The 62,024-nt window shown below is 45.7% G+C and overlaps 1 protein-coding gene across 1 annotated transcript; it reads left to right on the top strand.

The window, feature by feature from the left end:
* The first annotated feature begins 8,436 nt into the window (after window positions 1-8,436).
* On the top strand, window positions 8,437-58,474 carry GGCX (gamma-glutamyl carboxylase). Its single transcript, XM_066593105.1, has 15 exons — window positions 8,437-8,541; window positions 11,662-11,883; window positions 18,602-18,760; window positions 18,883-19,048; window positions 24,954-25,032; window positions 26,429-26,535; window positions 29,443-29,606; window positions 29,761-30,020; window positions 31,864-31,995; window positions 32,765-32,916; window positions 34,304-34,473; window positions 36,539-36,669; window positions 36,920-37,067; window positions 37,996-38,191; window positions 58,193-58,474. The coding sequence occupies exons 1-15, from the start codon at window positions 8,520-8,522 to the stop codon at window positions 58,344-58,346; spliced, it is 2,262 nt and encodes a 753-aa protein (XP_066449202.1). The 5' UTR covers window positions 8,437-8,519; the 3' UTR covers window positions 58,347-58,474.
* The last annotated feature ends 3,550 nt before the right edge of the window (window positions 58,475-62,024 follow it).

Below are 62,024 nucleotides of genomic sequence, written 5' to 3'. Positions count from 1 at the left end.
AAAATACGCCAAGCACGCAAAAAAAAGCATTGTTCGTTCCACAAAATCACAACACTCATGTTAGCGCAGACACGCATACGCTCACGTGGCACCGGCCGTAGGCCTCTGTTACACAAACGTGTGTGTATTTGCGGAAGAAACACTGCTTTTTTTGCGAGCCGCTGTACTTCTGCGCGGGAGACATATGCATTGGCTAGCAACCAAAAAAAATTGAAATGGCTAATTAGTCAAATGAGTTCCTAATCTGTTCTTTTTCCTGCGCAATTACGCAGTATTTCACAGAGATCCCAGCGTATTTGGCACACATTTGCGCATCCCCATATGGGGACTTTTGGTGCACAAGTGCATTTTTCTTGCACAACTGAAAAGTGCAGGAAAAAACGTACGTGTGAATGAGTTCATTAAAATCAATGTGTTCCTTTCTCTGCGTATTGCATGTGCAAATGTGCAAATACCAGGCCTACGCTGTACAAATCTGACAAGCAAAAATCATGGATTCGTGGCATGTCCCACACTTGGATACAAGATGTGATACAGACGGGCACGGAGGCTCTAGTACCCTGTTGTACCACCTCTAGCTTTGATACAAGATGTGATATGGGCGGCCATGGAGGCTCTAGTACCCTGTTGGGCCGCCTCTAGTATGGATACAAGGTGTGATACGGACGGACATGGAGGCTCTAGTTACCCGTTGTAACGCCTCACACTTGGGTACAAGATGTGATACAGGCGGGCATGAAGGCTCTAGTACCCCGTTGGGCCACCGCTAGCTTGGATACATTATGTGATACAGATGGGCACGGAGGCTCTAGTACCCTGTTGTACCACCTCTAGCTTGGATACAAGATGCGATATGGGCGGCCATGGAGGCTCTAGTACCCTGTTGGGCCGCCTCTAGTATGGATACAAGGTGTGATACGGACGGACATCGAGGCTCTAGTACCCTGTTGTAACGCCTCACACTTGGGTACAAGATGTGATACAGGCGGGCATGGAGGCTCTAGTACCCTGTTGGGCCACCGCTAGCTTGGATACATTATGTGATACGGATGGGAATGGAGGCTCTAGTACCCCATTGTAACGCCTCACATTTGGGTACAAGATGTGATACAGGCGGGCATGGAGGCTCTAGTACCCTGTTGGGCCACCGCTAGCTTGGATACATTATGTGATACGGATGGGAATGGAGGCTCTAGTACCCCATTGTAACGCCTCACACTTGGGTACAAGATGTGATACAGGCGGGCATGGAGGCTCTAGTCCCCTGTTGGGCCACCGCTAGCTTGGATACATTATGTGATACGGGTGGGCATGGGGTCTTTAGTATCCTGTTGGCCCACCGCTAACTTGGTTACAAGATATGAAACAGGTGGGCAAAGAGGCTCCAGAACCCTGTTGTACTGCCTCTAGCTTGGATACAAGATATGATACAGGCGAGCATGACGGCTCTGGTACCCTATCATACCGCCTTTAGCTTGGATGTGATGTGATATGGGCAGGCCTTGAGACTCTAGTAACCTGCTGGGCCCCCCTCTAGCATCCTGTACCCTGTTGTAGTGCTTCACACTTGGATACAAGATGTGTTACGGATGAGCATGGAGGCTCTAGTACCCTGTTGTACCACCTCTAGCTTGGATGTAAGATGTGATACAGGCGAGCATGGAGGCTCTAGTACCCTGTTGTGTTGTATCTAGCTTGGATACAAGATGTGATACAGGCGGGCATGGAGCCTTAAGTACCCTGTTGCACCGCCTCTAGCTTGGATACAAGATGTGATACGGTGGTAATGGAGACTCTAGCACCCTGTTGGGCACCACTAGCTTGCATACAAGATGTACTACAGATGGGCATAGAAGCTCTAGTACCTTGTTGGGCCACCGCTAACTTGGATACAAGATGTGATACAGGCGGGCATTGAGGCTCTAGTACCCTGCTGGGCCGCCACTAGCTTGGATAAAAGATGTGATACGGGCAGGCATGGAAGCATACAGGTTCCGTATGGTATCCTACAACATATCGGTCCACATTTGCTGTTACGGAGCCTCTAGATCGTGTAAACTCGTAGGCTGTTGAAGTTGGTGTCCTAGTTGATCCCACACATGTTCTATTGGCGATAAATCTGGCGACCGGGCAGCCACGGAAGGGGGACAATGTTGTGGAGAAATTCCTGTGACACCTTTATCCTGCTGGGAAATGCCTCTTGGAAGTCACCATGAGAGGAACACATGTGGCTGCAGGATGTCCTGAACATATCGCTGAGCTCGTACCACTACTAGGGGTGACTGATTGCCGTATGTGATGCCCTCCCAGACCATCACATCAGCAGGGGGTAGTGTGCCGCTCCACAGCAAAGGCAGGATTAAGGCGCTCTAGGTTTCCAGACAGGTTGATCCAGGAATTATTCTGACTGCCATTATGGAGTCGGGAAGGAATTTTTCCCCCAAATAGGCTAATTGGCTTCTGCTTCATTGGGGTTTTTTGCCTTCCTCTGGATCAACAAGGATGGAGGTTGAAACAGGCTGAACTAGATGGACATTGTCTACATTTGGCCTAACTCACTATGTTACTATGCATGTTAGACACGTTTCTAACACCGCGTTCAGCGCTGATCTGTGAGGCCCCATTGAATTCAATGGCTGCATTGTATCATGGTTAGAGCGGCCTAAGGATAAGAGGAGTAAGTTTATCATTCGTATAAATTGGTGTCATGGGTATCAGTCTCATATTTTTAAAAAATGATGTCCTTAAATGGCATTTTGGTCGTTGAATGCACTACTGGTAGTTACATAACAACCTAAATTAATATTTTTTGTTTCTGTCCAATAGCCATTATTTGGATCAGGTCTCATTTTTCCTAAGCCTGGACATTGAGGTCTGGTAAGGTTAGGTTCCTGTGTGGGGTCGCCTTCTTTGGGCAGTTACTCCACTTTTCCATCCTTAGATTAGTGTTTAGGACGGTTTAGGCAGAGAAATCCACCACAGAAAATCCACACGTCTAGCATGGATTTTTGCCATAGAATTGCTGCAGCTTTGCAGAGGGCATGCTAGGGGGATAGAAAACATCAAGGGCCCCAAAAAAAACGCATGAAGAAAAGAAATATGGATTTTGATGCAGGATTTTACCTGGCCCATTATTCTGCTAGTTGTGAAAGCACCTTTACATTTTTTTTGTTGCTTTTATGTTGTTTTCTTTTTAGGGTGTTTTTTGGCATGGGAAACACTGAAAATAATGCTCCATCTAGAATATGCTGTGATTCTTGAAAAACACCATGGGCCCAAAAAAACGCCCCAAGAATGGAGAAAGATGGCGCAAAAAAAAACAACACAGTTTTTGGTGCGTTGCATAATTTCCAGAAGACCCACAGCAAATCCACATCTAAATGGTGTCTATTTTGCATCGGATTTTATTGTGGAATCGCCAGGAACTTTAAAAGGATTCTCTCATTATTAAAAAAAAAATCAATACTTAGCTATTCCTCCACAGGCAGCCTTCTTACTGCATCTTCTCCCTCCCGATCTTCTGCAGTCCCCGGGTCACCTCACCGCAAGCTGACGATTCTTCTTCTTCCGGTGACAAAGCGTTCATTGCCAGTATACTCCTTCCTGCAGGGCAGTGTATGCTATGTCACTAGTGATGTAGCGTTCATAGCCTAGCAGGGAGTGCCGATCTATTGCTGAGACTGCGCATGCACGCTGTCTCTCTGCAATAGTATATGAACACTCGCTGTCAGTCGCAGCGGAGGATCGCTACTTCCCCAAAGTGATACAAAGCGGTTTTAGATAAAACTGCTTCGCATCCACGGGGAAATCACATGCTGCGAGCGTGACATCGGACTGTGATTCATGGTCCAGTATCCCACTCACCCGTTTGAAGTTAGCCTAAGGGTACATACACACCCCCTTCCATCCGATTTTCGGCCCGAGCAAAATAAATTGCAGTATGACCTATTCTCGCCTGATTTTCGGATGAGACTTGAACATGTCAATGTGCGGTGTTCATCACATCGCACAGAACACGGACGGGATATCCCAAGCGCTGTCTGATGCGATTTGCGCCCAAGAATCTTGGGAGCAACTTTCAAAACGCCCGCGTGCATGTACCCTAAATTGGCATGTTGTGAATTTAGAATCCGTAGTATTTTTCATAAAGCTGTGGATTCGGTGCGGAAATTTTCTGCCCCATGTAGAAGAGATTTTTTAAGTCTTGTCCACGTGGCTTGTACTGTAACTGCTGCAGAAGTTCCGCAGTATTTACGCAATGTATAAGGCTTATTCAGACGACCGTATAAAGGCCGGGTATTCACGCCAGCCGATATAAGGCATCCCTCTCTGCAGGGGGAGGAGGCTGGAAGAGTCGGGAGCAGTGCACTGAGCTCCAGCACCCTCTCCGCCCCTCAGCACTATTTGCAATGAGAGGAGGCAGAGAGGGCGCTGGAGCTCAGAGCACTGCTCCCGACTCTTCTAGCCTCCTCCCCCTGCAGAGAGGGACGCCGTATATCAGCCGGCATGAATATGCGGCCGATATATGGTCATCTGAATAAGCCCTAACGGTGACAAAGGGGAAAATGGAAATATGTCATGCTACTACATACCACTAGATGGCTCTTCTGCTCCACAGGGATTCACCTTGCTTGACTTTCATGTTTGTGTTTTTCTAAGGCCTTATTTACATAAGCGTGTCCAATTTTAATGGATGTGTGTGTGTGCCCCTGTGACAACTGTATGCATTTTGTGTGCCGATTTATTTTAAAGGTCCATGTGTTATCCGTTTTTTTTTCTCATGTGCAAAAAAAAAAAGACCCAATTTTTTTCATAGAATTAGCAGTGATCAATGAAAAAAATTTTTTTTTGCACACACATTGAATTGAATGCTGACTGCCCTTACCAGACCGGAGCAGGTCATGCTGAGATTTTTTTTTACAATGTTTGTATTGCCCCAACAAAAAAAAGTTGGGTACGGTGTTAGCCAGTCGAGCAAAATGTGATTGTTCGCAGTAAGAGAAAACAAGTAATCTTGTAGATATGATACCTTTTAGGCCTTGTTCACACGGGCTACAAAATCTAGCCACATTATTTTTCTTGCAGCCAGGCCTTAGATTATAGCTTTGGCAGTAGGATTTCCTACTGTCAAAGTTGTATCACACCGCACGAAAATCACGTTTTCATGCGATGCAACAGAGAGGAAGGCTCCATAGGGAAACATGGGCTACAAAACCTCACGAGTTGCAGGCATATTGCCGGACCCACAAGGTTTTTGTGTCGCGTTGTTGCATGCTACAAAACCGCACATGTGAAGTAATCCATAGATTCTTATACATGCGATTTGTAGCAATGCGACAAAATCGTGTGGCTTTGTCGCCCATGTGAACGAGACCTAATGTCTAACAAAAATGCATATTGTTTTAGTAAGCTTTCAAACTTATGCAAAGTTCTTACTCAGGCTAATAGAATAGATTTGAAAAGGAATATATATACATATATACACACATACATATGAAAAGGAACAGACATGGTATGATTAATTTGCCCATCACAATTTTTTTGATTTGAGATTCTAATAACAAAAACTTGGGCTAACAAACACACTCAGTTCGTGGGGAGTCTAGACAAAGGGACTAACCACAAGTCAGAATTTCAGGACAAAGTGGATAAGTAGTACCCCAGACAAACTGACGCACCGATGAAAAGAGTCCATACTGCAGTATAGTATAACTGTCAACAACAACTTTACGCCTGAGTAACTGAAGATAGATTTAAGGTTCCAGAGCTAAAAGGTTCTAGATATAGAAGAAAGTAGTAGCTTCTAGGTAAGTATTTGATATCTAGGTTTATCATAGTTTCAAAGGTTCATAGAGATTCTAGATCTATTCAGAGGTTTGTATATATATGAATTGTATCGTATTATAGATCAATTAATTCAGAGGTTCAACGCATTTCACTGTCTATTGAGACAGTTCATCGGGAACTAGGTTATTGTAATTTTACTATCGGAAAGAACCAAAGAAAATGGAGGTTTGAAACCCTAAGATAAAGTCACTTTAGATCAGAAGCAACTAGTTGTAGATGGGCCTTCAGGTATTTAAAGGGATTATGTCGTGGGTGGGACAATATCCCAGTGCTCGTATTGTGACAAGAGAACTACTTGCCCAGAAAAAAGGCTAAAAATGTGTAAGTCTTCCTGGGTTCTAGTAGTATAAGGATAGAGGATCTATGGGAAGATTGAGAGAACCCTGCACTCAAAACACACTCACTCAATAAGTGTGTAAAATGTGGGCAGATTCCAGTGCTCAAGCTGTACTAGGTCTAAATAGTACAGAGATACCCTGTCTGGGATCGGACGTGTGGAATCTCAGCCTCTCCTAATAGTTCACAATTTCTTGCCCACCGACTACACTTAGATCACCACTCCCAACTACAATGTACTGCCTAAAATCAATGCAGAACTAAAGAGTAGTACAAAGCAGCAACACCCTGTCCCAAGGTTAAAGGTACTCATCTTAGATCTCAACTGAATCATTTACAAAAGCAAAATAATAAAAGGAGCTATGCACTTAAAACAATACCAGAACAGAATGAGCAGAGGAGTAAATACTCAATTAGTCCACTGATAAGGGATGTGAAAGTTTTATGGTGTCTGAATTAGTGATAGGAGGTCACCAGGCCAGCGTGTTATCTCTGCTCCAGATATCATATATTCTCAACTGATGCAAGAAGCCCCCTCTGAGGTTTTTAATATAGTAACTTTCATATTGTCTATGTTGTGTCCATGACTAGAAAAATGCTCGGCCACAAGGAATTCCGTTTTTCTTTCTTTGTGTGGCAATGAGATCTCATTCTCGCTCTAGGTCTTTGTTAGTGATGAGCGAGCATACTCGCTAAGGGCAATTGCTCGAGCGAGCATTGCCCTTAGCGAGTACCTGCCTGCTGGAGAGACAAGGTCCAGGTGCCGGCGGCGGGCAGGGAGCTGCGGGGGAGAGCGGGGAGGAACGGAGGGGAGATCCCTCTCCTCCTCTCTCCCCCCTGCTGACTGCCGCAACTCACCGCTCCCCCGCGCCGGCACCCGAACCTTGTCTCTCGAGCGGGCAGGTACTCGCTAAGGGCAATGCTGGATCGAGCAATTGCCCTTAGCGAGTATGCTCGCTCATCTCTAGTCTTTGTCCTATTTCTCTGCTCTGACCCCTGTGAGTGGCAGCGCTGACAGTGGATGCTTAATCAGCTCATCGGCCAGGGCAGTGGGTCCCAGCCACTTGACTTTTGATGACTTATCATGAGGGCAGGTCATCAATAGTATTTGCGGCTAAAAGATTGTGCAATAGAATTGCGCAAAATTTGGAAAATACATAGCAAGAGCCATAAAATGCACCAACCCATTACCTAGGCTATCTAGACCACGTTCTACTTTGTCTAAGGGCTCCTTCACACATTAAAATTCCCGCACAATACGCAAACAATAGAACCCATTGATTCCCGTATTTTACGCGCACATTTCACTTACACAAAAAAATCAGCAGTACGCTCTACTTTTCCGCACATTTGCGCAACAAAAGTCCACATAGAAGTCAATGAGGGGTGCACAAATGCGCACGCAATACACGGGAATGTGTGATTCGCTGCGTCATATCACTGGAAGAAGAACACAGCTGGAACTTCGACTAATTAGCTCTATAAATTGGTGTGTCTTTGTGTCCAGTGAGTCAATGATCATGCCTTGCGGGCGCAAAAAGTAGTGAAATACGCCGGTGCCTGCAAAAAAGCATAGTTCATTCCACAAATACGCTACACTCATGCGCACGCAAATTGGCAAACGCTAGTGCGAATGGGCCCTAATTCACGCTTCCTTTTTACGCCTGTTTCAGGCATTCAGCCTTATAGGTGTGTCAGGAATGTCCGACGCACAAAGGCCATGTCCATATTCGTAAAAAAAAAAAAAATCTTAATTTTTCATTCCTTTTGGCGCAATTGAGTAGTAAAAATAGTACGCCGTTAATACAACGTAAATTACACTACAAATGAAGCGGAAAATGCTTCGTAAATAAGCCCCAATGTGTATGGGGACATTGTATGGCCAGCACTGTTTATGGGGTTAACAGGACACTTGCTGACATTTTCCCTGGTGACCCTCTCCAGGTAGTGCTGTTTATGGGGGCGCACTTAGGCTATCATTATGGGGGTCTTCTTCATGTAAGCAACTGTTAAAAGTAGAACGGGCCAGCAGGTGTCGCTGTGGGCTTCTCACACAATGGCCCGCACCCATCACACTACAGCCGCCGCTCCCTAATACACTGATACCAGTGAGCAGGTAATCACGTGTCACACAGCCACATAGATACCATCCTATACTCAGGTCTGGCCACGCCCCTGTCATGAAACCAACCAGTCAGAGTCCGAGTTTGCTGTAATCCCCAGCGAGGCTTGGAACGCTGCCGGAAAGATTCGGGAAATTTGCGCATGCGTGGTGAGGGAAGCACAGCTGTGCCTTAGTGGCACTTTTTTGAAGAAGAGTTTGCAAGCTGGCAGCGATGGAGCGAGGAAGAGGAGCAGGTAGGGAGGCCGGGCTGGGGTAGAGCACTGCCATACATTACTGGCTATGGAGATAAAGTCAAGCTTGCAATTAGCATGTAACATCTGTGCATATTGTAGGTGAGAACAGAAGTGATCCAACACCGCAAGGAAGGCTGGTTACCTCTGGAATTTTTGCGTAGCGCTTTTGCGCAATGAACTTTTTTTTTTGCACGTGCTTTGGTGTATTTTACTGTACTTTTTGCATCGTAATGCATGGTCACTTGTGCGGCAAACAAAGACGCAACGATTGAAATGGCTAATTAGTTTCAGTTGTGTTCTATTTCTTGCGCATCTCCTTGCATGTACATTTGCACACACCCCAACTGACTCTTATGGGGATCTTTGGAGAGTAAATGTGTAGGAAAGTAGTGTGTGCGCAATTTATTTATTTATTTATTTTTTTGCGTGACCGGAATGCGTGCACAGAATACGGAAATGTGAACGAACCTGCTGAAATGACTGAGTTTTATTCTCGCACGCACAAATACCCCCGGGTGTGAAGCCGGCCGTAGTGACGGTAATGCACTTTTTTACTGACCTCACTAATGGGCTTTAACCCTTTGCAATCCAATTTTGGATTTAGGGTTTCCTAGGGGGCTTTCTCTTTCTGCCTTTATACAATGGCCCCATCTGCTGGCTAGAGCCAGTACTGCAGTATGTGACATGCTGGAGATGCCCCTGAAAACAGAGCGGCCATGATATACAGTAAGAATACCCTGCCGGACGTCTTCTGACATCAGAGCTGTACAGCCTTCTATCAAAATGTCTTTAGACGTTAGACAGTGGATTGGAAAGGGTTAAACCTGCACATACATCTTTGTACGGTGGTGGCTTAGACGACTACTGACAGCCAGGCTCCTGCGCTAACAACCAGGAACAGAGAAACCTCAGATCCCGGCAGTGTAACCCTTACATGCCACAATTAATAGCAACTGCAGCATGTAAGCAGATGACAGCCCAGAGGTGGCTCCTTCCACCACCCCATGGCATCCCAAAGGGCGACCACAAGGTTCCCATGGCAACTAGAAGCCTGACAAAGGCCTCCATGTCACTCAGCCTATTATACCCCACCTCCAGTAGAATCCAATAGGCTGCTGTCATAGGCTTAGTAGAATGCAGTACATAAGTAATGCAGTGTACTATCCTAATGATTGAACAATCCCATCTTGAAGTCCCCTTCAAGGATTAAAAAATGTCTAATATCCTTACGTCTGATTCTGGGAACCGATACGGCTGCCATTTCCACTCCGGCAGCTTTGGTTGCATCGTGAGCAGTAAACTAGACTATAATCTAGGCGGTGGGTTTATATCTCTGTATAATTGGGCAGATTCAGGCGTTTTTCCAAAATACGCTGTGTGCGCTATAGGGAAAGCTTCCTGAGAACAGTGGTTACATTCTGCTTCCTCCGTCCGCACGTAGCGCTGACGGCGCAGGGACACTGGGGGCATTCTTCCTCTATGTGTAGGAGTTACACGTGTAAGCATTACCATTCATATAGTCGCAGTGAATAGAGCGGCTCCTAGATTAGATCTACAGGAAGAGTAACACTACTCATCGTAAGCACGTAGTCTGGGATTTAGATCAGGAACGCTATCTTTTCTCCTTAGGGAGAACACCTAGAGGGTGAGTGAGCAGACTTATAAGGCCATTCATGCTCCTCTGGGTAATATGCAAATAAGGGAGATGGAACAACACCTCTGCAGCACCACCTAATGGAAGGCAGCATTCCTGTAAGTCAATGTTAGACTCTTTATACAAGCCTTGTGACAATGACTGGGAATTGAAAGTACCATTTTTTTTAAGTTAACACAACTCCCTTTTTTGTATCGCTTTTTATTCAGTTTTTTTTTTTTACTTAAGACAGGGTAAATTCTTTTTTTTTTTTTTTTTCCTTTACATGCAACTTTTACCGTGCAGAATTAATAATATGCTAACTTAATAAATTGGATCTTTACGCACATAGTAATACCAATTGTTACATCTTTTAAAATTTTCTTGTATTTTTTTTTTTTTTGATACGACAACTGGAAAAATCGGCTACATGTGAACGCGGCTACATGTGAACGCACCCTAACTCCCATATAGGCTGTCGCCCAGCTTCCCTAAACTTGTCTCCCTTATCGCCAGAACCCCTACTTTGTTGCTTGATATCGAGATTCATTTACCTTTCAGGACTCCAGAAAAGCTGGGTGAGCAGTAATGGTGGTTATATGGGTTCTCACCCAGCTATCCCAGAAATACACCTAACTGTAAAATTGGGTGCGTAGAGTTTTTAGATGGTAACACTGACCTCTAACATGGCCATCTCTGTGGTCGTTGGCCTTTTGGCCCAGAGTCTATGATGAACACCCTCTGGCTGCTGTATTGGTTGTCACCCAGCAGGTCCAGATGTCACTGAGGGCGCTTTTAGACGAAATGATTATTGTTTAAAAAAATTGAAAGTGGATGATTGTTCGGTCTAGACGCGAGTCACCGAACGATGAATGAGAATCCTTAGCTTTTTATTCGTCATTCATTTTCTTCAGGCGTAAAAACCATTGTTGGCTCATTCACTTATTGCTCGGTTTAAGGCCCCCTGTCCACGGACGTGTATTCGCCGGCAGGTAAACCGCCAGCGAATCACGCTGGCCGAAGCTTTCCATAGCATTGCTATGGAAAGTGCCGCCCACGTGTCCACGAGCGGAGAATCACGACGATTCACCGCTTGTGGCGGGCAATTCGCAGCATGCTGCAAATTGCCCCAATTCGTCGCAGTCAGCCTATCTATTAGATCAGGCTGACCGCCGGAGATCCATGGGCAGCGACTCCCGCGGCGAAGATCTGCCGCGGGACTTCGCAACGCCCGTGGACAGGGGGCCTAAATATGGATCGTACAGTCTTTCTCAGTCACTTATACAGCGAATGTGAGCGACTGCGGGATTCTTGTTTGAGCGAGCTAACGACCTATCTGCTGTATAAACAGACTGTACGAGCGAACGGTGATGCCACTTGCTCACTCAAACAACTATTGGCTCGTCTAGACCTGTTATATAAAGTGTGATAGTTTCTGAAAGTCTCTGTGATCTTCAGTAAACCGCCCGTGTTTTCTTCTCTTTCAGCCGCCTTGCGATCGGAGGCTTCCCAGCTGAGACAGCGTAAAAGTCAAAATGTCACCGCTGCGGCACGGCGACCTAAACCAAAAGCGAGCCCGGAGAAGGTTGGATTCATGCGGCGGGTGTTTGGTTTTGATTGGTCGGATCTGTGCAGCTGGCAGCGGTTTGTGACTTTGCTGAACCGACCCACCGATCCCGCTGGCCTTGGGGTCTTCCGCTTCCTCTTTGGTGAGTTCTGCTAACAATAGAAATGAATATTCTGTAATGTTGTGGATAATTGGATCGCTCGCTGTCCTGTGCCAGCGGTGGCCTTCTCTCATTCCAGTTTGGCGCTGAGTGTTTCACTTGCCAGTCTCTTTGGACCCTTTTATATGGGCCGATAAATCAACCAGATTCCCGCGATCCAGCAGATTCCCGGGATCCACCGCACTTCGCCTCAATTTACTGAGCGATGCTCGCCCCTGAGTAAAAGCGCAGGAATAATTACTGCTGGGACGAGCTGTCAGCCATCTACGTCCGACAGGTCGTCGCGTGTAAAAGGGCCCCTTGTCACCACTGGTATTGCATAATCTGACTTTGCTACTGGGCTGCAGTGACTTTTCGGTGATTTGTGAGGTTTCATCCATAGTGATTTCAGTAGTGAAGGTCTCGGCTCTCAGACCCCACTAATCCGGTTTCACGCGGCCAGATTTGTGCGCTGCGAGACGCTCGAATATGAACCCCATTCTTCTGAAAAAAATCGCGACGTGCCCTCTCTTTGGGCATGCTCTAGCCTCGTATCGCCCATTGTCTTTAATGGGACCGATGGCAGCATCGCACCGTGGCTAGGTGCATGTGAGTGCCATGTAACGTGATGCGAGGTCTCCCCATCGAAAGCAATGGGAGACACGCCGCAGCGGCGGATCACTACTACCCCAAAGTGATCTGAGGCGGTTTTGATATAAAATCTCCTCACAGCCATGGGGAAATCGCATATTGGCGGGCGTGATATCGCACTGTGTGAAGTTAGCCTTACTCTATAATGTGAGGTTTTACTATGCTAGTGCTGCCAGTCCCCACTTAACCATTACATAATGGTCAGTTGACCATTTACCAGAGTCGTACTGCAGAAATATCAGCTGTCTATCGGATGCCAGTTGTACCACCCAGTTAGGGCTGGGCAATCAATCTAATTAATTTGATGTATTCGCCCCCTAGGATACCCATAATTCTGTTTTTACATAGAAACACAGTCTTCAATTTTCTGCCTAAGATGAAGGAGGCTGCACCGCACTATAGATAGAAATGCCGTATAGCGGAGGGTGGAGGAGAGGCGGGCATGGGACGCCGCTCAGCGGACATCAAGATAGCAGCGGACCGCAGCCACCCGACCCCTGCACTCCATCATTGGCGCTGTTGGCTAATCCCATAATTAGGGATGAGTAAATGTGCGGGTAGCTGTTCATTTGTTTAAGGGCTCACACAGACACAGTGCTGCGTATTGCATACGTAATTTGCAGTTAATACACATATAACATGCGTGTTTTAAAGCCCCATAGCCTATAATGGATGTATTATGCACCAATATAGGACATGCTGTGTTATTACGCACGTGAAAAAAAAAAAATTCTGAATGGCCCATTGTAAATTGGTTTGCTTTTACGACTGTGCATTAAGTGCATGAAAAATAAGCGCATAATATGCAGCCCCATACGCTCGCCTGAGTGAGCGGGGAACGCACTTGTTTATTTTGGCCTTGTGTTTTTGACCGTAATATGCTAGTATGTCTCGGCCTGACCGCGGATCTCCTGACCCACGATCTGAGCATTATAAAAATGTATGATGCTTGAGGGAGGGAAGTAGGGAAGGTGACACGACCCCTGCAGGCTTATAAAGCAATCCTCTGGGCCTGGACAAACAAAAATGGCTACACCAGCTTTCCTGATACACATTGTGCATTAGTATGCATCATTAGTCTAAAGGCCTATTTGCACGCAAAGATAATCTTTCAAACGACTGAAAGCAATCTATTATACACTTTATCATCTTTAATTTGCATGTAGAAGGGCCTCCAGGAGCTGTTTGCAGAGCCCAGTGTGTGATTAATCACACACCCATCTGTGCTCACAGCTGCATTGTTCCGCGCCTGCCGTGGAGATAACATCATGCAGTCTGTTTAGAGGTACTGTTATCTCTCAGTGGCTGAAAGATGGATTTTAAGTTCACATTAAAATCATTGTTCAAACCAAAAGTGCCCGATGCCCGCGTTTACATGGAACATTTATCGTTCATTTTCACTTTTTGAATGATTTTTTTTTAACAATATGCGTTGTGTGTAAAAGGGCCTTAAGTGTTGGCTGCAAACTGCAAGTTCCTATAAATTTACAGGATTGCTGCAACCTCAATGATTCTGTATTGGGGGGGGATGGCCATGTGACCCTTTTGGATAATTGATGATAATCGGATTTGGATAATAAGATCATTAGCAACTTTTTTTTCCATAGACGTTCTATCGATGTCCAGCCTGTATTTTCTGCTTCGTTGACATACACAAGTGACCAGATGTCTCTGTAGCTTATATACCGCTGGGCGGGGAGGGCTATATAGGGACCATATGGTATACGCTGCAATGCCCCTTGTATATTATTACGCTATAGTAGACTAGACTGTTGCTGAATCCTTCCCTTACACCCTGTCCTCTGTGATGTTGCAATACGGCTGCGCAGCCAGGAGAGGTCACGGAGGAGTACCGTCTCTAAACATGTTGTGCAACGATGACCCGACCTTTCCTTAGTTTGCACAGCGTGCCTCTGTGTCCACATTCTGCCAGCCGCCTGCTGTTTACCTGCTCAACAGTGTCCAGGTAACTGGAATGATAATTACTATTCAAAGGGTGAAATGAATGGCAATCATTCCGTCTAAACGCGAGCCAATGACCGAACAATAATCATTCGCTTTTCGCATGTCGTTCATTTTCTTCAGGCATGAAAACCATTATTGGCTCATGCACTTATCATTCGGTTTATACAGCGCTCATTCATTCATTCTCATTCAGTTATAGAGTGAATTTGAAAGGCTGAATGATTCTCATTTGAATGAGCCAGCGATGTACCTGCCTGCAACGATGACGTCATTCGCTCGTTCAAATGAGAAATTGGCTCGTGGAAAAGTGCACTTAGGCTGGGTTCACACAGGGCGGATTTGCCGCGGTTTTTCCGCGCGGAATTTCGCCGCGGCAAATCCAACCACGGACGCTAATCTCGGGATTAGCCAGCCATGCGGACGAGATTTCTCAGAAATCTCGTCCACACGGGTCGGCTAATCCGCTGCGGTTAATCCGGCTGAAGCTGCGACTGCGGCAGCCGCGGTTTCAGAAGATACAGCATGTCTATTTACCTTTCCTTTTTTGTTTATTTTCGTCACGGCCGCGCTCTCCTCTATGGGAGCGCCGGCCGCAACGGAAAAGCGAGCGGCGGGGCTGCTTCAAAGCCGCTGCGGCTTTTTCCGCGGCGGTTCTCCCGGCGGAAATCTTGCGGTTTTTGCTGCGGCCAACCCGCGAGATTTCCGACAGGAATACGCCCTGTGTGAACCCAGCCTTACCGTCTATGTGCTATTCACGTTACCTGATCACATACCGGTTTTAGGCGGCTTCCACACGGGCAACTTTAAAAAAAAAAAAATTATTTTGTTTTATTAAACACATCATATAATTGGTATATACTGACAACTGAATCTGTTTCTGGCTCCGGACTCGTCTCATAACTCAGTTTACATTTCTTGTTGTCCATTTTGCAATCTACAATCATCTTTGAGACCTCAACAAAACGTTTTTTTTTTTCAAACAATAAGGTCCAGTGACCACGGACGGATAATAATCGCTGCGGGATTCGCGAATCCCCCAGCAATAGCAGTCCATAGATGTGCTATGGTAGCAGATTCTCACCTGCCATCTATTTTAGAGCAAATACCTTCCTCATAAGGATTCGTATGTGATGGGTAGAGATGAGCGAGCATACTCGTTAAGGCGATTTACTCGAGAGAGCATCACCTTTTTCGAGTACCTGCTGGCTCATCCCCGAAGATTCGGAGGGGAGGGGGGGGCGCGGGGGTGAGCAGGGGGTTGCGTAGAGGAACGGGAGGGAGAGAGAGATCTCTCTTACTCTCCACCCCGCTCACCGCCCCCTGCAACCCCCCCCCCCCCCCCCCGAATCTTCAGGGGCGAGCCAGCAGGTACTCGAAAAAGGCGATGCTCTCTCGAGTAAATTGCCCTAATGAGTATGCTCGCTCATCTCTAGTCATGAGGCCTCCAAGCAAAGCCGTCCCGCCCCCGCCTATTGCAAACAGCCGGAGGGGAGGAGAGAGAAGGGGGAGGGAGTTTAGCAGTCACGTTGCTACACTTCCTCCCACCTCCCTTCTCCGGCCGCTGTCATTGGCTCCCATCAGAGTCTATGGCAGCGGCCGACATATTCCGGGCACAAAGATAGTTCCAGTACTATGTTTACCGGTTGGGCGCTTTTACACCGCAGGAATATGCATGTGTGATCTGATGCATTAGATGGTAGCGTATATATCGGTCGTCCATGTAAACAGCGGCTAATATACGCTCGTGTGAATACGCCCTTAGGGTGATGACATCTATGGTTATCTGATGTCGGGGTTCTGTCCATTTTATGGGTGTAAGGTAAGATTGGTGTATTATATACAGTTGCGTCAGTCTGTTGTTCACTGCCGGGGATACTAATAGATGGGGTTCCAGTATATCTTCCCAATCCTCCGGTGTTGGCTCTGGAATGAGAGCTTGCCACTTATTTTGAATTGGTCGTGGATTCTGACCCAATTTTAGTTGATGGCAAATGTCTATATAGCGCAGATATCAATCCTTTCAGGTCTTGGGACTGAAAAATTCCTATGATGGGATACGTAGAGACCTGGAACGTAGCGGCAGGAAGTTGTACGTTTGCTGCATGTCGTAGTTGGAAGTACCTAAACAGCTGCAAGTGGGGTGTAATTGGTTCATCAAGTGCTGGCTCTGATTGGCTGAGCGCCGACTGCGAAATCTCATAGCGGAATCAGACCCGGTGCCCCGGCAGAGACCCCCATACTCTCCTCTCTGGATCAGCCGCAAGTGTCTTGCCCAGCGTGCATGCGCAGTGCAAAAAGATGTCAGTAATCAGCTTAATATGTTATTGACAGGCAACAGGTCCATTGCGCTTATTACAGAGCGGACTGCTGCCATCTCTATTACAAAGGGGCAGTGGTGTTGTCTGCCGGTCGTTTTGGTCACACGGCGCCATTATCATTATGAAGTCTTGCTGTGTTTCTCATTCTGTGGTTTCTACCCCCTTTCACTGACTGGACTATTTTAAAATGTAACTTTTTGATAATGTATTAAAACCCACATAGGGGGTGGGTTATAACAAAATAAACACCTCTTCATAGAGTTAGGCCCCCTGTCCACGGACGTGTATTCGCCAACAGTAAACCGCTGGCGAATCACGCCGGCTGACGCTTTCCATAGCATTGCTATGGAAAGCACCAGCCCCTGACCACGAGTGGAGAATCATTGCGATTCTCCGCTCGCGGCGGGCAATTCGCAGCATGCTGCGACTTGCCCCGATTCTCCGCGGCCAGCCTATCTATCAGATAAGGCTGACCGGCGGAGATTCGGTGGTGGCTCCTGCGGCGGAGATCTGCCGCGGGACTTTGCAACGCCTGTGGCCTTAGTGTTCGTCCTGCATAAGGCGAGCAACCACTATGAACAGTAGAAAATTATATGGAAAGGACTTTAAATAATCCCACCATAAGAGCCCTTTCAATTCTTTACAGGGGTATTTTTTAGTTTACCGTATATACTCGAGTATTAGCCGACTCGAGTATAAGCTGAGACAATAAGTTTCCCCACAAAAAACTGGTAAAACTTATTGACTCGAGTATAAGCCGAGCTATACTCGAGTATATACTAGGTAAAAAAAAAACCCTCCATACTCGCCTTCCAGCCGGCGTCTGTGTCTGTGCGACAAGCTGCTTGAATTCTCCCCACTGTCATCCCCGCCGTCCACTCTGCTTGGCTCTGTCAGTGTTGTATAAGTAAGCGCTGTGATTGGATTGAGCGGCAGCCAATTACAGCTGGCGCTCGATCCAATCACAGCACTTACACAACACTGACGGCAGGGGATTTGAAAGCCGAGCAGGGAGAATTCTAAAGCAGCTGGATTGCCTGTGAATGATCGAGCATGGGCTGTGATTGGCCGGTGCTGGATCCAATCACAGCTTCTACTTACACAGCGCTGACGGCGGAAGATGACAGAGCTGAACAAAGAGGACGGCAGGGGATGACAGCGGAGAGAATTCAAGCAGCCTGCTGCACCGCCGCCGGAGACACAGATGCCAGCTGGGAGGTGAGTATGGAGGGTTTTTTTTTTTTTTTTTTTTTAAGCCTTCCCTGACTCGAGTATAAGTCAAGGGGGGGCTTTTTCAGCACAAAAAAATGTGCTGAAAAACTAGGCTTATACTCGAGTATATACAGTAATTCTTAATAGAGTTAGAATACTGATTCAATTTGGCGAAGAACTACTCTAGATAATGAGAAAGTATGGATGGACTTACAGAGACAATCCTACCACAAAACCCCGTCAAATCCTAGTATAGGGGGAGGTAATGTTTTTCAAACAATATTATTCCAGCTAAGTGTTGAAAAGAATATTCGTATATCGGTCGGGCTGATCACTGTTCCCGAAGTGGCGTGGGACAATGTGGCTTCTACATTTAAGTGAATGGGATTTTTAGACATGCCATTCTCATGTTGCGGAACAACGTGATTTAGACGTACTCCAGAGCTTTCAAACTGCATCACTTTTATCTTATATTTTCAAGAGTTTTCTCAATTCTTTTATTTTTTGCATGCCAAAATCTGTTCAGTTGCTTGACCATCTTGGTTGCCTCAGTACATCCCTTGTGTCTTTTTTAGGTCTTCTTATGTTTTTGGACATCCCCCAGGAACGTGGCCTCAGCTACCTGGACCACAAGTTTCTCGATGGGCTGGACGTTTGCAGATTCCCTCTCTTCAACTCCCTTAGACCCTTGCCGCTGGACTGGATGTATCTAATCTATGTGGTCATGTTACTGGGTGAGTGCCAATCATCTATAGATGGCCTATCCTGGGGGTAGGCCATCAACAATAGTCCCAGACAACCCCTCTAATACACTTGTATCGTGCCCCCCGTTACTGTGGTTTTCCCTCTCCTCCAGGTGCCCTCGGTATTGCTCTTGGGTGCTTTTACCGCCTCAGTTGTCTGTGTTTCCTCCTGCCATACTGGTACGTCTTCTTCCTGGATAAGACCACCTGGAATAATCACTCTTATCTCTACGGACTCATCGGCTTCCAGCTCACCTTGATGAATGCTAATCGCTACTGGTAAGTACTTCGTTTGGGTTCCAATAAAAAAAACAACAAAAAACGATCCTTTCAAAGCTGAAGTCAAAACGCTGATGTAAGCGAGCCCTAAGTTATATTTGGTAGGTTAGAAATGAGTAGAGAACAACTGTCTCTATTGAGCCATTAGAAGTCCTTTCAAGGATTTATGCCGACCGAGGGATTTGAGCTAATATGCCGTAGCCGCTCATGTGAATGGGCGAGAAAACGCAGATTTAACACAGATTTTTTTTTTTTTTTGTTTGTGTGAATGATTTTTGGAATGATAGTTGTTCCATCTACACGCGCCTTAACCCCTTAACGACCAGCCCATAGTGTTTTACGTCCTCCCGAAGTGGGCTTTATTCTCTGAAGACGTAAAAACGTGTCCTACAGAGAATAAAGCCCCTTGGGCTCTGGACGTGACAGCTCCATGCTGTCGGTGCCCGCAGGTAGCCGACAGCATGGAGCTGTCATCCCGGGCTGCACGGACTCCCCCCCCCCCCCCCCCCCCCCCCCCCCCCCCTTCCCCGGATATGATCCATCAGGGCAGCTGAAATTACTCACCCGGGTCCGCCGCACTGCTCCCCGCTCTCCTCGTCCTTCGGGCCCCGAAGCCGGTCTTCTGCGCATGCGCGCCAGGCGGCATTACGTCAGCCGCATGCGCAGAAGGCCCGGAGCCGCGGGAGATTTCAAAAATCTCCTGGCTCCCGGCTCCTGTAGGTAACTGGGAGGCAGGAGATGTCAGCGGTGAGTGGTCCCCGATACCGCGATCGCCGTTATCCAATGGATAACGGCGATTGCGGAAAAGTAAAAAAAAGTTTTAAAAAAAGCAAAGTTTCACCTCCCCTCATGGATCGGATCCATGAGGGGAGGTGAAAATACTCACTCCGGTCCTCCCTGATGTCCCGCTGTCCCGGGACCCGAAGTCCCCTCCTGCGTGTGCACAGAGGGGCTCGAGCCCCGGGAAATTCAAAATCCCTCTGCTCCAGGCTGCCATGTGTAGCCAGGAGCAGAGGGATGTGACCCAGCATGTGATCACTGTTATCCAATGGATAACAGTGATCATTTCAAGTTAAAAAAAAAAGTGTAAAAAGTAAGAAACAAGCGTACGTTTCATCTCCCCTCACAGATCATATCCATGAGGGAGGATGAAAGTACGTACATAAGGCCCCGGATTAATCTGCGGACCTTACCCCAGCTTCTGCGCACACGCCCGTTGCCAAAATGGCGGACGCATGCGCAAAAGCTGTGGATTGCTAGGATAATTTAAATTCTCCCTGTTCCTGGCTACAAAACGTAGCCAAGAGCCTGGAGATTTCACAGGGGGCCGCGGTGAGCGGTTTCTGGTTACGTGTTCGCCGTTATATAATAATGGCGATCACGTAAAAGTAAAAAAACAAAATTGAAGTCTCATCTCCCGTCACCGATGCGATCGGTGAGAGGAGATGAAACTTTTTACCAGAGGCCTCCGTATTTGAACCCCGACGCAATCCTCCTTCGTGAACCTTCCCGAATTCTGCACAAGCAAAAAGCCGGACACATGCGCAGGAGTCGGGGAGCCCAAGAAATTTAAAATCTCCTTGCTCTCACCGACCAACGGTCGCCGAGAGCCTGGAGCAGTGACGGGTGGCCTCGTTGAGCGATCGCCGGTCACGTAATAAAAAAGTAGCGCTCTCACATAGGTCGGTCTCACATGACCGGATAGGAATTACGGATTCCGCATGCGTCTGATCCGCGGTAATACGCAGATCAATCGTATTGGATTACACAATTACGCTCACATTAGCGGGTCGGAATTGTGTAATTCACACGCAGAAAAGAGAACGCAGCAGGTTCTATTTTACCGCGGCTATCCGCAGCATAGAGCCTATTGTACTACCTTGTATACAGGCTGCGGGTACCTGTGTCATCGCTAAGCGACGGTGTGGGAAATACAAACAAAAAAAGGTGTACTGCGCATGACCGCCCGTGTAAGTACGCAGTTATGCGCAGTACATTACGCGGCCGTCCGCAGGGTCACAGCCGGGCTCACAGCTGGGATCCGCTGCGGGCCTCCACAAGCGGATTCCGCCTACGGCTGCGTGAGCCCGGCGTTATTCAGACCGCTACCTGTGATACGTATTTTACAAGAAGCCCCCGGAACGTTCGCCGTCCTGCAGTTTCAGGAGCAGCTTGTTGAGCGCCTTCTGTGTGAGACCGCCGCACCTCATCAAGCTTACGGAGACTCACGCAACGCCACTTTTTACACCCCATACCCGCCACTGAGGTCAAGAAATGACCCCCAAAAAGCATGAGAGGAGGGGGATACACGGTTTTATTGCCCCATGTGCCCATCCCAACCAGCCTCCGTAATTACCCCTGTCTTCGGAAATACCACACAGTTCACATTATTACTTTTATCTAAGATTTGCGAATGCCGAAAAGGGCGTGGAGTGTGTGGGGGAGGGGGGGGGGGGAATTTTTAGGGAGTCAATTTTTATTCCGTACAAATGAACAATGGGGCCTGGGATTTATTCAGTTGTGCCCTGCAATCCAACGGGCGTTCTGTCCTTTATAGGCCTTGCCATGTGTCCTGTAAGTAGATTAGGGCCACAATGGGTATGTTTCTGAACACGGGACAAACAGGGGTATCCATTTGGGGGTGAAGGTCTTCATTCCTATGTGCACTGTACAAAAAAAGCTGTTTTTAAATTTAAAAAATTGCCAAAAAAAATGAAAATCGTAACTTTTTCCTTCTGCTTTGCTTAGATTCATTCAAATACTGTGGGGTCAAAATACGCAGTACACCCCTAGATGAATTCATTAAGGGGTCTAGTTTTCAAAATGGGGATATTTGTGGGGGTTCTTTATAGTTTTGGCCCCTCAATGGCTCTATAAGTGGGCAATGGGGCCTGGAATTTATTCCGTTGTACCCTGAAATCCAACAGGTATTCCTTTCATTGTAGGCCTAGCCATGTGTCCTGTAAGTCTATTAGGGCCACAAGGGGTATGTTTCTGAACACGGGACAAACAGGGGTATCCATTTTGGGATGAACATCTTCATTTATACATGTGCTGTACAAAAGAACCTGTTTTTAAATTGACGCAATAGCCCAAAAAATGAAAATCGTAATTTTTTTCTTACTGCTTTGCTTAGATCTATTCAAAAATTGTAGGGTTAAAATACACAGTACACCTCTAGATAAATTCGATAAGGGATCTAGTTTTCAAAATGAAGTCATTTGTGGGGGTTCTCTATTGTTTTGGCTGCTCAAGAACTCTACAAGTGGGCAATGGGGCCTAAAAGGACTTCAAGCAAAATCTATGTTCTGAAAGGCACTGACTACTCCTTTCATTTTGGGCCCTGTTGTGCATCCAGACATAAGATTAGGGCCACAATGGGTATGTCTCTGAACACGGGACAAACAAGGGTATCAATTTTTGGGTGCAAGTCTTCATTCATATGTGTGCTGTACAAAAAAAGCTGTTTTTAAAATGACAGAATTGCCAAAAAAACGAAAATCACAATTTTTTTCCTTTTGCTTGGCTTGAATTCTTTAAAAAACTGTGGGGTCAAAATATGCAGTACACCCCTAGATAAATTCGTTAAGGGGTCTAGTTTTCAAAATGGGGTCATTTGTGGGGGTTTTCTATCGTTTTGGGCGCTCAAGAACTCTACATGTGTGCTATGGGGCCTAAAAGGACTTCAAGCAAAATTTCTGTTTTGAAAGACACCAACGACTCCTTTCATTTTGGGCCCCGTTGTGGACTCAGATATAACATTAGGGCCACCATGGGTATATTTCTGAACACGGGAGAAACAGGGGTATCCATTTTGGGGTGTAAATCCTCATTTTCATGTAAACTATAGGAAAAAATATGTCTTTAAAATGACAGATTTGCAAAAATATGAAATTTTACTTTTTCTCCTCTAAATTGAATTAATTCCTGAAAAAAAACTGTGGGGTCAAAATACTCCTGACACCCCTCAGTGAATACACTAAGGGGTGTAGTTTTTAAAATGGGGTCATTTGTGGGGGTATCTATCATTTTGACTCCTATGAGCCTTTCCAATCTTGGCTTGGTGTAGGGAAACAAAGTGTTCCTCAAAATGCTGAAAAGTAATGTTTAATTTGTACGTCTCCTAAATGGTTAAAAAAAAAACAAAAACGAACATTTTCCAATGTGCACCCCAAATAAACGGGTAGAAATATAAATCTTAGCAAAAATTTCTAGATTATGTTTGCACATATTTGAGATATTGCAGTTGGAAATGTGAAAAAATGATGATTTTTTTTCAACATTTTCCCAATTTTGGAGCTTTTAATAAATAAACACAAATTCTATCGGTCTATTTTTTCCGCCTAAATGAAGTACAACATGTGGCGAAAAAACAATGTCAGAATCGCTTGGATATGCAAAACCTTTCTGGTGTTTTTCCATGTTAAAGTGACACATGTCAGATTTGCAAAATTTGGCCTGGTCATTTAAGGCGCAAACAGACTTGGTCACTAAGGGGTTAAGCCTTTGCTCTTTATTAAATGTTTTGAGGGCTTCTATCCAATAGTACATCAATAGTACTATCCGTATGTTCTCCATTACCTAGTATTTAAAGGAAGTCTGTCGCCTAGTTTTGGCTGGGTAAGCTAATTTGTATTTTAAGATGTGGGACTTGCTGATAACGGTACCTTTTAGGCTGGGTTCACACGGGGCGGATTTGCCGCAGACCTTCCGCACAAAAATTCCGCTGCATTAAAAGTAGCAGCAAAATGGACGAGGGTTGGAAAATCTCGTCCACGTGCTGCGGGAATAACCCGCACAAAACCCGCGCGGAAGCTGACCTGCAGCGCGGAATCCAAATCAGCGACATGTCAATTATGTTGCCGTCTTCGCTGCAGAATTCACCCCCTCTCGATGAGAGGGTGAATTAAGCACACGGGGTAGGCATTCCACGGCTGATCTTCGGTGGGATGTCTGCTTCTGGCATTCCGCTAGACATCAGCCCTATGTGAGCGCAGCCATATTATCCTAAATAGATGCTCTAATCTACAAATATAAATGTTGAGTCTTGTGGTGGAGTCTGCAAATGACAAGTGGGCTGTTCTCCTCCTACTCTAATCCTGCCCACTGCAGTCTGGCTACTATCGTCACCCCACAATCTCATCATGGAGGGCTAATGGGCAATCAGTGGACTCAGGCTGACAGGATCGACCATGCATGTAGGCTGTCAAACAACTATATCTGTAAATGGTGATCGCAGCACACACATATATCCCAAAATGAGAGGGAGAGGTTCCAGAATGTTGAACTAATGCACACTTCTCACCCGGTTTAGGATCCCGTGCCGGTAAATCTCAATAGTCCATATGAAAATGAAACCGCATCACAGGGTAACTTCCTTGCTCCAATTCACAGCGCCTGTTGTAGTCGAAACATTGTCGTTTTACTAGGCATAATAAAGCTGAATTGGAGCAAGGAAGTTACTCTGTGATGCTGCTTCATTTTCATGTAGGCTGTCAAACAGACATTGTAGCTAGCTTCCGTCGTGGCTGTTTGCAGTAGCTGTCAGAAACAGCCGTCATCCACCAGGTATGCAGCGGGCAAAGCTTCTGAGCCCACGTTATGCCCACCCTGCACCTCTGTGACGTATATGTATGTCACAGAAGGGGGAAAAGTTTCCAAGATTAATACATTTTCCTAAAACCTCATGATCTTGTAAAAAAAAAATACATAAATAAAAAAATCTTGCATAGAACAAATCTATTCTATCAACCGCAGTACAGGTAGACTTACGTAGCGTGATCCTGGTGCTAGTAATCGCCTGTGCCACTTAGATCATATTGTTGTGTGTAAATCCTTCCTCTTGTAGGTTTCCAGGCTTGTATTTCAGCGATCTGTTTCTTTACATTCTATTGTTCTGTCGCAGGTCCATCGATGGGTTGTTTAGTTCTCGCAAGCGCAATGCACACGTCCCCCTTTGGAATTACACTCTTCTTCGTACTCAGGTAATATCTGCTGCATTCATCTCACTTCTAAGTAATCCTATTGATATAGAGTCGCAGGCCATAAATGGCAGCATGCCCCGTAGTAATGAGCCGTACAATCTGCCATTGGATTGGCCAACCATTGAGTATATTTGTGCCTAATGTCTTTGTCTTCTGCAACCAATATGGATGTGCTAGAAAGGAGTCCTTTGCATGAGACTTCCCACCCCTATTAACCAGAGCTGTACTTTTACTGGAAGACTTAACATGTCTCAGGTTATCCCAAGATTCCGTCTTATCAACTATCCATAGGGTAAGTTATAAAAAGTCTGATCGATGGGGGTCTCACTGCTGAGACCCCCACCGATCCCAAGAACAGCTGTCCGTTGGCCCCTTTTCCTCAATGTGGGCTCACTGCATACCCTGGAGATGGAACTGAGCGATGGCCCAGCATTTGTGCTGCGGCTGCATTCGAGTACAAGCCCTCGGCTACTCCAGCACTGCCGCTGAAGATGAATGGAGCAGCACTGCGCATACTCGACTGTCACTCCATCCGTGCTCCTCCCCACTTTGGGGGGAGCAGTAAGTCTGTAGTGAGGAGAAAAGGACAACACTGGATCCCCTTATTTTGGGATCAGCAGGAGTCACAGCAGTGAGATCTCCACTGATCAGACTTTTGTCACTTGGGCCGCCTGCACACGAATAAGTTGGATTCCACATGCGGGAGCCTGTGGAATCCAGCTCTGACCTCGGCCAGGGGCCATGCTTACCTGTCATTTTTGTAATGTGGATGACTGCGGACGCTTGCCGTTGGTCATGCACAGTACAGATTTAAAAAAATAAATGTTTTGTCTTTCCCGAGCTGTTGCTAGGCAGAAGACACATCGCGGCATGCTTTATCTTGGCATGGATTCCGTGCGGATGGCACCCATTGAAGTCAATGGCTATGAGTTTTCTGACGCCCCTACGCAATTAACATTGCGTATGAGCGGCGAAAACTCTCCCAACTTCAAAGGAGAGTAGATAGAAAAGCTGTAATGCCAGAGAGAAGAGAGAGCACTTTCTTGCGCGCGGATGATACGCTGTGCATAGTGTACATCCACGCAGAAAAAAGCTCTTCCACGATCATTTGCAATTACTTTCTGCGAATGATCACAGGTCTAAAAGTACCCTCAATTTCCCTCTGCTTTCTCCTCTCCTGCACCTTCTTATCAACACATTTATGACCCCAAAAAGACTTAAATTTGTCTTCTTGATGGACCTCCTATTATTGGACTCATTGCTGCAGATATCTTGAAGCATATTCCTCTAGAACATCCAATGACCCCAATGTTAACAAATAAAAAATGGCAGAGCGCTGGTTAGACTGCGATAAATCTGTATGCATTAACTTTCTTGCTGCTGATCATTCTTCCAGATCTTCATTGTGTATTTTATCGCTGGTATCAAGAAGCTGGATTCGGACTGGGTAGAGGGATACTCCATGGGCTCACTGTCACGTCACTGGCTGTTTGATCCATTTAAGTAAGAAAAACCTGCTTTATGAAGGAGGGGTTTTATCTCCTAGTCACATATATGTTATGTACATTCATTCCTACAAATGTTCTAAAATATGGCTATACACTGAATGATCACTGTATTAGGAACACCTACTTAACACGTTGGTAGATCTTTTTGGGTGATCTTGGCTTCCAGCCATGAGGGAACAGACTCTCCAAGGTGGTGAACATCCTCCATACTCCACTTGACCCATGCCCACTGCAGCAGCTTCGGCAGTTGGCGCACATTTTGCGGATAAATGGGGGCAAATTTTGCAGCTCTTTACAGCATATCCCAAACCTGTTTAATGCGGATAGAGTCCAGTGAGTTTGAGGGCCAAGGCAGTGCGGAGAATTCATTGTTGTGATCCTAGCTCGATGACATGGAGCGTTGTCCTGTTGAAAGAGTTGGGGAAGACTTCTGGAAGATAAGAGCGCAGATTGTGAGCTAATGGGTCCCTATAATGTTCACTATTCAAGGATTGTGGTCGGAGTCCTAGGCCATGCCAGCAAAATGCTCCTCAGACCTTGACACCACGACCAGCAGCCTGTTGAACATCAACGGTGTACCCATGGGATACGGGTTTATGCCCGTTGCAAACCCCGCCATTCCTATGGTTCAGCAGGAAATGGGACTTGTCACTTCAAACGACTTTCTGCCATGTGTCCAAGGTCCATTGACACCTTTTCTGGATTCATGCGAGGCATTGTTGGTGATGATGCTGGGTAATCGGAGGCTCTCTTGCCAATCTTCGGCTATTGGACCCCGATGCAAGGTATACCATGTGGTCATTGTGGAAATTTGTTTAATTTCCCTGTTGTTGTACTGCTAGGTTAGTTGGTCTATTGTGGCACATTGTTGCAGACATGCCACCCAATGCTTGCTTCTAAGATGACCCACATGTGGCCTGCCGCTGTGTGATCATCTGTCGAGTGTCTATACTTGGTTCAAGCCAACATGTGCGACTGTTTCAGAAACACTGGCTCCACACTTTTAGGCACCAACAATCTGCCTTCGGCCAAAGTGACTCAAGTCGCCATTTTACCCATGACTGCCAAATGTTTCCTTCTGCCGCGCAGATGAGCGGTCGGCACATTAGCTGAGAGCAGATCGTGACATGGTCATCGTGGTGCTGCGTTGCTGATCAGAAGATGTCATGCACCGGCTGTTCCCAATGCAGTGATCGTTCTGTGTAAATTGTATTCTGTTTTCTAGTCCTATGTTCTCTCATTGCCCAACCTTTAACTATGCACCTAAATTGGAGGCTTCACATTTTTTGTTCCTCAGGCTCCACTAACTGCAGTGAGAAATACTGGTACAATGTATATAAAATGCAGTCCTGAATTGCAGTTTACAGGACTTTTTGATTATAGAGCCAAAGCAAACATGACCTGTATTTGTGTGAAGGGAACCTTTTAACCGAGGAACATGTTCACAAAATTGTCACTAGATGGTGCTATGTAAGTACTAACTATATGGCGCCATGTACATAAAGAGATCTTTTATCGGAGTTGGCTGGCTCCCTGTCCTGTGGTTGTCACAGAAATGGCGGACTCTTCAGGAGTCACAACTGAGAAGCATGTTTGCCACAGGATAGGGGATAACTTGCTGATTTATGGGGGTCTCGACGATGAGAACCCCCCCCCCCCCCCCTCGTCTTTCTCCACCTCTTCCCTCCCTGTGTCCTGTTCTTGTGTCACTGCGAAGGTTATTTCTTCCCCAGCAGTGATCTCGCTCTGAATGGAGTGCTGGTCGAGCATGCACTGTCAGCGCTCCATTCACTTTTAATGGGACTGTAAAGATACCCAAGCGGCACCCACGCTTGAACGATTTGGCGATTTTCTGTTTATACTGCTCTCTTTTCTCATGAGCAATGCTAAATATTATGTCCATATAAAAGATGCAATCAACGACCAGATTCTCATTTGTCGGTTGCTCCATGGACGCATTCACACTGCACAATTATTCTTCATATTCACTTGATGTACCAATCAATTACACGATACTTTGCATGTGTAAATGGACCATACGTTGCTTGAAATTACTCAGACGCGAGCAAACCATAAGGATTAATCAGTGCAAACCCCTGGAATTTATTTTGGGAGATTCAGTTGTGGCTGCAAACAGTGTCTCAAACCCCAAAATTTACACCAACCCCCCCCCCCCCCCATCCTTTCTCTCCAAATCGGACAAGAATCAAATGGATCATTACTCACATCACTGAACAGTCTAGTTCCTCCTCTTTGGTGCAGGTACAGGTCTCCCCCTTATGTGGGGAGTCTCCTTGACCTATGCCACTGTATTCCTCACCGGTCAGCTATGATCATGTTGCTCTGCGGTGGACTAGTTGCCATTTTAACCATCCCAGTTATATAATGTTTGTAATTAACACACAGTAGGATTTTTTTTAAGTGTCTACTACCTTTTCAAACAATTTTCTGTTACAGTTGGAGAACAGGATCTAAGCACATTGTACAACACACAGCACAGCAGACAGGCCTCACCCATCAGTCCTGAGAGAATTAAAGAATCAGATGTACACCCTGCAGAAGGGGAAAATACAGGATTCAAGTCCTATAGTGACTAGACATAGTGTTATGCGTCATTCACATACATCGGAGCTTATTCTGAAAAGTTTGCAACAGTACGATTTCTGAAGAGCTTACAATCTAATTGGTCAATTCTGGAAGTACAAGCTAAAAAGCTTTTTAATAGATGTTAGAATAACTTCACATGCTTTTTGTAACCCCATAATGGAAGATAACGAGAAAAGAGCCTGTCGCCTGTATCAACCAGGGATAGAGCACATCATTCAAACTGAGTTGTGTCATCTTCTCTACCCCCAAGCATAAAATATGTGAAGTCTCACTGTATGTTCTCTTCTTCTCTTAGGCTGTTTATGTCGGAGGAGATGACGAGCCTTGTCGTTGTGCACTGGGGGGGACTGATCCTAGACATGACAGCTGGATACCTTCTGTTCTTTGATGTCACGCGTCCCTTCGCCATGTTTTTCGTCTCTTATTTCCATTGCATGAACTCTCAGCTCTTCAGTATAGGTGAGTGTGTGCTGTAACCCTGTGTAAATGGGGGATGTAAGGAAGACCCCTCATTCTTTATGTAATACCATACCACTTCCCGGTCTATACTGTGACTTAATGTAAAATGGTTACTTGGGCTTCATGTTGCTTGTACTTTATCCCCTCTTCACAGGTATGTTCTCATACACCATGTTGGCAACTAGTCCAATATTCTGCTATCCCGATTGGCCCCGTCGACTGGTATCTAAGTTACCCCGCTGCTTACACTGGGCATTTCCGCTCATAAAGCCACCCCAAAAGAGTTCGCAATGTGTTTATCCGGGACAGAAGGGAAAGAGCTCTATAGGACTACGACACAAACTAGGAGCCATCTTTACTATTATCTACATCGCTGAACAGCTGTTCCTGCCCTATTCACATTTTATTACCCAGGTGAGCGCTCACAGATGGGCTCCTTTGCCTTGTCTACCCTTTTTATAGGTTTTTAGATGCCCACACACTTTCGATAACTGTTGGCTAAAGTTTTGTTTGGCCAACAACTATTTCTCCAGAGTGTCTTATACACTTGAGTGTTCGGCAAATCTGAATGTTTGTCTTCCATGGAGAAATCTGCAGCGAGACAGCTCTGGCTTATCTCCATGTAACTCAAAAGGATCAAGCATTGAAACTTCCCAAACTTTTTTCTCCCGCTGTTACCCTTCATAGTTTGGAAGACCCTCCTACAAATATGAGAGTTTTTTTATGGTCCCGCCAAAATTCTGATGATGATATGCCATACTTCCAGAACATGCCATAATATTATGATCAGCGGAGGTCTGACCTCTGAACCCCTGTGGTGCATGGAACTGCATGACTTCTTCACTTCGTTAAATGGGGCTGTGTTGTAGTTCTTGCACAGTGGAAAGCTAGATGTGGCCTTGTGTAGGAAAACATTGCAATCATGGGGTCTGCAAGTGATTTGAAAGCCATGACATGTTCCAGAGATATACCCTCACCTATTATGGTAGGAAAACCTCTTTAACCACTCGGTAAAATCTGCAATACATGTGTGCAAATGTGTGTGCAGGGGTTCGTATTGAGCAGGCTTTGGGAGTCAAGCCCACTCCATACATGACAGGTGTCTTTTCAATACCGACCGCGGCATTTAAATGTCCCGAACGCCACAGCAAGCCCCTGTGCTGTTTTGTATGTCATGGCAGCCTGGGGCCTTGTGAAGGTATTTCTCTTTAGACATGCTTGTGGCACAGCCTAATAGAGACTGCCTGCTGAAATACAATATAGTGCAATACAGAAGTATTGCGGTATATTATATAAGCAATCAAACCATCCCATAGTGGGCTTAAAAAAAGTGTGTGTGTGTGTGTGTGTGTGTGTGTGTGTGTGTGTGTGTGTGTGTGTATATATATGTATGTATGTATGTATGTATGTATATATGTATGTATATTTTTTTTTATTTATTTATTTTTTTTAATGATTACAAAAAATAGTAAATATTAAAAGTTTAACCCCTCCCTTCTCCTTTTTATTAATTACATTTTTTTAAAAAAAAAGTTCCACTCCACTTAGAAATGTTTACAAGATTTTTAGTACATTACATACATTAAATAGTTCCACTGAAATACACAGCTCATTACTCAAAAAACAAACCCTCAGCTTTGTAGACAGAAACGGAAAAAAAAACTTTAGTTTTTTGAAAGTAGAGAGAAGAAAACAAAAATGAAAAAAACGAGAAAAATGGCTGCATCCTCAAGGGGTTAAAGGCGTTGTCCAAATTGTGGCTCCTGTGTAAAATTAATTCACCATGCAGTAACATAACAAATAAGCATATACTCCCTTCTTCTGCCGTGTCCGGTGCTACGGCTGCAGGTCTTCCGTGATTTTACGTATGAACTACATCTTGGACAACCCCTTTAAGGATAATCAACTATCTGAGGGAAAACTGTACTTCTTATTTTAACCGTTTCCAATCCACTGTCTGACCTCTGAAGACATTATGATTTAAGGCTGTACAGCTCTAATGTTGGAAGACATCCGTCGGGGTTCTCTTACTGTATATTGCCAGCCTCTCTGCTGTCGGAGCCTATCCAATGTGTCACCTCATGCAGTACTGGCTTTAGCCAGCAGATAGTGCCGTTGTATAACGGCAGAAAAAGAGGAAGCCCCCTAGGAAAACTAGGATACAAAGTGGATTGGAAAGGGTTAAGGGATGTGTATGATAAATGGAAATTCTGTAGAATTCTGCCTTCGCTAACTGTAGTCTTCGTTGCGTCTCAAGGGCTACAATAACTGGACAAATGGCCTTTACGGTTACTCATGGGATATGATGGTGCATTCACGCTCACACCAGCATGTGAAGATTACCTACAAAGATGGAGTCACTGGTGAAGTTGGATACCTGAACCCAGGGGTGAGTGTAGGATATTATGGCTGTCTGGGATGCTGATCTTTGTGGGAATGGGTTATTACATACAGAACAAAATGGGTATAAAAAGGATGTAGTTTTACAGCTGCGCCCCATTTTTCAGTTTCTGTAGGAGTTACAGAAACTGCCATATAAGAGGTTAGACCCGGACCTATAAGAGATTTATGGCAGATCCTATATAGCTAGGCTCAAATTGCTGATGGTAGGAACACCTCTTAATGTAAGGGTGCGTTTAGGCTGAACGAAAATCCTTCAAAGCGAAAATGAATGATATCGTTCAGTCTAAACGCAGTCAGCATAAGAACGGTGAATGATATCGATCACTTTTTGCTCGTCCATTTTATGCAGGTATAAAAATCATCGTTGGCTCGTTCACTTATCATTCGGTTTAGACACTAATTCATTCAGTCCTTCTCATTCACTTATATAGCAAATGTGAAAGACTGAACGATTTCTCATTGGAAGGAGCCAACAATGTATCTGCTGTATATACCGGCTGCACTATCGGACAAGCTAACGATGACCTCATTCGCTCGTTAAAATGATAAATCCGCTTGTCTAAAGGGCCCTAAATTAGGATTATACACCGCAAGGGGTTTGGGGGATTCGGGAGTAATAACCGTCATCTGTGTAAAGCCTGATTTTTCTTCTCAAGCTGAACGGCAGACCTATCAAGACTGCGTTTCTGCTAGTGTCTTGAAGCCCTTCTATATGCTCAGTCCATTTTCTAGTAACATAAACCTTCCTCTATCAGGTTTTCACACAGACCCGCCGCTGGAAAGATCACGCTGACATGGTGAAGCAATATGCCACCTGCCTGCAAGGCCTGCTGGGAGCTTATAATATCTCCAAGCCTGAAATATACTTTGATGTATGGGTGTCGATCAATGACCGTTTCCAGCAGAGGTAAGTACATTGCAGAAGATGGCAAGAAACCAATCCAACATCCATAATCATCCAGCCAGCCATAGCATAATGTACTTGCCTTGCACTTTCTCCGTAAGGTAAGTACATTGCAGCCATAATAATAATACTAATCTTTATATAGCGCCAACATGTTCTGCAGAGTTTTGCAAATCAGAGTGTACCTATACAGACAAAATTGGACATCAAGTACAGTTTTAGAGTAATTACTCTAATCCAAATAATAGGGGTGAGGGCCCCACTCACAAGCTCTTACAATCTATAAGAAAATGGGGGTGACGCGAGGTACACGCGCCGGTCACTAGCCAGTATGTGTCTATATACACATATGAAGTGCATTAGGTTGGATGAGGTATGGGGGGGGGGGGGGATGCTGTTATCCGGTTCTGAGGGAGAATTTAGACACCAGATAAATTGAGAATACATAGATTGGGGAGTATGGTAATGCTCCCTAAAGAGAGATGTTTTTAGGACATACTTAAAACTGTGGGTGTTGGGGATCAACCTGATTTGTCTGGGGTAGCACATTCCAGAGAACTGGTGCAGCTCAGGAAAAGTCTTGGAGATTGGATTGTGAGGCTCAGATTATAGCGGATCTTATGGTGCTTTTACATGGGACGTACCTTTAGTTTAAGGTCATTAGCAGGAGGTAGGGTGGTAGGCAGAGATGAGGGAGGAGATATAGGCTGGTGCAGCACTGTGGAGAGTGAGGAGTTTAAAGGGGTGGGGCCTAATAAAAAGCTATCCTCTATCTACAGAATAAGCTTATGATGGGTAGGAATCCCCACTAATCCCAAGAACTTGGGTCCTGAATATTTTCACATGAATGAGGAGGAGGTCTTGCATATGTGCTGCATGGGAGCATCAGAGATTGACAAGCACTTGTACTGTGGCTAGGGGATAGCTTTATCACTTGCACACCTTTTAAATGGTACCCTATATTGGACAAGCAACCAGTGCGGTGACTGGTACGGGGTGGAGGCATCGGTGCGGTGACTGGCACGGGCCCTTGTTGGGTGTAAATGCCCAACTGAACGATAATTCGTTTGCTTGTAGTTCAGTTTCTGCATGCAGCAAATTGAACGACTTATTGTTCCATGTAAACAGGCAGTCGTTCGTTTATGAAAGACTGCCTGTTTACTGTGGATGGAGGCAGGCGGGCCGAAACTATCCCCTCCGCTTCAATTTACTCAGTGATGCTGGATCTTGTGTAAAAGCACAGGAAGAATTACCGTTGGAACAATCTGTTGGGCATCAGCACCTGACAAGTCGTCCCGTGTAAAAGGGCCCTAACAGCCACGGGGCTTGCATGTAATAGAATCCTTACTGTTCCAACTCTGCACAGTAAACTGACTGGATTCTCCGTCAGGTTGTACGACCCAACAGTGGACATTGTGAACGCCGAATGGTCGCCCTTCCACAAAACACCCTGGATTAAACCATTGCTGGTAGATCTGTCACCGTGGAGAGCTAAATTTCAGGAGGTGGAGGACAGTTTGGATAATCGGACTGATGTGGTGTTCATTGCTGATTTCCCAGGTAAGGTCACGGGTCTCCGTTATGGTCCATCTACTGCTATGCATTTTCACGCATTGCAGCGTGATGTAGTTATATGAGCATAGAACTACTACTAAGTTTTCCAGTGTTCCTCAATTATTTTGTATGGTGGGATGTCTCCAAGACTTAAAATTCACAGATATCTCCATTGGACACTTGAAAGAGTTCAAAGGCTTTTTTTGTGACTTGCTGTTAGTTCCGTAGTCTGTTTCTATGACTAAGTAGAAGGAAATGCTTGTATTCGTCACTTAATTGATGAAGTGGCTCTGCACATGTGCGACCGCCGCTCCATTCAATCTCCGCATCACTAGTGGAAGTTCAACGAGGCCGGAGTGAGAAGAGTGGCTCGTAGGCCCTCCTTTCTTGGAGACCTAAACCAGTCTAACTCTTATCACCTATTCCACGGATGGGTGATAAAGTTGTAGTATTGGTGATGGGCGTCGGGAAGGGTACCATCACTCTTTAAGGAGAGCACCTAGGAGGTGAGTGAGGAGACTTATAAGGCCATCCATGCTCCTCTGGGAAATATATGCAAATAAGGAAGATGAAACAATACCTCTGCAGCGCCACTTTCCTGCAAATCAATGCCCGACCCTTTATACAAGTCTTTATAACAATGATTGGGAATTAAAAACCAAACACCTCCTCAGACACCTTCTAAGTGCTCTCCTTAAGGAGAGATGACACCCCTCCAGACCCACATCACAGGCCTCTCGCCAGCCAAGCCAAAAACCTACTTCACACTGATGAGGGGCAAAAACCAGAAACAGCTGTCTGTGTATGGTTATCTGGCTTGGTTTTCAATCCCCAGTCATTGTTATAAAGACTTGTATATACAGTCTAACTGTTTTGAAAGCTGCCTTCCAATAGGTGGCGCTGCAGAGCATATTGGTGATGAAACAGTCTTTCATTGTTTTATTATAAAAGCTTTAATTCAGAATTGGATATAAAAAATAATTCTGGAGCGCCTTTTTCTTTTAACTCGCTGGTGTGAGTCCTCTGTTACTCTTCCTGGAAATGTACAACTAATGTGTCAATTGGGTGTTAGCATTCTCTATATCAATGAGGCTTGGCATATCCCTACATAGTCTATTGTCAGCACAGATTATCATTGTTAAGGTGCGTTTAGACAACGATTATCGTTCAAACAATCGCTAGATCATTCGAATTTGAACAATAATTGTTCTGTGTAAACGCAGCCAATGATCGAACGATAATTTGTTCGCTCATTGTTCATTTCATGCAGGCATAAAAATCATTACTGGCTCGTTCGCTAGTCGTTCGGTTAAAATACCGATCGTTCAGTCGTTCTCACTGGTACAGTGAATGGGAACGATTTAGCGATCGAACGATTTTTCTGCCTTTTTATAAACTGGTTGCACAAACTCTGTCTTCGTTCGAAAAATAAATTGTTCTGTCTAAAAGGCTCCTTAGACTGTGTAAGACATACCCTAATGACAGGGGGAATGGTAACACCCAGTTGTCTCTTCATACATGTCCAGGAGGAATAACGGAGGCACGGCACAAGACAAGGTACTCCAGCATTACTGTCTATAGGGGTTGTCCGGGACGCTCTTCTTAATAATCTCTCCTCAGGATAGGTCTTCAAAGGTCTATTAGTAGGGGGTCCTGCCACTCGGGATCCCCACCAGTCACCTGGTATTGGGCCAGCTATCAGCTCTGTCCATAATACTATGGTCCAGGTTGGTGTCACATTGACTTCACTGGAAGAAGCACCTGCATCACCAAACTGGGCCGCTGTGCTACGGACAGAACTGTCTGCTTTCAGCTTTGTCCGCAATGATGGCTAGCTCAATATCAGCTGTGGTGTCCTGGGCGGCAGACCCCCAGACGATCTACTACTGGAAACCCCTTTAAAAGGGAATACAGGGATTTTCTAAAACAGACTTGAAACTTGCAGGTCGTCTTGAATCTCGCACCTTTTATTCCTTTTTTTTTCTTTTTTTTTTTTTCTTTTTTTAAATTTATACCTTTTTCGTTAATTATGCTGTTTTAATCTATGGTCTCTATCCATTCTTGGTGACAGGTCTCTACTTGGAGAATTTTGTTAGTGAGGACCTGGGTAACACCAGTATCCAGGTGCTGCAGGGTGAAGTCAGTGTGGAGATTGTGAAGGACGCCAAGAACTTCACCCTGAGAGAGGGAGAACACATGCAGGTAAATGTAGATTCCGTTTCTGCTTCTTTGATTGTAAGCTTATTGCTTAAGTCCCATAAACGTGCAATGTGTTCGGGTCAAGCATATGACGTGCTCTTCCTTGGGCCTTCCGTACTTTGCTTCTGTTACACTGCTAACTTAGCAGCACCCTAGCATTATCGAAATTTCAGAATTTGCCCAGGAACACTGAACAAGGGCACCTGGCACCAGTAGCTGAATCAATATTTTTCACCACCTTCTTACCTTTCAGTTGCCAGGAGGGGAATACCACAAGGTGTTCACAGTGTCACCGGGACCCTCTTGTTACATGTACCTTTATGTGAATACCACAGCAGTGACCTTGGAGCAAAACCTTACCCGACTGCAGGAGCTGAAGGAGAGGGTGGAGAATGGGAGCGGTAAGTGATCCCTAATGTTAATGAGGTGGTGCCAAAATGTATCACCTATCCTAAGGGTTATAGGTGATAAATGTGATTGGTGGGAGTTTCACTGCTGGGACACTCACCAATCTCGAGAATGGGGTTCCTGCGTCCCCCTCTCCTTCTCACTGTATTCCCCTTGTGGTGACAAGAAGACTGAATGGAGAGATGATAGATCGTGCATGGTGCCTCTGCATTTCAATGAGGCTGATGGAAGTGGCACTTGGCTATCTCCAGCAGTCCCATTGAAAGTTGATGCATCACACATGAGCAACTGCTACTTCATTCAGTCCCTTCCTCACTTTGGAAGGTGCAATCAGCCCAAAGTGAGGAGGAGAGGTGAACACGGGACCCCCGTTCTTGGGATTAGTGAGGTTTGAGCAGTGAAACTCCCATTGATAAGACTTTTATCACCTATCCCGGGATTAAGTGCTAAGTCAATTTTAGGAAAACTCCTTTAAGACTAAGGCATCTTCTGTGGAATGCAATACATAGACAACAGGGCTGAATATTCCTTCATCTGATCTTTGTGTTTACTGGGCTCCATTGGTGACGTAGCATGTTGACTTATGACCACTGTAGCCAGTAACTCGCTATAATGGTACTGCGTTGATACCACTGAGGTCACCACTGCGGCCAGTGGTCGACCGCAGTAGTCCTGTGTTGTTTCAATATGACGTCTCTGGAGGCGGTGCTGGTTCCCAGGATGCATCAGTATAGGAGCGACAGGGGATTGCAGAGGTAAGGTTCATTCCGTTTTGTTATTTTATAGCATTGTAAGCTGTTTATTTATAAAAATCTATATTTATGGGTTTGCATAACCTTCTTAACCCATCGCATACTTGGCTCTATTAGCATTATCGTCTAGAGCCCTGATTTTGAGTCCAGTTTTTGCTTTGCTTTCTAGAAACCTCTCCCCTGCCACCTGAGTTACAGCCTCTCCTCTCCGGAGAAGTGCAAGACCTCAATGTATCGGATCCCCTGGTGCTTGTCTACCTACGCCGACAGAGGCGGATAGAAGAGGCAGAACGGAGGCGAAATGCTACAGTGACGGAGAGATTTCAGAGGTTTCTCAATAAGAAGTATTATCTTCTGCGACGAAGGTAAGTATCTGGGCTCTCTTATGGATATTGTAATTTTCATATATAATATATATCATAGTGTTCATGTATGCTAAATTACCTGGCTTCATACAGGACTATTCCGTGTTTGTATGGTTAAAAGCTTTGCTTAAAGGGGTTCTGTCATTAAAAACAAAAAATTTTATACTTACCTATTGCTCCCCAGGCAGCCTGCTTACCTCTTCTTCTTATCCCAAATCTTCTCCTGGAGCCGCTTGTCAATTCGGTCACGTGACCTCCAGCACCCGATTTTCTTCCATCCGGTCAAAAAGCGTACACTGCCTACCTTCCGCTTCCTTCAGGTCAATGTACGCATACGTCACTAGTGACGTGTGCGTACATTGTCTTGTGAGGAAGCGCGGAATGAAGGTAGCTGCGCGAGACAACGGCACACGACTGCGCACGCGCGAGACAACGGCACACGACTGCGCATGCGCGAGGCTGCGGCGCGCTCGCGCTCGCCTGGGAGCACTTTACACGTGCACATTCTCTGCCAATAGAAATGTATCCCTGACACTGTTGTCAGGCAGAATACATTTCTATTAGCCAATGGAAATGCAAGCTTCTGCTGCCTCTCGGCCAATAGAAATGTATCCCTGACACTGTTGTCAGGCAGAATATATTTCTATTAGCCAATGGAAATGCAAGCTTCTGCATATAAGCATATATATATTTTATTTATATAAATATATATATATAAATAAAAGTGTATATATATAAAAAAGCATATATGTGTGTGCATATATAAATATATGCATATATATATATATGCATATATATATATGTATATGCATATATATATATATATATATATATATTTATATATATATCTGTCTACCCGTCTGTGTCTATCTGTCTGTATTTATCCGTCTACATTTATCTCTCTATGCATCTGTATTTATCCATCTATCCGTCTGCATTTATCCGTCTGCATTTATTTGTCTATCCGCCTGCATTTATCCGTCTACATTTATCTCTCTATGCATCTGTATTTATCCATCTATCCGTCTGTAATTATCCGTCTGCATTTATCCGTCTGCGTCTGCCCGTCTATCAATCCGCGTCTATTCATCTATATGTTTATGTGTATATACACACATATATCTATCTAGCTTTATTTGTCTGTGTGTGTGTATATGGCGGTTTCAGGCGAATGTAATTTTCTTCCCTTATGCGGCCATGATTGTCACGGCCGTATATTGGGACAAAACTAAGCCTATGATTACTGTGGTTTCTCTCCCGTTAATACTTGACCGAGAAAATATTGGACCTCCCCTATGAATACTATGTGCGTGAAAGATCGGGCGGCCGCCGTATTCCCACCATTTATTTTGTTTCTTACAGTTGCTCCTACAGCGGTGTGTGTGTTTGTATGTATGTATGTATGTATGTATGTATGTATGTATGTGTATATATATGATACACACATACGCACATCACAAGGCATTGTTCTTACAAGGCGCACTGCACTGGCAGACACACTCGCATATTTGCCATGCGAGATATTTGTCTGAGTTTCTCGGGCTGATATAGTGCTCACTTGTGTAAAATCAGCCACAGAGAATGAATTTAACATCACCAAAGACATAAAGCTATACATTGCCCTCTATTGTCAGCATGCTGTTATCCTGACCCCCAAGTGTCAATGCATAATGCATCCCAAGTGGCAGCGTGCCCACCCATATCACGTCTTGTATCCAAGCTAGAGGCGATACAACAGGGTCCTAGAACGTCCATGCCCGTCCGTTTCGCATTTTGTATCCAAGCTAGAGGTAGTACAACAGGGTACTAGAATCTTCATGTCCACCCGTATCACATCTTGTATCCAAGCTAGAGGTGGTACAACGGGATACTAGAGCCACCATGCCCGCCTGTATCACATCTTGTATCCAAGCTAGAGGTAGTAAACAGGGTACTAGAGTATCCATGCCCGCCCATATCACATCTTGTATCCAAGCTAGAGGTGGCCCAACAGGGTACTAGAGCCTCCATGCTCCCCGTATCACATCTTGTATCTAAGCTACAGGTGGTACAACAGGGTACTAGAGACTCCATGCCTCCCCATATCACATCTTGTATTCAAGCTAGAGGCGATACAAGAGGGTCCTAGAGCCTCCATGCTCCCTGTATCACATCTTGTATCTAAGCTACAGGTGGTACAACAGGGTACTAGAGCCTGCATGCCCGCCTATATCACATCTTGTATCCAAGCTAGAGGTGGCCCAACAGGGTACTAGAGCCTCCATGCTCCCCGTATCACATCTTGTATCTAAGCTACAGGTGGTACAACAGGGTACTAGAGCCTGCATGCCCGCCTATATCACATCTTGTATCCAAGCTAGAGGTGGCCCAACAGGGTACTAGAGCCTCCATGCTCCCCGTATCACATCTTGTATCTAAGCTACAGGTGGTACAACAGGGTACTAGAGACTCCATGCCTCCCCATATCACATCTTGTATTCAAGCTAGAGGCGATACAAGAGGGTCCTAGAGCCTCCATGCTCCCTGTATCACATCTTGTATCTAAGCTACAGGTGGTACAACAGGGTACTAGAGCCTGCATGCCCGCCTATATCACATCTTGTATCCAAGCTAGAGGTGGTACAACAGGGTACTAGAGCCTGCATGCCCCCTGTATCACATCTTGTATCCAAGCTAGAGGCGGTACAACAGGACATACATATATACATACAATAAGACCAGCTTTATACAGATGTAAGTGCAGTTGCGCACACTTTTGTGCACTTTTTTGTCTCTCTGAGGGCAGCCGCACATGGGTGTAAGCGTGGAACGTACATGTCCTATGCAGTGTGTAGATATATTACTATACCGTACATATTCTATGTGTGTGTGTGTATATATATATATATAATATATATATACACATACATACATACATACATACATACATACATACATACATACATACATATATCTATACACACACATCTTGATACATATACGCATAGATAAATGTATATATACATACACTCATACAATACATTGCATGGGGAATATTCCTGTTTTTACCATGTGTAGTGACTACTGTGAGTGATTTTTATGAGTGACTGCTATGAGTGACTGCTATGAGTGACTGCTATGAGTGACTGCTATGAGTGACTGCTATGAGTGACTGCTTTGAGTGACTGCTTTGAGTGACTGCTATGAGTGACTGCTTTGAGTGACTACAGTGAGTGGCTACTGTGAGATTGCAGGGAAGATCTGGAGGCCCATGGGAAACTCTGGGTGTTCAGAGACCCAGGGAGAAACACTAGCAGATTTTGGTAGACTGCAGGCAGGACTATTCACTGCACTGGATGGGCGGAAGTAGCTTTGTGAGGGCGGAAGTGGTCAGCACAGCAAGGGGTGCTGGGAGATGACCTCCTAGCAGGAGGGGCTGAAGATGTAAACAGAGCATGGAGGGTGAAAAATGGAGCCTAGGTAAGTACTACTTCTGAAAAAAACGTTTTATATGTGTTATTTACAACAGGTTGTGCCAGCGGGGCAGATTTACTGGAGAAAAAAAATACAGATTGTAATGACAGAACCCCTTTAATGAAAAAAGGTTTGGTACGGTGTTAGCCAGTAGAGCAAAAATGTGATTGTTCCCAGCAAGAGAAACGAAGTAATCTTGTAGATATGATACCTTCTAATGGCTAACAAAAATACATGACGTTAATGCAAGCTTCCGGACTTAAGCAAGCTTGCATTAACGTCATCCCTGAATTAGTGTTAGGGGCTCACCAGGGGAGAGTGTTATCTGTGTTATAGATGTCTTATACTTCCCAGTAATGCATGAAAATTCTTGAAGAATTTAACCCACCATTGAAAGGGTCAAAAGTTGTTATAAATTTATATTCCCAAATTCTTCTGGGCCGCTGTGATTTGAAATTGCCTTTCCATATTATAACTTTAATGTCTTCCAAGTTGTGTCCGTGACTAGAAAAGTGCTCCCCCAGAGGATTCATACGTGAATGGCAAGTATGAGACCTCTATAGCACAGATAACACTGCTGGCTGATAATCTCCTAACACTAATTCCAGGAACGTAAAACCTTCACATCTGTGTTTGTATTTCTGTTGTAGTATTCTTTTAAGTGCAAATTAATCACATCTACGTCTGTGCCTTGCCATAAGTATGTGTGTATAAATATGTATGCCTCTTGAAATTCATTTCATTATGCCTTGATGAAGGATCCTGAGAGGTCCAAAAGCTTGCTGTAACATCATGTATTTTTGTTAGCCATTAAAAGTTATCATATCTACAAGATGACTTGGTTTCTCTTGCTAGGAACAATCACACAAAGCTTTGTTTGCAACATGAAGCATCTATCTATTTTGTTCTTTCTGCATAGGACCAATCTGCACCAAATTTTCCACATAGGTAAGTCAGGTGCTTAAGAAGGTTTGAGATGGGGTTTCAGCTCTCTATAACCTACTGTTCTCAAAATATTTGTAAAAGAAAACACAAACATTGACTGAAATCTCTTCAGGAAGCCACTGGCAAGACATCAAATTTCTGTGCATAGCAACCCAATACTTTTCCTTAACTCGCTGTGAACTGGCTGTACCTATATTGAATTTGAGCATTTTCACAATTTGAAACCCTGCCATGCCTCCAAAAAGAAATCCTCAATAAAATGCATAACTGTGTGAGGAGTAGATGTAGATGTGTTGCTTTCCTGCAGTACACAGCGCCCCTGTGGCTGTCATGGTTAGTAGGAGGACAGCAGGATCTGATCCGTTACTGAGCAACCAGCAGCTGAGACTGCAGTCATGCCTCAATCTGCTGTAGAGTTTCAGTATCCGTTTTTTTTTTTTTGTGAATGTGTTGAGAATGGTAAGTCCTAGAACATTGAAACCCTCCAAAGAGCCTGATTTACCTATTTGGAGCAGATTGGTCCAGCCGCTTTGCCATGCATAAAGAACAGACAACAGAAATTCATTTTTATATAAAGATAAGGTGTGTTTATATATATATATATATATATATATATATATATATATATATATATATATATATATATATATATATATATATATATATATATATATATATATATATATATATATATATATATATATATGCAAATACATGTATTATTACCATATTTTTTCTATATATATATATATATATATATATATTTTATTTTATTTTTTGCAGTATCAGCTATTTTTTTTTTCTATATATAAATGCACTCGTAGAAAAAAAATCCCTCCCATTGAAGGATTGTAACATTGATATAAGTAAGTGATTACAATATCAGAGCAAAAGGAGAATTTATTATGGAAAACTGACCCCTTGTACGGAGGCTCTAGTACCCTGTTGTACCACCTCTAGCTTGGATACAAGATGTAATACAGGTGGGCATGGAGGCTCTAGTACCCTGTTGTACCGCCTCTAGCTTGGATACAAGATGTAATACAGGTGGGCATGGAGGCTCTAGTACCCTGTTGTACCGCCTCTAGCTTGGATACAAGATGTGATACAGGTGGGCATGGAGGCTCTAGTACCCTGTTGTACCGCCTCTAGCTTGGATACAAGATGTGATACAGGCAGGCATGGAGGCTCTAGTACCCTGTTGTACCGCCTCTAGCTTGGATACAGGATGTGATACAGGCGGGCATGGAGGCTCTAGTACTTTGTTGTACCGCCTCTAGCTTGGATACAAGATGTGATACGGGCAGGCATGGAGGCTCTAGTACCCTGTTGGGCCACCTCTAGCTTGGATACAAGATGTAATACAGGTGGGCATGGAGACTCTAGTACCCTGTTGTACCGCCTCTAGCTTGGATACAGGATGTGATACAGGCGGGCATGGAGGCTCTAGTACTTTGTTGTACCGCCTCTAGCTTGGATACAAGATGTGATACGGGTAGGCATGGAAGCTCTAGTACCCTGTTGTACTGCCTCTAGCTTGGATACAAGATGTAATACAGGTGGGCATGGAGACTCTAGTACCCTGTTGTACTGCCTCTAGCCTGGATACAAGATGTGATACAGTGGGCATGGAGGCTCTAGTACCCTGTTGTACCGCCTCTAGCTTGGATACAAGATGTGATACGGGCGAACATGGAAGCATACAGGTTTTATGTGGTATCCTGCGGCGTATTGCTCCATATTTGCTGTAATTGAGGCTCTAGATCGTGTAAACTCATAGGCTGTTGAAGTTGGCGTCCCAGATGGTCCTATTCATGTTCTGTTGGTGGTAAACCTGGTGACCGGGCAGCCACAGAAGTGTGACAATGTTGTGGGGACATTCCAGTGACCCCCTTGTGTGTGCGGCCGAGCATTATCCTGCTGGAAAATGCCTCTTGGAAGCCGCCATGAGAGGAACACATGTGGCTGCAGGATGTCCTGAACATATCGCTGAGCTGTCATTGTCCCTCCTACCACTACTAGGGGGGACCGACTGTTGTATGCTATAGCCTCCCTCAGAGCATCACCCCAGCAGGGGGCAGTGTGCCGCTCTACAGCAAAGGCAGGATTGAGGCGCTCTTCCCGAGGTCTCCAGATACAAAGCTGACCGTCGTCAGCGCCCAAACTAAACCCGGATTCATCACTGAAAACAACCCAGTTCCACAGTACAGTTTCGTCATTAATGACACCACTGGAAACGGAGGTGATGGTGGGTGTCAAAGGTAGAACATATAATTGGTGCCATGAGACCAAATGTCATTTACCTATGCGCCTGGGAATGGTTCCGACAGATACAGGGACCTGTAACAGTGGCGCCACCTGGCTCTGGATTGTGGACAACTAAGCAGTTGGAGCTGCTCATGCTTGTTGGACCATCAGACGATCTCCTCTACTGGTCGTCTGTCGAGGGCGTCCTGAGCCCGGTTATTTTAGGACCAGTGAATGTGTGAGAGCATGCACACACCTCCTAACAGTCTGGTCAGAACGGCCCAAGTGGGGGGCCCATTTGTCGATACGACCATCCAGCTTCTCACATACCAATAATGCGCCCCTCTCAGACTCTGGTAACGGGGTGAAATCTCTTCTCTGCGTCTTAGGTGTCTAGTGGTCAACAAGCTCTACACAAGCGAAAGAGAAGGCCTCAGGTGGCATGACCATTCCTCTAATCACCACAACTCATCATTTGCAATACGCAGAGAATAGAACTCTTTGATTACAATGTGCTCGTTCCCATCATTCATTTTTGCGCGTGCAGAAAAAAACCCCCAGCATGTTCCATTTTAGTGCACATTTGCGCACCAAAGGCCTCATAGTAGTCTATGGGAGGTGCACAAATGCGCACTCAATACCCACGGGAAAAGAACACACTGGGAACTAATTAGGCTAAGTAGCCATTTAACTTGTCCATTTAACTCCGTTTCCTGCGCCCAAGTGAGATGGCCCAGCCAACTCAAAAAGTACGGTAAAATGCACAAAAGTGCGTTCACGGCGCAAATGCGCTACTGCATGCGTTTTTGTGTATATTCCAGTGTGAGTGCGGCCTTAAGCTTGCAGCTTTTCTGTTCGAATGCTGTTTTCCGCATTTCATTGGAAATGCAATGTGAATGAAGCCTGAGTCTAACACTGGACTTCAGCTTCACCAATGCCAGTTTTGCATTGGCAGCATGGCAGCTCTGCAAGCTTATCATTTCCGGATGTTTGAGTCTGACCTTTGGATACCTCTTTCGGGCTCATTATCTTGCAATTAATATTGTATTTCGGTCATGTATATTGCCTGCATATTTGTAAAGGAACGGCACATAACTGTGTCACCTGGCGGCCCTAATGCTGGAGAGGTCAGTGAATGGGTTTGGCGTCAGCAGAGAGAACGCCTATAATAGTGTTGCCCAAGACCCTGGCAGAAAGGTGATTTTACAGGGCGAAGCTTCCCTCTGCAGGAAGTGATGTAGGTGTGATATGGCGCTCAATCAGATGAATCTGCAATCCAGATGACTAATGCCGCAGTAAGGGCGGCTTCACACGGACATATGCGCAAAAACACACACAAGGTAGCGCAACATATTTGCGCTGTGATTGAGTTGCTTTTGCGCATATTACTGTACTTGTATGCTGGCTGGGTCATTTAACGTGGGCGCAGGACACAGCCACAGTTATATGGCTATTCATCCTAATTAGTTCCAGATGTGTTCTCTTTCCTGTGAAATTGCGCAGCCCCTATGGGGTCTTAGGTGCGCAAGTGCACACTAAAATAAAGCATGCATTATTTTTTATTTTATTTTTTTTCATGCACGCGCAAAAATGTGAATCATTTCATATTGCACACGCGAATACGTCCGTAATATTGGGCCGTGAATCTCGGGCTGATATTACGCTTGCCAGTGTTTTTTTTTTTTTTTTTCATTCAAAAGCATCGCTTTTGGAAAATGCCGATCCTCAGGCTCATGTTCCACACGCCTCAGAGGATTGCAGGTGTTGCTCGTTGATTTCAATAGGCAGCATCACATCACACGGTATGTGAGTGCCATGCAATGTCTTTTAAGGTAACATTGAAAATAACACCAAAAGATCGATGAAGCAGTACCCACCCTTGACTCGAGCCATCTGATGCAGACCGCGGCAATCTTGACTCGCATCTGAAACGCATTTCATCCGGCTATGTTCCAGGTGTGCTGAACGGCTGTGGAGAAAGTCGCAAAAGTTCGCAGACTTTCTCTACTTCAAATTCATGCTCAGAACCTACAACCTCACCCTCCACCACGCCAAACAAGTCTACGCCACCTCTCTCGTCTCCTTACTATCTCATAACCCGAAACGGCTCTTTGACACTGTTTACTCCTTCCTCAACCCTAAATTGCAGACCCCCCACTCCCACCCCACCCCCGGAATGTGCTACCTCAAACTATTTGTGCGACATGTAACACACAAAACTTCAGGCGTGCCCTAAAAACGCACCTCTTCAGGGAGGCATACCATATCCCCTAAACCAAACCCCTCTGTACTCCACCTGCTAGCATGCAACCTGACCTACCGACTACAATCCCTGCTAGCTGTAATCAACCGCTCCCTGCAGCCATATCGATTCAGCCACCATACAGCCTGACCATTGTCTCTGTATAGCATCCCTCACTCTCCACCTTGCCATACCATGCAAATCTACAGCCCCTTTACGTTCCGTATCATCCCACTATTTGTAGTATGTAAGCTCGTTTTTTTCTGTGTGACTTCGTTGGAGCAGGACCCTCACCCCTACTGTCTCCATCAACTGATTACTACATGTAGCCATGGTTTTTGTATTTTGCATTTTGGTTCTGTTCTCCTTGTCTTGTCAGCGCTGCAGAATATGTTGGCGCTATATAAGTAAAGATTATGATTTGATAGAACATGCTGCGATTTTTTTTTCATCTTCACAGCATTGCCGTGAGGAAAAAAATCGCTCATGTGAAGTCCATTCGGTATTAGTGTATCTTGACGCCACCAGGAAGCTATGGGTTTGACAGGAGGAACGCCCCTGTCACACCCCCAGCTCCCGAGTGGCTTAATAATACCGCTGCTGCCAGTGTACTGTCCCTCGCTCCTCCCCACCTGCTTAACCCGAAGCTCCTGGCTGCTTGGTGTCCCCGACGCTGTGCTGCCCCGTTCTGCAGCAAAGCGAAAGACAGCGCCGGTGTCAACCTTACGCCGCTGTGTCACTGCTTGGTGGAGCTCTGGACACTGACTCCTCCGCTGTGGCTTGCGGGGGGGGCCTCAGCAGACGATCCGCGACGATTTCTCCCACTGCTGTGTGACTGCCCAACGGAGCTCAGCTCACTCACTGCTCTGCTGGGGCTTATGGCGGTGCCGCTCCTCACGCTCCCTGCTGGTGCTGAGTGACTTCTGTGCTAGCCGTTCTGCTGGTGATGCGCACCGCCGCTGTGTCCTGCTGCACCACTTTCATGGACTCAGCTGTCAGTGGGTCTGCGGCTGTGGCTTCACCCCTCCATGCTCTGGCAGTGTCTCCTCCACGGCCTCCAATTATATGAGCAGCGGAACAGCTCAGGAGGCTGCAAAGGAAAGAATGGCCAGCGGCAGAGGGGGATTTCTGTGGTGCCTACAGCCAACATTATCGCCATGGCAGATGATGGCCACATATTCTCCTGGGCAGCCAATCCTGGTAGGGGCGTTGGTTTGGGGGGGCATGTATCTTGATTCCACCCATTCTGCTGGTGGCGTCAAGATACACTAATACCAGTCCATTCAAAAGAATAGAGTTCATATTCGTGCGGGTTTTGTGCAGCTCGCAACGCACAAAACTCACGTGAGAATGAGTGAATAAGCCCTTAGTTCTCATTAAGACATTTTTATAGTAAGCATGTATCTAGTTGGAATGGCTGATAACAGAAAACGCCAGAATGCATTCAGCTGCACAGCAGATAGTGATACAACTGGCTTACTCGGCATTCTGTAATACATAGAAATACTTCGGGTCAAGAGGGGTGACGTCTCTCCTTAAGCAGAGCACCTAAAAAGTGTGTGGAGACACCTAGGAGGTGAGTGGGTCAGGGGATGGCATTGTCTCTTCCCGCAAAGAGAGTACCTAGAAGGGGTGTCAGAAGACACCTGAGAAGTAAGTGAGAAGACTTATAAGGTCATGTATGCTCCTCTGGGTAATTTATGCAAATAAGGAAGATGGAACAATACCTCTGTAGCGCCAACTATTGGATGGCAGCATTCGTTCAAATCAATGTACAACTTTTAATAAGTTTGTGAAACAAAGATTGGGCATGGCTTTCTAAGTCTTCTCGCTCACCTTTCCGGTGTTTTTTTCACACCCCTTCTGGGTGCTCTCCTCTGGGAGAGATGATGCCGTATCCTGACCCACTCACCCCCTAGGTGTGCCCACACACTTTTTGGGTGCTCTCCTTAAGGAGTGATGACACCCCTCTTGACACACGTCACAGGTCTCTCACCAGCCAAGCCAGAAAACTAATGCACACTGATGAGGGGCAAATACCCCAAAACAGCTGTCTGTGTATGGATTTCTGGCTTGGTTTCCTATTCACAATCTTCGTTTCACAGACTTGTTAAAAGGTTGTACATTGATTTGAAGGAATGCTGCCATCCAATAGGTGGCGCTGCAGAGGTATTGTTCCATCTTCTTTATTTGTAGAAATAATTCCACATATGGATATTGTGGACAGTTTTGGGCCACAGGGGGCAGTACTGGGCCTTATTCCTAATATATTAATGACATGGTAGAAGGATTGTACAGTAAAATATCAATATTTGCAGATGATACAAAACTATGTAAAGAAATGAACAGGAGAGGACAAAAGTTGGTTGCAAGAGGATCTGTATAAGTTCGGGACAGAAAAGTGGCAAATGAGGTTTAACACTGATAAATGTAAGGTTCTGCACATGGGCAGAAGAAATACCTGTCACCCTTACACACTAAATGGGAAACCACTGGGGAACACTGACATGGAGAAGGACTTTCAGGATCTTAATTTGCTGTAAACCAAACTGGAGCAACCAGTGTCAGGCAGCTGCTGCCAAGGCAAATGGTATCATGGGCTGCATCAAAAGAGGTCTAGGGGCACATGATGAGAACATTGTTCACAGGAGTGATTTGGATATTCCCTCAGACCGGCTCGCCATTTGTTTCAATGGGGCCAGAAAAAATATTGCATGATGTGCTAGGCGCACAAGGGTGCGATGCGGGTTTTCCCATTGAAAACAACTAAAAGCTGCGCCAAAGGATGCCTACTTCCCTGAAGTGATGGGGGGCATTTTTGACACAAACTCCTCGCATCTGCAGGAAGATTGCACGTTCACAAACGCGATAACTGGCTGAGTTTCACGGTCTGATACTGTGCATGCCTGTGTGAAATTAGCCAAAGAGTACGCCCTTCTGATACAATATTACATCTTATATCACTGATTACTTCAGAAGGGTCGGTGAGTCCGGGATTATTCTGATTGGAGGCAGGAAGGAAAAATGGGGAAAAATGGCTTCTACCTCATTTGTTTTTTTTGCCTTCCTCTGGATCAACATTGGGGGTAAAAGGCTGAGCTGGAAGGACCTGTGTTTTTTTTCAGCCTTGCACCCTATGTTACTATGTAAGGTGCAGGCCCTGTATGTGGGACAGAACCCTGCAGAGACCAGCCAAGGCACGCGGCTGCTGTTATCTGACCGTTCTGTCGGTCCCTCCGCAGTACATGTAAATAACATTCCTCCAGCCCTGGGAATAGGATTTAGTTTAGTCTTTACTAACCCATTCTGCCAAAATGTTCCCACCCATTGACTATAAATGAGCGCTTGTTTCAGTGCTGACCATGCAGATCCGAGACTCCTTATCAAAGTATTGCAGAGGGGGGTAAAAGTTTAGCGCTTCCTCATTCGGCCAGCAGGGCCGTGTGGTAGATGTGCAAAAAATCCCAATAAATGTGGCTGCAGCCTGCATGTTCAGAGCTCCGTTCACTCCTTTCCTGTAAAACTGGTTCTAGTATTGAAGACGGCAGCTACATGGTGTACTTGAGAGGATGCCAACGTGCTGCTGCCTCATCACAGACCTTGGTATATCATTGGCACCAATGTCTGATCGCTAGAACAGCGCTCTAAACTAAAAATATTACTTGGGTGCCTTTGGCTGAAAATATAAAAAAATGAGGAGCCACATTTAGATGTATAGGTACATATATCCATAGAGGAGAGCACAGTATGTATATGCCAGGGCCTCCTCTGTGCGTATACTCTGTATACTATCTCTGTGCCACCCAAAGGTCCTGCACAGTAATGGCAGCAATTGCTGCAATTTTTCTCCCGTGAGCGGAAAATCGTAATTGGATTTTTGCATAGCACATTATGGCAGGTATTTGCTCCGGAATCCGGGGGCAGACGCCGGCCCTACACTGCACATTCGGCCGGGCGCATTGGGCCATAGGCTCCTATTACACAAGTGCCATTAATGCTTGTGTAATAGTGCTAATTGCTAGGCTGCGCTTGTGCTAGTGGCTGCATCTAGCGCTCGTGTCTTGGTACCCTTAGGCTATGTTCATTCGTAGAGGTTTTTCCATGAGGACCCACGTGGATCCACAGTGTTAACAATAGCGACAAAGTGGATGAGTTTCTTAAATTCTTCTCCATACGCTGTGGTAGTTGACACGTGGTGCGGATTTTAAATTTACAGCATGGTAATTATATCACTGGGTTTTTTGGTGCAGAATCCTATCCTTCTAATCAGGGGGGTTAATGCCGCACCAAAAGGTACAGATTTTCCACTGTAGACATTGCATTGCAAATCCAAGCCATTAGTACATAACCTCAGGCTGTGGCCACACGGGGCGGATTTGCCACGGATTTGTCATGCGTCTGCACAGAAAATCCACAGCATTTACAGTAGCAGCAATGTAAAGGAGATTCTTCAAAGCAGCATGTTTTCCCGACAATTCCCGCCACAGCCTGGCATTTACCGCTATTACACACTGTTATTGTTCATGTAATAGCGCAGATTGCTGAACTGCAGCTTTTGTTTATAGGTCCGCCTGGCAATTGTTGGGAAAGGCAAACACTTGCAGTTTTTTAGCCAAAGCCAGAAGTGGATGCAGTAGGGAGGACATCTTCCTGTATGTTTCTCTTTATTTAATCCACTTCTGGCTTTTGCTCAGAAAACTGCATCAAAAACTGCAAGTGTATTTTCCAAAAAATGCTGTGTGTGTGTGTGTGGCCCCTCTTAGGCCACGTTCACATGGGGCGGATTTGCTACGGATTTTCCGTGCGGACCCTCTACATGAAAAATCTGGCATAGCAGTGGCAAAATGGATGAGAGTTTCAAAATCCCTTCCATGCGCGGCGGAAAAAATCCGCACAAAACCTCTGCAGAAATTGACATACGGTGTGGGGTTTAACCCCTAAAAAACACGGCCTATTTTGGTTATAAGGGCGCAACGATTTTTTTTTTTGAGATTCTTATCTCAACTTTTTAAAAGCCATCACTTTTTTTCCCCATCAACATGGCTGTGTCAAGGCTTGCGGTTCGCTCCCGGCTCTAACGGCTAGTAGTCACAGCCGGCTCCCATTACGGGATGGTGTGGGTTCACTTCTAAGCCTGTGCCATCTACTGGGTGTACGTTTATGTCCTGTTACCTTAAGTGCCCCACTGCCTTAAGGGGTTAAAGCCGCAGCATGCCCATTATAGCACTGGTTGTGCTGTGGATGCCACTGCTGGGTAATGAGGGGGTGAAGTCTACATCAAAATCCACACCAACTGGTGATTTCAATGTGGATTTTCCGCTGCGGACATTCTGCAGCCATCCGTCCTGTACAGACATAGCCTTAGGGTGCAGGCACACATGTCCGATTTTTCTGTCCAAAGAAGAAGAAGAAGAAAAAAAAAATCAGTCTCAAAATATCAACCTTTCACTTAAATAGGTATATATGCACACAGGAATTTGTTTTTTATTTTTTTTTTAGTCTGATGAATTGTCCGAGTCGCAGCATGTCCTGTTCTTGTCCAATCTTCAGATGAGACTAGCACATGTCAATATGCTGTGTTCAGCACATCGGACAGCACATACACGGGATATCTGAGAGCCGTCTGATGCGAGAATCTCGGGCGAAACTTTTTTATTGCCCCCGTGCATCGTGTACCCTCACTCTGCTAATTTCGGCTGGCAGCTGGACTCCTCATATTGTCTTAACTGACAAGTCCAGGTGCCGGCCGCCATTATTGGGGCTCTCTCGCCTATGTTTTGTGTAATAACAGTCTAATGATACAAGACAGTTGGAAGTCTTATCTGTGCTCACATACAATGTATTCTGCCCTGTTATCAGCCATGGGAGAAGTTCTGAGAGAAGGTCCAAGGAAGCCTCATTGTTATTTCTTTAACTTGCATATCTCCAGATTTAAGAAACCTCAAGACATTTACATACGGGTGTGATTTGATAGCTTAGTGACTCCTTTTATGAGATCTTAGCTGTAGGGTCAGTGCTCCTTTATATTGTGCTCTGTGGAGAGCTACGGGTTGTTGGTTGCCACTTTACAAAACTCATTTTACCGACCTCAGAAGGATGGAAAGCTGAGTCAACCTTGAGCCGGCTACCTCAACCATGCAGGGATTGAACCTGCAACCTTCAGGTCATAAGCGAGAGCTTAGAACTGCATTCCTGCTGCTTTAACACTCTGCATCACACAAGGTTAATGACTTAATAACTATGTATAAATATATCAGGGGACAATACAAAGATCTCTCTCATCATCTACTTATACCCAGGACTGTATACATCTCTCTACATCTAGAGGAAAGGAGGGTTCTACACAACATCGAAGGGGGTTCTTTACTGTAAGAGCGGTGAGACTATGGAACTCTCTGCCTGTGGATGTGGTGATGAAGAACTCACTAATACAGTTTGAGAGGGGCCTGGACGACTTACTTGAGTGATACAATATTACATGTTATAGCGCTAATTACTTCAGAAGGGTTGGTGATCCGGGGATTATTCTGATTGGAGTCAGGAAAAAAAATTTTTTTTCCATAAATGGGGAAAATTGGCTTCTACCTCATTGTTTTTTTTTTTTGCCTTCCTCTGGATCAATATTGGGGGTAATAGCATAGAAGACATATGTCCATCCAGTTCAGCCTATGTTACTATGTTCCAGTATTATCACCCTAGCCTTAATGATGGCATCCCCTGTTCATATACCCACCCCCACTCCCCTATGGTTAGAATAGAAAGCTATTCTGTGGCTGAAACTTGAGCGGTCCTTGTAATTACAGGTCAGACGTTTATCAGAGGACGGCCCTTCACATACATCTCTGTTGCAGGCCCCATCTTTCCTCGGCATAATCGGCTGTTTATCAGAAGCAGCATCAGATTACCCTGGGGCTTGCATTTTGAAAGGGGGTTCTACATGTTGGCACAACTCCTTTAAATACATTTAGAGTTGTTTGGCAAATCGTGTGCATCCGAAAAAACACTGAATGGCTCCTTGAAAAGGAAATAATACTGACAATGAATTTTTCCTATGTTTTCATTCTAAAGATTAGCATATGCACTGGGGATCCTCCCGGCCTATGTGTCAGATGTATGTGTAGGCCCCATCAAGCACCTGAGGCAAGAGTGCCCTTTAGGCAGGTATGTCGGCATACTTATCGTTGTTGTACAGACTAGTGTACTTGGCTGTACTATTGTATACAGAGGCATCCAGAACTGTAAATGCACCCTGTGGCCTCTGTGACACTGTGTGTGTGGGGGTGTGGGGTGTGGGGGACAGGCACTCCTGTTACTGATGATGATCTCACGGGTGCTGTCACATAGTTATAATAGAGGAGAACACAGCTCATCCTCCTGACTGTATGCTTACTGTCCCCGTCGGCAGGCAAAAATAGTACATTCTCTAGCTATTGCTGTGCTGATGCAGCTTGAGATAGATGTGAAAGCAAAAATCTCACTATCGCAATGGTGATCAGAGGCTGCATGAAAGTGACTGCAATATACACTCAAAAATATTCCAGAAACTAGAAGACATTGTTTTGCTACAAAACTGGGTATGCCGTTACATCTCATGTAGATATGGAAAAGATTAACGTTGTGGTGTGATTTAGTTAAACGGTCTTGCTATCTGGGGCCCTAAAAGTGGTTCCACCCTTGGCCTCTAAAAAAGGCTCTCGGAGGCTCCTTGTGTGTAGTGGACCACTTCCACTTGTGTAGAGCTTGTTAACCACTAGACGTCTCCTCCGAGATTTCACTCCGTTACCAGAGTCTGAGAGGGGCGCATTATTGGAATGCGAGAAGCTGGATGGTCGTATCGAACAATTGGGCGCCACCTGGGCTGTGTGACCAAACTGTTAGGAACAGTGGATGTGTGAGGGTGCACAAGGTGACCCAGGCGCAGGATGCCCTTGACAGACCACCACTACAGAGGGTCATCTGATTGTCCGACAAGCTCCAACTGTTTCGTTGTCTGCCATCTAGAGACAGGTGACACCATCGTTACACCCCTGTGTCTGTCAGGCCCCCTTCCAGAAGTTTGGCTAAAGGACATTTGGTCATTACGTGTTCTGCCTTTGACATTCACCATCGCCCCTGTTTGCAGTGGTGTCATGAATGGCAAAACTAGACCGCTCCGGGGTATAACTGGGTTGTTTTCAGCAACAAATCCAGGTTTTGTTTGGGCACTGACGACGGCCATGTTCATGTCTGGAGACGTCAGTGTGAGCGACTCAATCCTGCCTTTGCTGTGGAGCGGCACACTGCCCCCTGCTGGTATGATGGTTTGGGGGGGCATTGCATACAACAGTTGGGTCCTCTAGTAGAGGTTCAAGGGACAATGATAGCTCAGCGATATGTTCCTCTCATGGCGGCTTCCACCAGGCATTTTCTAGCAGGCTAATGCTTAGCTGCACACACAAGGGGGTCGCCCGGTCACCAGATTTATCGGCTATAGAACATGTTTGGGACCAACTGGGACACCGACTTCAACAGCCTATGTGTTTACACAATCTAGAGGCTCAGTAACAGCAAATGTGGACCGATATGTTGTAGGATACCATATGGAACCTGTATGCTTCCATGTTCGCCCGTATCACATCTTTTATCCAAGCTAGTGGCGGCCCAACAGGGTACCAGAGCCTCCATGCCCGCCAGTATCACATCTTGTATACAAGCTAGAGGCGGTACAACAGGGTACTAGAGCCTCCATGCCTGCATGTATCACATCTTGTATCCAAGCTAGAGGCGATACACAGGGTACCAGAGCCTCCATGCCCGCCCGTATCGCATCTTGTATCTAAGCTAGAGGTGATACGTCAGGGGACTAGAGTCTCCATACCTGCCCGTATCACATCTTGTATCCAAGCTAGCGGTGGCCCAACAAGGTAGTAGAGCTTCAATTACAGGCACTCAATTACAGCAAAAGTGGACCAATATGTCGTAGGATACCATATGGAACCTTTATGCCTCCGTGCCCGCCCGTATCCCATCTAGTATCCAAGCTAGAGGCAGTATAACAGGGTACTAGAGGCTTCATGCCCACCTGTATCACATCTTGTATCCAAGCTTGAGGCGGTACAACAGGGTTCTAGAGCCTCCATGCTCATCCATATCACATCTTGTATCCAAGCTAGAGGTGGTACAACAGGGTACTAGAGCCTCCATGTCTGCCAGTATCACATCTTGTATCCAAGCTAGAGGTGGTACAACAGGGTACTAGAGCCTCCATGTCTGCCAGTATCACATCTTGTATCCAAGCTAGAGGTGGTACAACAGGGTACTAGAGCCTCCCATCACGTTTAGTTTTCTGCAACAAATGATCCTTTTTGCTGATATTGTAAGCACAGGGAAAGTTTCATTTGATTCCGCCGTCTCCGTCGAGGGGAGGGATGTTAGTATAACAGACAACCGCATGAGTGCCGGGATACAAAAATGTGTTTTTGCCAGAGTGGCCCTCTAATACACAAGGGGAGATCTATGAACCGGTTTCAGGCATGAAGAAGTTGCAAAACTTGGCACAAACCCCGCTTGTGGAAAACTTTAGTGACTTTAACAGGCAGGCCGTGCTATGCCACTTTTCAAAAAAGGGGGCATGGCTCCCTGGGCCGACACATTTCAGTATAATTTATACCAGCAGCTAGTGTGGATTATACCAGAAATCTACCCCAGCTCCTTCTGTGTAGAAGGAAGACGCTGAGATGCATCTAATATATGAAGAGGTGTGCGCCATTGGGTTGATGATGTCCCATTTGGATGGGAGGACCCAAGTGCTCACCTCACCGCTAAGGTCGTCAGTGTTCGTGCAGAGCGTTAAGATGGGCAGAGTCCACCGTTAGATCACAGGCTTCTCGCTCAGCGCTTCATCTTCTATTTCATTGCCCTGAACGAATTTTGAGCTATAATCAGCCTGTTTAAGTGGCCCTAAAGATCAGCATATAAAATGCCGATCTTACTAAATCTCAACCCCAAATCTTTGTTGCACCATTGTGCTAAATGCTGGACAATGCAAATAGTGTAATGCATCATGCCAGTCCAGCCTGCTGTTCCTACATCTGTATAGGCTTATGGTGGGTATGATGATTGCTCCTGGATGGCTTTAACCCTTTTAATACTGTCCCTGCTGTAGCTTTTTAACCTGTTTACATAGCAGTGTGAACAGCGGCCACCATACATGTCAGATTCCACTGGGTTTCCCTCTACTTTGAGGGCAAAAATAGCACTTCCTAATGGTACGTGCAGCCCTTTATGGTGCGCCTGTGCTCTCCGCTCCTAAGCAGAACAGTACAGACCCTCTTCTCACCTTTCCATTCATGGTACGGGTCAGATTAGAGGGCAGAACAACACAAGTGCCCGCTCAACTGCAAGCACCACTTCTGACTCTTCTCATTCACATCTACGAGTCAGCTCATTAGTGAACACCCCAGAAATAGATGCATTTAAATAGACATCTATAAAAAGGCTGGGAAGCTCCAGCAACCTTGTTTTTAGGGCGACTTCCCATCAACTGGAAGTGCTGTGGAAATTCTGCAGAATTTAAAGTACAAGTTAGTTGGAGAGGATTTAACCCTTTCCAATCCACTGTCTGACGTCTAAAGACATTATGATTTAAGGCTATACAGCTCCGATGTTGGAAGACATCCGTCAGGGTTCTCTTACTGTATACTGCCAGCCACTCTGCTGTCGGAGCCTATCCAACGTGTCACCTCATGCAGTACTGGCTTTAGCCAGCAGGTAGCGCTGTTGTATAACAGCAGAAAAAGAGTAAGCCCCCTAGGAAAACCAGGATACAAATTGGATTGGAAAGGGTTAAAGGGACCAAAATAAACGAAGTTATGGTGCGGTCTTGTATAGGAGAGCTGACGACTCCAGATCTTGTCTATTTATGCGGCGGAGTTCAACCCTTTGACAAACGAGTTAAATCCTGCAGCAGATCCACAATTAAAAATGCGGCCAACTGGTCACCATTTCTGTGCCCACTTGCTGCGGACCACCTGCAGCGAGTATGCCACAGGTGATGGTGGCCTTACGCTCTTCCGAGCTCGTTGTCATGTTTAGCACATGCTGTGAGAAATCACCTACATTGTTGTCTTCCGCAGTTTCCTCATGACTGCCATTTCCCTTCGGAACCTCCTTGTGGGTAAGCCACCGTTGGAGCAGCTGGCGGCAGAAGTGGCCTTTGCCAATATTAAATATGAAGATCCAAGACAGCAGGAAGCCAAGCAGCCGGAGCCAGAACATACAGACTTGTGACCGCCGTTTGATTGTTCTTGTTGGGACTATTTTGTAATTTTTTTTACATGATGCATCAAACTGATAACTTTTATACCCGGGACTTTACACTACATGATGCAGTGAAAATAAAGCATTATTTTACCTAATGTCAGGAGGTGAGACTATTGAAACTGCATATCCAGAAGAGGTAGACCGTTCATGATCTGCTGTAGTCAAATTAGGTGTGTATTTAATAACACCCATCCGAAAAACATCCCCATCACATCCTGGATGAGTTGACTTAGTATTTGCCTAAGGCCCAATGCCCACGGCCGGATTTGCATTGCGGAATCGGGAGCCGGTGTCCGCCTCTGGATTCTGCAGCAAATTCCATGCCATAAGCATGCAATGTAAAGGCGGGTTTTCTTGCCCACGAGCGGAAATCTACTGCGATTTTCTGCTCGATGGGGGTTAAAATCGCAGCATGCTCTGTTTTGAGCCAGATTCCATTCGGACGGTTTCCATTAAAGTCAATTCTGGCTGGGGAATTTGGCTGCATGAATTTGTCTTAAAGGGGCCTTCCAGGTAGTGCTCGATGAGAGCTGTGCCTGCAATAATGAGCACCAGCCACTCCAGCGCCAACCCTGGTGTAGCCTGGTACTGACTGCCACACCCCTTTTAAGGGTCCGTTTAGACCTGCCGTGTGAATGATGTCAGAGTTCGCTTGGGCGGCCTGTTTATACAGGCAGACACATCGTCGGCTCATTCTCTCTATACGTGAATGAGAACGACTGAGCGATCACAGTGATTTTTATGCCTGCGTGCAATGAATGATTTATCATTCAAGTGTTGGCTGTTTACACTAAACAATAATTGTTCTGTGTAAAGCGGCCTTCACTTTCCTTCGGTCGTAGAAATTGTACCTGTTCGTACCCATGCAGATTTTATATAGAGTGTAGTTGGGTCAGTCTGATTCCCAGAGCTACTTCCCCTACAAGTAAGGCCTGGGACACCGGCTGCGTACCAGCATTGCATCTAGAGGCTTGGGTGCAACGCTCATCAACCACGTGCCAGTCCGCCATCTGATACATGAACAGCCCGCACATTGCCAGGCATTCGCATCTCCGACTTCTCATCTGGGATAGGCCGCCTGCAGACGTCCGGGTCGAATCCCCTGCGAGAAATCCTGCAGCGGGACCTGAGCTGCGCCCCTGCAGGGACCAGTGCGGCTCTCACCTTCTCCTGGGGCTCCGGCTCTGTGATGTGCCAGTGCGTAGTCGGGGCGCCGGGCGTGACATTTCTGTGCGGGTTTATGCAAGACCTGCACAGAAATAGAGCATGCCGCAATTTGTTTTCCATGGGTTTTCACGCGGACAAACTGCGGCAGTCTGACAGGATTGCATTTGTAATGCAGGCGGGCAGGGGTGGAAATCCTGCTGCAGAATTTCCACCTGTGTCGAAGGCCATAGGAACAAGACTTGCAAAGGTTTGTTTTAAATACAGTGCGCCTATTAAAAAGAAATAAGTCCATATGCCGTCCTTTTATGTCCATCACATGGAGTTCACACCTGCTAGCGTGGCAGAGGTACAAGCCAGCCTGTTCCTAGCAGCTGGTATAACATTGCACGGTGGCAATGTGCTACTAAAGGATAGGACCGTCACCGGTGTGGTCTGACTTCTTGTATGGGGTTATTACAAATAGTCTTACAAATATGAAACCCTCCAAACTCCTTCATAAGGCCGATACAGAAATATTTCATAGAAATGGACACATTTTCATTTAACAAGACCACCCTTGTTCCCCAATCACAGCTTTCATTTCTCAAGCTGTGGTGTGAGACGACAGGGAGGTGAGGCTTGTTTTACACTTCCTTAATTCTGCCAGCGCTGGGGGAAGAAACCAGGACAGCTGCTAACAAAGAAGAGGTTGTGGCCAAGATTTTCCCATCTACCAGGGTACAATGTGATTTCTGACCAGTTTGGTGAAGCTCCAAGTACTGGGTCTATACTTCATAAGTGGTACTCCAACTTTAAAGACACACGGAATTTCTAAGCAAAAGTAACCTGGCTGTCCATCGGTAAAGGCCCTTTTAGATAGTATGAGTGTCAGGCAAGCAGTGCCCAACACTCATCCCCGCACATACTAAGCTCCTGAGCACCTGCACGGGATCTAGTATCAGCTTGCTGCAGGGGACTTCTCCCCTCTCCATTGACTTAACATAGCCACCGTTCACTACTGAACGATAATCGTCCATACTGCATAAAAGATAAGCGATAACGCTTATCATGCAGTTTAAACAGCTGTCGTTCAATAGTGAACTGCTGCTGTGTATCTCAACGGAGAGGGGCGGGGGAGTGAGAAATCTCCTGCACTGCCCCACCCAGCTGTGCTAACTCTGGAGACACAGGTAGGAGTGTCAGGCATTGTTTAGCATGTGGAGCAGGTCTAAAAGCTCATTTACAGTTTTTCAAATGCATAAAGTACTAATGTGCACTAATTACCAATAGCATTTATTAGCTAATGGTCATTAGTACTTTATGCATTTGAGCCCCCAGGAGCTGCTTGCAGGAATCAGCAGGTAGTCTGAGTTCTGCAGGTAGTCTGAGTTCTGCAATCAGCTCCTTTGTTTTTACATGGGGTGTCAGCTGACTACAATGTAATCCACCACTCCCATGCAGATAACAGCATGCGGTCTGTTATCTACCCTCTGGCTGAACAATGATTTTAAAGGGGTTGTCTCGCGAAAGCAAGTGGGGTTAAGCACTTCTGTATGGCCATATTAATGCACTTTGTAATATACAATGTGCATTAAATATGAGCCATACAGAAGTTATTCACTTACCTGCTCCGTTGCTAGCGTCCTCGTCGCCATGGTTCCGTCTAATTTCGGGGTCTTCTTGCTTCTTTAGACGCGCTTGCGCAGATCCGTCTTCTCCCTTCGGCTCCGCTCGGCAGCATCGGCGATTTGGCTCCGCCCCCTTGTACGCATCATCGCGTAGCTCCGCCCCATGATGTGTGCCGGTTCCAGCCTCCTGATTGGCTGGAATCGGCATGTGACAGGGGCGGAGCTACGCGATGATGCGTACAAGGGGGCGGAGCCAAATCGCCGATGCTGCCGAGCGGAGCCGAAGGGAGAAGACGGATCTGCGCAAGCGCGTCTAAAGAAGCAAGAAGACCCCGAAATTAGACGGAACCATGGCGACGAGGACGCTAGCAACGGAGCAGGTAAGTGAATAACTTCTGTATGGCTCATATTTAATGCACATTGTATATTACAAAGTGCATTAATATGGCCATACAGAAGTGTATACCCCCACTTGCTGCCGCGAGACCACCCCTTTAAGCTCACCTAAAATTGTTCAGCTGAAGAGTAACCGATGGTAGCATTTACACACAATTACTACACCTATGCCATCCCTTGAACAATTGTTGTGTATAAATGGGGTTTAAAAATTCCCAGAAATCCATCAGATCAGAGATTTTGAGCATCCTACAGGTGGCAGTATGGAAGATTCTGCCCAAACCTGTACAGTTCTCTACCAATTGCAATGGTTACCAGCCCTGAAACCAAACAGTGAAGTGATGGACTTTCTGCACAAGAATGTGAATTAAGGAACGGCAATGAAGGCTTTAGTGATGACACCCCTTCCTGGTGCAGGTAATCGTGTCAGAGGAGACTGCACTTGTCTAGGTGGAGCATTTGTGTAATCCCAAGG

The sequence above is a fragment of the Eleutherodactylus coqui genome, chromosome 2, assembly GCF_035609145.1.
Source record: "Eleutherodactylus coqui strain aEleCoq1 chromosome 2, aEleCoq1.hap1, whole genome shotgun sequence".
NCBI lineage: Eukaryota > Metazoa > Chordata > Amphibia > Anura > Eleutherodactylidae > Eleutherodactylus > Eleutherodactylus coqui.
Note: the sequence above shows the minus strand (reverse complement) of the source record. Positions and strands in the feature narration are given on the sequence as shown.

Excerpts from the sequence above, each read along its gene's own strand:
- GGCX (XM_066593105.1), top strand. The coding sequence starts at position 8,520 with ATGGAGCGAGGAAGAGGAGCAG. Across the intron at positions 11,884-18,601 it reads GGTCTTCCGCTTCCTCTTTG|GTCTTCTTATGTTTTTGGAC; the intron begins GTGAGTTCTGCT and ends TGTCTTTTTTAG. Across the intron at positions 30,021-31,863 it reads ATTCACATTTTATTACCCAG|GGCTACAATAACTGGACAAA; the intron begins GTGAGCGCTCAC and ends TTGCGTCTCAAG.